The 64441-nt window shown below is 42.2% G+C and overlaps 1 protein-coding gene and 1 pseudogene across 1 annotated transcript; both read right to left on the minus strand.

Annotated features, from left to right (window-relative positions):
• Positions 1-3503: 3503 nt before the first annotated feature.
• Positions 3504-18206, minus strand: LOC109895619 (aquaporin-3-like). The gene is made up of 6 exons (XM_020489471.2): positions 17925-18206; positions 11086-11212; positions 10761-10898; positions 9501-9616; positions 9177-9394; positions 3504-8906 (listed from the first exon to the last, which is right to left on the minus strand). The coding sequence occupies exons 1-6, from the start codon at positions 18030-18032 to the stop codon at positions 8717-8719; spliced, it is 897 nt and encodes a 298-aa protein (XP_020345060.1). The 5' UTR covers positions 18033-18206; the 3' UTR covers positions 3504-8716.
• Positions 18207-26272: 8066 nt separating this feature from the next.
• Positions 26273-54277, minus strand: LOC109894856 (nucleolar protein 6-like; annotated as a pseudogene).
• Between the last annotated feature and the right edge of the window lie 10164 nt (positions 54278-64441).

A 64441-nucleotide genomic window follows, 5' to 3' on the forward strand; every position in this document is an offset into this window, starting at 1 on the left:
CCAGAACAACTGGTGCTCTCACAGATGGTTCGGTGTTGATTTCCTCAAAGTGAGCGTAGACGTCATTAAGATCATCTGGAAGGCTTGTGTCACGGAGCATTTTGCGGTTGGGTTGCCCTTTGTAATCTGTGATAGTTTGCAAGCCCTGTCACAGCCGACGAGTGTCAGAGCCGGTGTAGTAGGATGTGATCTTAGTCCTGTATTGTCGCTTTGCCTGTTTGATGGTTTGTCGGAGGGTGTAGCAGGATTTCTTATAAGCATCCAGGTTAGTGACCCGCTCCTTGAAAGCGGTAGCCTAGGCTTTAGCTCAGCTCAGATGCTGCCTGTAATCCAAGATATGTACATACGGTCACTGTGGGGACGACGTCATCGATGCCCTTATTAATAAAGCCGGTGACTGGTGTGGTAAACTCCTCAATGCCATCGGCTGAGTCCCGGAACATATTCCTGTCTGTGCTATCAAAACAGTCCTGTAGCTTAGCATCCACTTCATCGGACCACTTCTGTATTGAGCGCGTCACTTGTACTTCCTGTTTGAGTTTTTGCTTGCAAGCAGGAATCAAGAGGATAGAGTTATGGTCAGATTTGCAAATGGAGGGTGAGGGAGAGCATTGTAGGAGTCTCTGCGTGTGGAGTAACGGTGATCTAGAGTTTTTCAGCCTCTAGTTGCACAGGTGACATGCTGGTAGAAATTAGGTAAGATGGATTTCAGTTTTCCTGCATTAAAATCATTGGCCACAAGAAACTCCACCTCTGGATGAGCATTTTCCACCTCTGGGTGAGAATGTAACTTGCAGTCACACACAATTTGTTACGACTCATATCGGATGTCTAGTCGGAGGTATGCATAACACTGTTATGAGTCCTATCTAGTCAAAGATATGCATCCGAGCAAATGCTGCTTATGATGCAGAACACAACCCCACCACAGGCAGTCAGTTACTGTAGCAGTCGGTTAGTGGATGAATCCAGGTTTGCTGGGCTTAGAGAGAGAGAGAGAGAGAGAGAGAGAGATGGTGGATACACTGTATTGAAAGGTGGCAGGCTACATTTACCAAATGGAGAAGAGATCATAAATATAATATGAGGCACAGGAGGCTGCTGACGGGAGGACGGCTCATAATAATGACTGGAATGGAGTGAATGGAATGGTATCAAGCATATGGAAACAATGTGTTTGATACCATTACATTTATTTGATGACTTTGAGCCCATCCTCCCTAATTAAGGTGCCACCAGTCACCTGTGATATGAGGTTAGTAAGAGAAGCTCAGCTGATATGCCTGCTTGAGACATTCTGAAGGCATACATGGCATGCAACACAATGAACTACTGTATCATACTCAGAGTTTACTACACCTTACCATCGAGTCATACGTTAGTGATCTTGTTAGTGAACAGCTAACTTGATACATGGCTCAGTCCAAATGCAGGCCACAAAGATGACAGACTTATTGACCCAAATATGTGTGTCTGTCACGTAAGAGAGAGAGATAGAGAATGAGAGAGATTGTATGTGTGTGTGTGTGTGTGTTTGCTGCTCTACTCAAACAGCATTAACAGAGGAAGAAATACATCAGGCATATTGTCCTTATTCCATACCTGTGCATCACACAGCAGGACCCAACAAACACAAAACATATCACAGATACGTGTAAGATGGAAATGTAAAAGTGAATTTGATCATCTTTGTATCCGTTGTCTCATTAGCCACTTACTTCCGCTTTCCTCTCATTCTATATCATTTATTTACAGGTTGCTATTTGTTTTATTTACCCGATTCACCAACACTAAAATGTAACAGCACAGATCCCATTCCGCAATAACACACTTTGTGTCTTTGTAGGTCAACAAGAAGCAGGGGAGAAATCCAAGTATGAGCAAGACTTTAAAATGAATTTGATCGTTTGAGAGCAACACTTGTGGTATTGTAGGGACACACGGCCTGCTCTACAGAAAAACTACAGCACCCGGTGTCACAGCAAGGCCGAGAAGATCATCAAGGACCTCAGCCACCCGAGCCATGGTCTGTTCACCCCGCTAGCATCTAGGAGGTGGAGACAGTACAGATGCATCAAAGCTGTGACCGAAAGAGACTGAAAAACAGTTTCTATCTCCAGGCCATCAGACTGTTAAATAGTCACCACTAATCGGCCTCCGCCCTGAACTTAGTCACTGTTACTAGCCGGCTACCACCCATTACTCTACCCTACACCTTGGGGACTGCTGCCTCATGTATTAAAGACTGGTCACTTGAATAATGTTCACAGACTGTTTTACCCATTTCATATGTATATACTGTATTCTAGTCAAGGCTCATCCTATAGTATATCTACTGCTGTACACACCTTTTCTATTCATATAATGTACATTCTCACCATCATAAACATTCCGGACACTGACAATGCTCGTTCTGATATTTCTTAGTTTGCATTTTTGGGATTTATGGGTATTGTTTGGTATTACTGCCCAGTTGGAGCTAGAAACATAATAATTTCCCTGCATCTGCAATAACATCACCAGATGACCTGTGCGTATCTGCTTCTGCTCAGACCTGTAGCATTTTATGAGTTATACCATGATTCTGACCTGTTGCCAAGCCAAAACCTCAATCATACAAATTCAGGGGGATTATAGTCTTCCCCCCAGTACTTTTCGTTATCCAATAACCTCATCGATACATCAGCAAGGTGTATACTACGGTTTACTCCCACTTCTATGGAAAACTTGAGCTCAGTTGGAATGTAGTAAAGAGTTAACAGGAACCATGTCATCCTCCGTTGCCCTTTGGGAAAGGATATGTCTGTAATATCTTTATTCAGATCAGTTTAGGACAGATGATGGAAGTGCCTGTACGAATGAAGTGCAGGGTATAACCAGTCCCTTTACTGTTACGGATATTTGGGATACAAAGTTGCAGTAAGAAGGAACTGGTGGTTGACTTACTGGGTTTGACACAGCAAACTACAGTTTTCACTCAATTGAAATGAAGTTGAAATGAATGGATGTTCATAGAATAGTGTTATACTTCTAGACAATGAGGAAACATGGGATGTCGGGTGAGTCTAGACAATGAGGAAACACGAGATGTCGGGTGAGTTTAGACAAAAAGCAACAACATTTACCTGCCACGCAGCAGAGTGAGCAGACAGTCATGTGTGAGTACCCGACGTCAGAAAGGAGAAGAAGAAGAGAACAGGACAAGACATGAAACCTCATCCCATTACCTACATTTACACATGATAAAAATCACTTTACTATAATGACAGTAAAAACAATATCCCTGGACCAACTAACAAAATACAAATGGCCTTACAACACAGGCATTTAGCACCATAGAGTGACACACAAGGCACAGATTCTCCAATTGAAAACCAAGAGCCAGGTCATGTGTTTTCTGCTTTCAGAGTACAGAATTCAACAGTTTGACCACAAACTGATTGACTGTAAAAATAGTACATGTAGAGTGCCACATGAAACTACAGAAAACAGTACACATAAAGTTCACACACGGCAATGGTTTTATTGACATGTCTTAATACTGCAAATATTCACGAGCAAGAAATGCTGGCAATCGAACCCAATGAACTCAATTGTATTCATATGTTGGGAAAGCCATCAGGTTTGGCTGATGAAGGAACGGAACAGAGTGGTAATCACCTCTCTGACCCATGAGATGTCAAAGGGCTGTGTCGCCATGAAACAATCAAAGGATGCTGCTTGAACGCTATATATACACACACACACACACACTCACACACACACACACACACACACACACACACACACACACACACACACACACAGGGTTGGGTAGATTACTTTCTAAATGTAATCAGTTCCAGTTACTAGTTACCTGTCCGAAATTGTAATCAGTAACGTAACTTTTTGATTACCCAAAGTCAGTAACGCAATCTGATTACATTCTGTTACTTTTAGATTACTTTCCCTTTAAGAGACATTAGAAGAAGACAAAATGTATGTTACCAATTGAACGACATCTATTGCAGGATAAATCAATGTTAAAGTTTACCTAGCTGGCCATATAAGGATGTTACATTTTACTTTATGGGTTAGTTATGTGGGCTTCTTCTAACCCAGCACTTTCTACTACATATAATAATACGATTAAATTATGCCAAATAAATGTTATACCACTTGGAAATATGGAAGTATAGATTAGCCTAATTTTTTTACCTGAGCATGACCCCAAAACTAAGGATTTATTAGCAAACCCTACTCTGTTGTCATGAAGGACTGATTGGGCTCATTGATTCGAGTTGAAAAAGAAATGCTGCACTCATGGAATGGCCTGCTTTGAGCACTACTGAAAAGTGCTATTTACATGTGAAAAATGAATGCCATATGCTGCTGCATTTGCTATAGGCCTTTAACCTTTTATTTGGTGACACTTTGTTATCTTGATAATTTGCAGCTGTTTAAAACCTGTTGCGACTCTAGGGGGAGTATTATCATTTTTGGAAAAAAAACGTTCCCGTTTTAAACAGGATATTTTGTCAGGACAAGATGCTAGAATATGCATTTAATTGTCATAGAAAACAATCTAACGTTTCCAAAACTGTAAAGATATTGTCTGTGAGTATAACAGACATGATGTTGCAGGCGAAAGCCTGAGAAAAATCCAATCCGGAAGTGCACCATATTTTAAAAGCGCTGCGTTCCAATGAGTCCCTATTGAGCTGTGAATGAGCCATCAACCAGATTACGCTTTCTATGTATTCCCCAAGGTGTCTACAGCATTGTGACGTAGTTTTATGCATTTATGTTGAAGAATAGCCGTAGGCGGCTACATTGCGAAAGTGGTCAGTGGTCACCTGATGCCCCCAGAGAGATTCTCCGTAAAATACAGAGGTAGCCATTACTCCAATCGGTCCTACTGAAAAACGAATTATCCCGATGGATGTATTATCGAATAGATATTTGAAAAACACCTTGAGGATTGATTATAAACAACGTTTGCCATTTCTGTCGATATTATTTGGAATTAATTTGGAATATTTTTCGCCGTTTCGTGACTGCAATTTCCGGGCGATTTCTCAGCCAAACGTGAAGAACAAACGGAGCTATTTCGCCTACAAAAATAGTATTTTGGGAGAAAAGGAACATCTGCCATCTAACTGAGAGTCTCGTGAATGAAGACATCCGAAGCTACTCAAAGGTAAACGATTTAATTTGATTGCTTTTCTGATTTCCGTGACCAAGTTACCTGCTGCTAGCTGGACAAAATGCTATGCTAGGCTATCGATAAACTTAATGCTTGTCTAGCTTTGGCTGTAAAGCATATTTAGAAAATCTGAAAATCTGAGATGACAGGGTGATTAACAAAAGGCTGTGTCTCAATATATTTCATTTGTGATTTTCATGAATAGGAATATTTTCTAGGGATATTTATGTCCGTTGCGTTATGCTAATTAGTGTCAGGCGATGATTACGCTCCCGCATGTGGGATGGGGAGTCAGTAGAGGATTTATTAAAGGGCAAATCCACAGATGAAACAATAACAAAACGGTCAGCCCGCCTCTGTTTTAGTAAAAAGATGAGGGATGGGCCTGGAGAATTATAACCACTCTCAGATGAATAGACAGAGCTATTGATGCAAGGACTGGCCATCCATTATATAAAAAGTATATTTTTAACCATGTTACAAACATTGGCGTAAAACAAGCTTATGTTTTGGGTTCTCATGGAGTGTGACAGTTGAACTAAGCTCATGAGGCATTTATAAGTTATATTCTTCAAGTATCAATGGATATATATATATATACAGTACCAGTCAAAAGTTTGGACACACCTACTCATTCAAGGATTTTTCTTTATTTTTACTATTTCTACATTGTAGAATAATAATAAGGCATCAAAACTATGAAAAAAGACACACGGATGATCAGTAACATACAGACAGCTCAGAAAAAGACTTTGTTTAAAATGTAATCTGCCACTTTATGATAATATCATGATATTTGTGTATCAATTATGATGCCATGATATATACCACATGTATTGAGGATGTGTGTTATGATCCCATGTACTGTGTTGCAATTTGGATGTAATATCCTAGTCATGTTAGTGCAGTGCATTGAGATGTGTGATTGACAACAGTCAGAATTGACATCCTCGTTAAAAGGATAATTGGACAGGTAAAAGGTAAAGAGGTATGCAGAAAACACACACACATACACACACACACACACACACACACACACACACACACACACACACACACACACACACACACACACACACACACATAGATATACACAGTACCGGTCAGACGTTTGGACACAGCTACTCATTCAAGGGTTTTTCTTTATTTTTACTATTTTCTACATTGTAGAATTATAGTGAAGACATCAAAACTATGAAATAACACCTATGGAATCATGTAGTAACCAAAAAAGTGTTTAACAAATCAAAATATATTTTATATATTTGAGATTATTCAAAGTAGCCACCCTTTGCGTTGATGACAGCTTTGCACATGCTTGGCATTCTCTCAACCAGCTTCACCTGGAATGCTTTTCCAACAGTCTTGAAGGAGTTCCCACATATGCTGGTGGGGATGCTGGTTGGTTTTGAGGCTCATACCATCTCTTACTTTAGGGCGTCCTTTGGGTTGATGTTGATCAGTTTGACTCTCTCCTCTTGGCTCTTCCTGTCGCAAACCTCTCCCTCCTGATGGAAGCCAACCATCAGCTGATAGACCACCACACCAATGATGACGTCCAGGAATGAGGCAAAGATGAGCACCAGGACCCAGCACTTATTTGAGCTGTTCTTGCCATAATATGGACTTGGCCTTTCACCAAATAGGGCTATCTTCTGTATACCACTCCTACCTTGTCACAACACAACTGATTGGCTCAAGCACATTAAGAAGGAGAGAAATTCCACAAATTCACTTTTAACAAGAAACACATGTTAATTTCAATGCATTCCATGTGACTACCTAATGAAGCTGGTTGAGAGAATGCCAAACGTGTGCAAAGCTGTCATCAAGGCAAAGGGTGGCTACTTTGAAGAATCTCAAATATATTTTGATTCGTTTAACACTTTTTTGGTTACTACATGATTCCATATGTGTTATTTCATAGTTTTGATGTCTTCATTATTATTTTACCATGTAGAAAATAGTAAAAATAAAGAAAAACCCTTGAATGAGTAGGTTTGTCCAAACTTTTGACTGGTACATTTACAGTTTTTTGGGGTCCCTTACATGTAACCAATGACATGTAATCCGTTACTCCCCAACCCTGTATATATACACACATATTCCGGACACCGACATTGCTCATCCTAATATTTATATAATTCATACTTCCATTATTTTACTTTTAGAGTTGTGTGTATTATTAGATATTACTGCACTGTTGGAACTATGAACACAAGCATTTCGCTACACCCACAATAACATCTGCTAAACAACATTTTTCAAACACCTGAAACAGCTTTTTCCTGCAATCTAGAGGCATAATCATTATGCCTAATTCTATGTAAAAATATATTATAAAAAAAAGATGTATATTGTTCTGCATAGGTTATTTAAGTGTACCTCTTTACCTGTTCAATTGCCATTTTAATGAATGATGCTCATTGATTCCTTAGAACCTTTATGCCTTAGGAGTTTAGTACAACTGCCACACTGGTATATAGTATTATAACCCTAAAGACTAGCAACCTTGTCGGCAGGCATGCCGGCTAAGATAGACAAGCTACTCTAACTTGATTGATAGCCTGAAATGGCTTGGTAGCTAGTTATGGGGCTGGGAGATTGGGAACCTTTCTAGCTGGCTAGCTAAAGCAAGTTAATAAAATTGCTATGTGGCTAGTATTACAGAGATTAATTAATTCATCAAGAAGGAATCAATAGGCTACATAGCTTGATCAAATTCATTTATAATCAAGTCCTGCCCCTCACCTGCAGCTGAAATCAAATCTGTGTGTGTCACTCAACATTCCCCTCTCCTCCTCCAGTGACGATTCTGTCTGCAGACACTAGAGTATATAGCATCCTGCCAAGCATATCTTTGCGCCATAGTGCACCTTGGAAGCAACCGCTTACTAGGGAGAAACCCACTGACAGATCTTTTTATAAATAATTCTGATAAAACATGGGCTTAAAAATTAAGTTTAGTAATTAATAAAAAATAAAGTATAAAAATCTTATGGCATGAGGCCTCTGGTTGACATTGAAATTCATGGACTCACTAAAACATACACATTTCATTTGATCGGGACACATGTACTATCTGTCCACAGCATATAAATACAACGGAATCATTAAAACGCTATGTTAGTATAAAACATCAAATACGGTCCAAACAGAAGAGATAAAGACACTAGGTTATAAACTTTGATTATTTCCAAACATTTTGAATTAATATAATTCTGTGTTTGAGTGTTTACTTCCTCCCCTCTTACTTAAGGACACTATGCAGCTACAATGTAAGACAAAGGACGCCTAGAGATAGATATACTGTGGCAACATTATAGAGAAAGATTGAGGTCCATAATTTGCGTGCGTACTGTAGTTGTCTCCTTACAGACTAACAGACACACAGCTGTCGGAGTTAAGAGTGAAAAGGGACCCACCGGCCCTCAAGGAGACCATACTGTACCCCACTGAGGCTGAGTTTAGGGGTATAGGATGCTGGTAGTGGTAGTGGTGGAGAATGGAGGATGCTGGAGGTTTTGAGGCTCATAACATCTCTTCTTTTAGGGCGTCCTTTGAGTTGATGTTGGTCAGTTTGACTCTCTCATCCTGGCTCTTCCTGTCACGAACCTCACCCTCCTGATGAAAGCCAACCATCAGCTGATAGACCACCACACCAATGATGGCGCCCAGGAATGGGGCGAAGATGGGCACCAGGAACCAGCACTTGTTGGCACTGAGAGAAAGAGAGCGAGAGAGTGAGAGAGAGACATATCCAAGAAGTTGTGCGAGAGAGAAGATTATTTCTTCATCTTTGCCTCCTCTGCTTTTACCCATTTGATCCATCGTCTCCATCTCCCATTTTGTTTCATTGTTATATCAATAATGTACAAACCTCTAACCAGGAAATGGATACAGAGTGGTAGAATACATGTGAAGAGGGCAGAGAGGTGAAGAGAGAACCAGATGCATGCAGAGAGAGAAAGAGGATTGTGGGAGGACTCACGTGAAGACCTCGGTGCCCCAGCCTGCCAGAGCGGTAAAGAGGCGTGGCCCCAGGTCCCTGGCAGGGTTGACAGCGTAGCCAGAGTTGAAGCCCATGGACAGGCCGATGACCAGCACCACAAAGCCCACCGTGAAGGCCTCCAGGCCCTGGGGAATGGGATTGTTATGGGGGTCCACGATGGCCAGGATACAGACGATCAATGCTGCAGTGCCAATCGTCTGGGATAGAGATACCTCCATTAACATGGAGAACTCCGAATATACTAGTAGTTCTAATTCCTGATCCAACCAGTTTGGGGGTTGTATGCGGAAGAACGGGGCTTACCTGGTCGAAGAAGCCGTTGACCAATGTGAGATGTTTGCCAGGGTAGGTGGCGAAGATGCCAGCGGTGGCGTTGGGCCCGGTAACAATGAGTTCTCCAGCATAGTTCAACAGAGCGTCTGAGAGGAGAACACACACACATTATGATATAACATCAACTGTAACGAGGTGTTACGCTATACACAGATTCAACCTTAAGTTAACTTCTTGGATATAGGGGGCGCTCTTTTAATTTATGGATAAAAAAACGTGCCCGTTTTAAGCGCAATATTTTGTCACGAAAAGATGCTCGACTATGCATATAATTGGCAGCTTTGGAAAGAAAACACTCTAAGGTTTCCAAAACTGCAAAGATATTATCTGTGAGTGCCACAGAACTCATGCTACAGGCGAAACCAAGATGAAACTTCAACCAGGAAATGGGCAGAATTTTTGAAGCTCTGTTTTCCATTGTCTCCTTATATGGCTGTGAATGCGCCGGGAATGAGCCTGCCCTTTCTATCGTTTCTCCAAGGTGTCTGCAGCATTGTGACGTATTTGTAGGCATATCATTGGAAGATTGGCCATAAGAGACTACATTTACCAGGGTTCCGCCCGGTCATCCAGTGATTGAGAGGAGAGAGGAGGCTTTCAACGAAGGATATATCATGAAGAGATATGTGAAAAACACCTTGAGGATTGATTCTAAACAACGTTTACCATGTTTCAGTCAATATTATGGAGTTAATTTGGAAAAAAGTTTGGCGTTTTGAAGACTGAATATTTTATTTTTTTTGGTAGCCAAACGAGACGCACCAAACGGAGCAATTTCTCCTAAACAAATAATCTTTCAGGAAAAACTGAGCATTTGCTATCTAACTGAGAGTCTCCTCATTGAAAACATCTGAAGTTCTTCAAAGGTAATGATTTTATTTGAATGATTTTCTGTTTTTTGTGAAAATGTTGCCTGCTATTGCTAACGCTAAATGCTATGCTAGCTGCGCTAGCTGTTACACAAATGCTTGTTTTGCTATTTGAGAAGCATATTTTGAAAATCTAAGATGACAGTGTTGTTAACAAAAGGCTAAGCTTGAGAGCTAGCATATTAATTTCATTTCATTTGCGATTTTCATGAATAGTTAACGTTGCGTTATGGTAATGAGCTTGAGGCTGTATTCACGATCCCAGATCCGGGATGGCTCGACGCAAGAAGTTAAGACTTTTTAAAGAGTTGACTCCGACAGATGCTTTCCTGTCCATCCATGGACAGTTCCGAGGACTCACCATAGTACAGACCAAAGATGATCCCGGAGCCCAGGAAAGCTCCCAGTGTCTGGAAGACAAAGTAGACTGGAAACTTTCTCCAGCGATCTCTCCCAAGCAGGCAGAGGGCAAAGGTTACTGCCGGATTGAGATGGCCTCCTAGGAAAAAACACATGTTGACAGATTGTTAACATTAAAGCGGGACAGACATTTAGGATCATGACTTAGAGACATGACTCAGCCTTGGAATAACTCATGGTAACAAATCCGCTCAAGGAGAACCTCTACACCTAAACATGTTGGTGAGTTAATTAATGTGCATGTATTGCTGATATGAGGTTTGTACCTGATACCTGGCCACAGACCAGGATCCCTAGGGTGGCAGCGAAGCCGAATGCAAAGTTGACAGTTAGGAACATGCCATGAGATCCTCCACTAAGCACCAGTTGAGCCACTGCACCACAACCAAACATCTGTCAAGAGAGGGAAGAAACAAACAAAAAATAACATGGGTACCAACAAACAATGATCATCAACATTGCCTGTAAAAAAAGATTGTAAAGACTGCATATGAGGTGCACTCGGTGTGTTTAAAGCCAGAGCAGAGCCAAACATTTACTCCTTGCTATGTAAACACACATACAGTTAATATACAGTGCCTTGCAAAAGTATTCATCCCTATTGTAGTTTTTTCCTATTTTGTTGCATTAGAACCTGTAATTTAAATGGATTTTTATTTCGATTTCATGTAATGGACATACACAAAACAGTCCCTATTGGTGAAGTAAAAAATTGAAAAAAAAAACTTCAATTTTTATTTTTTATTTTTTTTAATGGAAAAGTGATGCATGTAATATGTCTTCACCCACTTTGCTATGAAGCCCTTAAGTAAGATCTGGTGCATCCAATTACCTTCAGAAGTCACATAATTAGTTAAAGTCCACCTATGTGCAATCTAAGTATCACATGTTCTCAGTATGTATACACCTGTTCTGAAAAGCCCCAGAGTCTGCAACATTACTAAGCAAGCGGCACCACCAAGCAAGCGGCACCATGAAGACCAGGGAGCTCTCCAAACAGGTCAGGGACAAAGTTGTGGAGAAGTACAGATCAGGGTTGGGTTATAAAATAATATCTGAAACTTTGAACATCCCACAGAGCACCATTAAATTGATTATTAAAAAATTTAAAGAATATGGCACGACAACAAACCTGCCAAGAGAGGGAAAAACTCAAGGACCTGGCAAGGAGGGCATTAATCAGAGAGACAACAAAGAGACCAAAGATAATCCTGAAGGAGCTGCAAAGCTCCACAGCGGACATTGGAGTATCTGTCCATAGGACCACTTTAAATTGTACAATCCACAGAGCTGGGCTTTAGAGTGTCCAGAAAAAAAGCCATTGCTTGAAGAAAAAAAATAAGCAAACACGTTTGGTCTTCGACAAAAGGCATGTGGGAGAATCGCCAAATATATGGAAGAAGGTACTCTGGTCAGATGAGACTAATATTGAGCTTTTTGGCCATTATGGAAAACGTTATGTCTGGCGCAAACCCAACACCTCTCATCACCCCGAGAACACCACGGTGAAGCATGGTGGTGGCAGCCTCATGCTGTGGGGATGTTTTTCAGTGTCAGGGACTGGGAAACTGGTCAGCATTGAAAAAATGATAGATGGTGCTAAATACAGGAGCGAAACCCGTTTCAGTCTTCCAGAGATTTGAGACTGGGGCTGAGGTTCACCTTCCAGCAGGACAATGACCCTAAGCATACTGCTAAAGCAACACTCGAGTGGTTTAAGGGGAAACATTTAAATGTCTTTGAATGGCCTAGTCAAAGCCCAGGCCTCAATCCAATTGAGAATCTGTGGTATGACTTAAAGATTGCTGTACATCAGCAGAACCCATCCAACTTGAAGGAGCTGGAGTAGTTTTGCCTCGAAGAATGGGCAAAAATCCCAGTGTCTAGTTTTGTCTTATTTCTTGTTTGTTTCACAATAAACAAGTATTTTGCATCTTCAAAGTGGTCGGCATGTTGTGTAAATCAAATGATACAACCCCCCCCCCCCCCCCAAAAAAAAATCTCTTAATTCCAGGTTGTAAGGCAACAAAATAGGAAAAATGCCAAGGGGGGTGAATACTTTCGCAGGCGACTCTAGAGGTCACTCAAGAGGATTTGTCAGTATACATGTTACACAAATGGATATCCTAGATGTAATACTTTTCATCCCTGAAGGTATGTGCAGGTCAGAAAGGGGATACAATCATTATCAGTGAAACTGGTCGCCATGATGATTTAAATGGGCTCTATTGTGTATTAACAGGTATGAGGGGAGGAAATTGTGAAATTGTTGTCCGTGTTGACATTTGATGGTCCCAGGCCAAATGATGGGCATTTTTCAGATACCGATGTATCTGATAAAAACAAGTGTACTACATATTTCCGCCCTGATATGAATATGCTGGCAGGAAACACCGTGTTTTATATGCTCTAGAATGGAAACGAGGATTGATACAGTGAGAAGAAGTCGGGAGCTGCTGTCATGGTCGTGAATTAGCTATAGAGTTGCCAAGGTGGTCATACCGCATTGTGTGTTTGCACACCGACTTGTATATATGTGTGTTTGCTTTCAGACCACAGGGCACATTGGTTGAGATGAGCTGCAAGGAACTGTCGTCTCGACAGAAGGCTTGGCATCTAGTGGGTAGTTTAACATCGCTGGGGTCAGTGTAAACTCTGGCTCCTGATTAGCCCCGCGGGCCTCATGCTTCCGATTAGCTGGAAAAATACAACATCTTCAGAGGGGCCCATCTTTAGTTAGACATGAAGTTAAATGTCAAAGGGATCTTAATGTCAGAAGCATCTGATAACATGTCAGTATGGAGCCAAATGCCAACTGAATTAGCCTGATCAAATTCCACCAAAAGGTTATTCACTAAGATTCATGACGCCGTAAGAAATGACTTTAAAAGACGGCATCTAACAGGATAATAACCTAAATTAAATCACAGCTCTCTAAGTGGCCTGGTGGTGATAGCGGCAGCACGTCATGACAGCATTACGCCATGACATTACATGAATACATTGCACACTTACTCCCCCAGACTGTCAGGCAGTTCATGCTGTGTCCTCATTCTGAGTGTCTACCGATACACCTGGTCACTCATGCGTTCCCTTTTAGTGAACAGCAATGGAGGGAGGGAAGAAGTCACAGGGAGAGGAAATTCCGGGGTAGCTTTTGATGCCGCCAGTCTTTTCCAACATCCAGATACATTAAAACTGTTATTGGGACAAAAGGAAATGAAGAGGGAAGTGTGTGAATAAAATACTGTGACGACTTCTTCAGTCGTCAAACTTTTCCCAGTGGAGCATCACTCCTGGTATGGAAAGTCCTGATTTGGGGTGGTAAGCCATGGTTTCGTGTGGCAGCATGTGGTGTCTCATCCCTTCAATTTAAGCAAAGAATAGCACACAATGACTCTTTCATATAAAGAGAAAGCTTATTGCTGTTGTTTTCATCCCCCCCCCTTAGCTCTTCGGTTTATGTAAGGACTGCATTGTTCCCTGGATGGTGCACATGCACACCATCGCTGGGGCCAGAAGGACATGTGTCCAACCACCTGTCACACAAAGGTGACACGGGTAGTCCACTGGGAACAGTCTTCAGTTCAACTTTTAGTTTTGATTTACATTTGGTTAAGTTGTCAACTCAGGTGAATTCAACACGAAATCAACAACTAATGTCACCATGTCATTGGATTTAGGTTCAAAGTTGTGCGAAAAAGCAACTTTAAAAAATGTACGTTACTTTTTGTAAATCCAAATCCTGCCATTGCTGAGATCTGTTCTCCATATGCAGGGGTATAGCTCTGTGCATGACAAACACACACGTACATAAACACACCCTGCCCATTCCTTCGCCTCCCTTTACCTGAGTATCAGTCGAGAGCGCCTGTCTGTTCACGCAGTCATTACATTACTCAGTCATTAGTATATCTTGACGACAGGTGACGTCTATATATGTCCTGGAGGGCGTGAATATATTTGGCATGTTCAGGTTTCACCCATTGCGCTGTTGCTGTCACTCCCAATACTGCAGTCCATGTTTGACATAGCACTTATTAAATAGACATGCCACACCCGCTACTAGTGCCTTAGACAAAGACGTAACAGGTTTAATACACAGTGCTTTTCCATCCATGCTCCTGCTGGAGATTTACATCATTGTTCTATTAGCAGTGCAACGCCTGTCTACGTCCATTAACAATCTTATAATAAAATGGTACTTGTAACGACAACACTTAACCGGTGCAACGAGTTTGACACTTGTGTTACTTTTCCGACGCTGAAAGTTGGTCCCGTTTTAGCGAAACCAAATGCAAGGCCATTTCTAGATGGACGTCGATGGGTAGAGGTCTTGTCGCAGCGTGAGAGAATGTACTGCAATAACATTAGGCAATGAAGAAACGCTTTGTAAAAAAGGTGTGAGATAGCCTGTGACCGTGAGTAAGACTGAGTCATCTCCCTAACAACTGTTTTCTCTCTGACCAAAGAAAGTGAAACTTAACTGCCTAAAAAGCCTGCAGGTTGTTGGCTACACTGGCTGTATTATCTGGTAGGTGCTTAAAGTACTACTATCCATTTTCTTAAGTGGCCATTTACTGCTAGAGCAAGATAACAAAAAAAAAATTGCAGGGGTTGTTTAGTTTTTCCTGTTTGTTTATTTAACATGGCGGATGGCTAAGGTCTGTCAGTAACCGAGGGAAGATTTTATCTGTCAGTTCCATTAAAGCCAATTTAAAGCTCTACACACACACACACACACACACACAACAATCCAATTCAACAGATCCACAGATGGCAATTTCCCACCTGGACAAGAGGAGAACATATGTGAGAATGCTGTTAATGGACTATAGCTCAGCATTCAACATAATAGTCCCCCTCCAAGCTACAAGTAGGCAGCAACACCTCTGGTCACACTGACCCTCAACACGGGGGGGCTCACTGGGGGGGGGGGGTGCTTAGCCCTCTCCTGTACTCCCTTTTCACCCACGACTGCGTGGCCACGCATGACTCCAACACCATCATGATGACACGACGGTGGTAGCATGACAGCGATGAGACAGCCTACAGGGAGGTCAGAGACAACAATCTCTCCTTCAACATCAGCAAGACCAATGAGCTGAACGTGGACTACAGGAAACAGGAGGGGGCTCTGCCTCTTCCTCTAAGTAGTCAGGCATATCTCAGTTCTTTCGTTTATTATCTCTCCCTAACAAACAAGGTTCTAATGTCCAAACAATGGGGCGTAGCTAGCTAAAAGTGATGCGAGTAAAGACACTCCCCCTGGGGCAGGAAATAGACTTGGATTGATTACCAGGTGTGAACAAAACTGAACAGTAAACATAGAAGGTATCAAACATTCGAAAATGTGACTTTTATTGCAAAAATACCTAGTCTCGAAGGGAATTAAACACGGTCAGGTTCTTTGTGAGTATTTGTTAACGTTTTGGCTTGCGGGTGCAGCTTTTTCTAACGTCGGTCTGTCGTATTACATTCACGAAATCTGACGATGCTAATATGCTAACTCCAGGTTGTAACCAGAAGTAAATAATGGATTATTGTGGATTCTGTCACCATGGGCCTTAAGACATGAATTATCCCTTTGACATGGTCCACACACACCTGCATAGTCTTGAAGAGTGCCTCTTCCCCCTGAAGAGATTTGACATGGGACCTCAGATCCTCAAGAAGTTCTACAGCTGCACCATTGAGAGCATCTTGACAGGTTGCATCACCGCCTGGTATGGCAACTGCACCACCCTTGACCGCAAGGCTCTACAAAGGGTGGTGCGGATGGCCCAATACATCACTAGGGCCGAGCTCTCTGCCATCCAAGACCTTTATACCAGGCTGTGTCTAAGAAAGGCACAGAAAATAGCCAAAGACTTAATCATATCACAATCAACTTTTACCAGTTGAATGTAAATGATAGGAGACCGTCGGTGCTACTGTAAGGTCCCTCATACTAAATGAGAATACCGGAAGAGATCGAGACCCGCATGTTGCAGGAATAATTCAAAAGCTGAGGCTTAAAATACATTCAAATCAAGATGTTTATTTGAACATCATGTTGCCGAAATGTTTAACGTGTAAGTCCAACATGCTTTTGGAGACAGCTTCTATCAAGCAATTAGACTGTTGAATAGCTAATCAATGGCTACCCGTACTATCTGTATGGCCAATCTGCTCTGACTACCTGCACTGGCCATATCCACAGAAAGGAGAAAAGCTCAGGTAAAAAGTTAGAGCAAAAATCATCTGAAAACGTAACTTTTTTTATAACAAATTTTGACTTTGAAAATGTAGGGTAGGTTGTGTATATCGCTAGAGAAAATAAAATAAAAATCATTTTTTCCCCTTTTTAAACTTCATTTTAAGGCAGAAAAATGTGAAATACTATTTCCTTAGGGACTGTAAACATGCACACCCCTCAAATACGACAGCAGGAGAGCACGGGGTTGCAAGGTGAATCCTGGATCATTATGCAGAGTAAAGATCATGTGTCCATGTTCTCGTCAACAAGAGCAATCATATTTTCATACACACTCAAGGAGTGTAATTTATAGGTGCCAATGAGGCTCACATTCCCGACCCCAGAGAATTTGCAAAGGCTAGCAGTGCAAAGGCTAGCACAAGCTGTAAAGCCATGCTGAACTTATCTGATGGTGTTAAGAACGTAGAGTACATTCACTCCACATCTAGCTTGAAATATTGCCGATGGAGCAACCCAATTAGTTCCTTTTGTATAACTCAAATGGTTATTACGTTGTCAAGGAGGATGGTCACGTGTTTATGATCAGAGGAACACCGGTTCGAGACCGGTGTGGGGCCATGGAGGAAGATCTATTGTGAGCAGCTCACTAACGTTGGTTTCACTTACCAGTATCCATCACTCTCACATCTAGGCATAACAACAATAGTTGATACACAGGTTCTTGTTAATGCAGTAGTATTTTGTCTGCAGGTTTGAATACGCACAAACTAATATTTCTTGTGGCAACGAATCATCACAGTGAAACATGCAATCTACTCATCTGAGAAAGGCTTGAGTGAGGATAACTTGAACATCGATATGGTAAACTAGGATGTCAGTGAGGTGAAAAGATGGCAGAGCTCTTACCACCAGGATGAGGGTACCCAGACACTCTGCCATGGCCTGGCGCAGCAGCAAGTTACGGATCTGGAAAGTCTGTGCCAGCTTGTCCATGAATATCTTCTGTTTTCCCATGGTTCAGTGCTGCTCAGCTAACCTCCTGTATTATGACTGGGTGACAGCGGGTAGGTAGGTCCTACTGTGTGTGTGTGTGTGTGATGGCTAATGCAGTGGCCTCCTCTTATATTACCTGGACCTCCTGTGGTTCCTGCCAAAGCCAGCCCCCACGAGCCCTCCCTACTCTCTCGCTCTTACTCACTCTCCCTCTTCTCCCTTCCTCCGTCTCTCTCTCTCTTTCTCTTTCTCTCGTAACTCCCACATCCTCTGATCTTTCTCACTGATTCAAACTCAAACACACCCTCTCTCTGTCTGTCTCTTACTCTCTTCTCCTTTTCGTCCATCCTGTTTTATTCCTCTCTACCTGAAACTTTATCACCATGTATTTTTGCTGCTTTGTCTGGTTTGAATAGAGGAGTGAGTCATTATATCCCCATAACTGCTCAAAAGGTTTGCTTCTAACATTAATATTTTTTTGTCTATTCTGTTGAGGCACTGGAGTACATTGCATTCCACTTGACTCTGACAGTATAGATTGCATTCACTTCTTGATCAAATATGATCTACCTTCACCTTCTGTTATCTGCTATATCCAACATTGTATTTTATATTGCAACCAGTGTTGGGGAAGATACTCTGAAAATATAGTTTACCAAGCTATCAATGACTTCACACTGGAAGAAGTGAGCTTCACTAAAGTTACCTTTAAGAGGAATTATTAAGAAAAAGATAGCTTAATTAACTGAAGTTACTTAGAGAAAGTAGGTCACAAATGCACAAACTACTTTGTCAAAAATCATCATATCTAAATCTGAAATGTCATAGACTACAAATTGCAAGAACAGATCACTCTGGAGTCCGATGTTAACAGAATGTTAGTTTAGCCAATTAAAGACAAAAAGTGAGAATTAGGCACACAAAAAGTGTTTCAAGTGAGAATTAGACAGGTCTGATATCAAAAAAGAAGACATTCTTGCCTACTTCACCCATATTTTATTTTGGGAAAAAAAGTAGTGTGCTTCCAGTAGTTAGCTACATCACTACATGGAAAAAAAGTGATTAACTACTGAAAACAATACCAAGACTACCACCAAATGTAAAAACATTTCTAGTTGAACTAAATGTAGTTCATAACTCCCCAACACTGATTGCAACACGATAGAGCATTTTGTTGTGAAGTAGCAAAGCACACAGAGTGAAAGTAGTCTACTTAAGTCAAGACTTCCCTAATATTAGAGGTTCTGCTCGCCTGAGTTGTGATACCTCATTATAAGCTGTAGACCACACCATTTACCACCACAAACAACTGATGCTGGCATTAAGACCACACTCAACAAGCTATATAGGGCCATAAGAAAACAAGAAAATGCTTACCCAGAGGCGGCATTCCGAGTGGCCAGTGATTTTAACGCAATAAAACTGAAATCTGTCTTACCTAATTTCTACCAGCATGTAACCCGTGCAACTAGAGGCAAAAAAAAAACTTTAGCACCTTTTACTCCACACACAGAGACGCCTACAAAGCTCTCCCTAGCCCTCCATTTGGTAAATCTGACCACAACTCTATCCCCGATTCCTGTTTACAAACAAAAACTCAAACAAGAAGTACCCGTGAAATGCTCAATACGGAAGTGGCCGGAGGAAGTGGATGCTAAGCTACAGGACTCTTTAACTAGCACAGACTGGAATATGTTCCGGGGTTCATCCGACGGCATAAAAGAGTTTACCACATCAGTCACCAGATTCATTAATAGGTGCATGGTCCCCACAGTGACATATGTACATATCCCAACCAGAAGACATGGATTACAGCCAAAATTTGCACTGAGCTAAGGGCTAGAGCTGCCGCTATCAAGGAGCGGGACACTAATCCAGACGCGTATAAGAAATCCTGTTACGCCCGCCGATGAACCATTAAACAGGTAAAGTGTCAATACAGGACTAAGACTGAATCCTACACTGGCTCTGGTGCTGGTCAGATGTGGTAGAGCTTGCAAACTATGATGGATTACAAAAGAAAACCCAGCCACTAGCTGCCCAGTGATGCGAGCCTACCAGACAAGCTAAATGCCTTCTATGCTCGCTTCAAGGCAAGCAACACAGAATGATGCATTAGAGTACCAGCTGTTCCGGACGACTGTGTGATTACACTCTCCATAGCCGATGTGAGTAAGACCTTTAAACAGGTTAACATTCACAAGGCCGCAGGGCCAGAAGGATTACCAGGACATGTCATTCGAGCATGCGCCGACCAGCTGGCAAGTTTCTAACCTGACATTTTCATCCTTTCCCTGACCCAGTCTGGAATATCCACGTTTCAAACAGAGCCTAGTCCCTGTGCCCAAGAACGCCAAGGTAACCTGTCAAAATTAATATCGCCCCGTAGCACTCACATGTATAGCCATGAAATGCTTTGAAAGGCTGGTCATGGCTCACAACACCATCATCCCAGACAGCCTCGACCCAACTTTAATTTGCATACCGCCCCAACAGTTCAACAGATGATGCAATCTCCATTTTACTTCACACTGCTATTTTCCCACCTGGACAAAAGCAACACCGACATGAGAATGCTGGTCATTGACTACAGCTCAACATTCAACACCATAGTGCCCTCCAAGCTCATCACTAACTTAAGGACCCTGGGACTGAACACCTCCCTCTACAACTGAATCCTGGACTTCCTGACGGGCTGCCCTGGAGGTGGTGAGGGTAGGCAACAACAAATCCACCATGCTGACCCTCAACACGGCTGCCCCTCAGGCCTGATCAGACAACGATGAGAAAGCCTATAGAGAGTAGGTCAGAGACCTGGCAGTGTGGTGCCAAGACAACAACCTCTACCTCAACAAGACAAAAGAGCTGATAGTAGACTTCAGGAAATAGAGGGCCAAGCACGTCCTCATTCACATTGAGGGGACTGTAGTGGAGCAGGTCGAGAACTTAAAAGTTCCTTGGTGTCCACATCAATAAGGACCCATCATGCTCCAAACACACCAACACAATCGGGAAGAAGGCACGACAACACCTCTTCCCTCTCAGGAGGCTGAAAAGATTTGGCATGGGCACTCAGATCCTCAAAACGTTATACAGCTGAGAGCATCTTGACCGGCTGCATCACTATTTGGTAGGGTAACTGCTTTGAATCTGACCGCAAGGTGCTACAGTGGATTGTGTGTGTGCACCGGTACATCACTAGGGCCGAGCTCCATGCCATCCAGGACCTCTATACCAGGCGGTATTGGATAAAAATTGTCAAAGACTCCAACCTCCCAAGTCATAGATTGTTCTCCCTGCGGTACCAAAAAGGCACCTGAACAGCTTCTGCATCCAAGCCATAAGACTGATGAACAGTTGATCGAGTGGCTACCCAGACTATTTGCATTGACCACTTTTGTTGTTGTTGTACTGACTCTCTTGCACTATGCACACTCACTGGAGTCTACCCACACAGACAGTACATATGCTCAAACACACACACACGCTGATGACAAACACATAGACACAATGCTGCTCTGTTTATGGTCTATCCTGATTGCCTAGTCACTTTTACCTTGTACCCCTGCACATTGACACGGTACCGGTACTCCTTGTATACAGCCTCGTTACTATTATTTTATTGTGTTACTATTTCTTTTTTTATTTTGCAAATTGTTCTTACTTTTTAAGTCTGCATTGTTGCAAAAGGACTCGTATTTCACAGTAAAGTCTACAACTGTTGTATTCGGTGCATGTGACCTTGATTTGATATATAATTCATTCAAACAGACAAGGCTACTCCTCCATCTCTCCCCGAGTGACATTCAGGAAAGTTCTTACCCTAATTTGGCCTGATAATCAAACACCCATTTTTCCAAACACTGTCATGAGATACTGTAGCACAAAAATGTTGTACAATCCGTAAACGATTGCATTATGTTTTAAGAAAACATTTCACAAAAATGTCACCTATTCCAAAACTGGATGTATGGCCACGTGAGGAACTGCAGGTGAGTAGTTTGCGTAGCCTACTCTGAATGACTGAGTAAACTGGTTAACGTAAACAGTTAGAATCCAAAACACACGCACGCAAAAAATACTCACTTTACTAGGGTAGCATTTACCATAAGAAAAATACATCTCATAAAACTCTGTCTCAACTTTAACAGCTGTGGAGCTTTTGCATTGACAGTGCAAAACTATAGAGTTCCTCACCTTGACTACACACAGACACATGCTAGACCAGCTCCTTCTAAGAGGCTATAGGAGGGTTGGTGAATCTGAGATCGAGCGTGTCTGTGTGTCATTCCTCACATGGCCATACATCCACTTTTGGAATAGGTGACATTTTTGTGAAACATGTTTTCGTAATGCAATCGTTTACAGACTGATGGTGGAAATAGCCTCTTAGGAGCTGGTTCACTGCCCACCCTGATCAAGCCTTTTGGGACAACACTACACTTCAGCAGGTCTCACATCTCATCACTACTTCAGCATCCCATAGATGGGCTCATTTTCCCCCAAAGTATTTGTTCAATTAAGGGACAAATCAAATTTATATAGCCCTTCGTACATCAGCTGATATCTCAAAGTGCTGTACAGAATCCCAGCCTAAAACCCTAAACAGCAAGCAATGCAGGTGTAGAAGCACGGTGGATAGGAAAAACTCCATAGAAAGGCCAAAACCTAGGAAGAAACCTAGAGAGGAACCAGGCTATGAGGGGTGTCCTCTTCTGGCTGTGCCTGGTGGAGATTATAACAGAACATGGCCAAGATGTTCAAATGTTCATAAATGACCAGCATGGTCAAATAATAATAATAATAATAATAATAATAATAATAATAATAATAACAGGCAGAACAGTTGAAACTGGAGCAGCAGCACGGCCAGGTGGACTGGGGACAGCAAGGAGACATCATGTCAGGTAGTCCTAAGGCATGGTCCTAGGGCTCAGGTCCTCCAAGAGAGAGAAAGAGAGAATTAGAGAGAGCATACTTAAATTCACACAGGACACCGGATAGGACAGGAGAAGTGCTCCAGATATAACAAACTGACCCAAGCCCCCCGACAAACTACTGCAGCATAAATACTGGAGGCTGAGACAGGAGGGGTCAGGAGACATTCAGTGCAGATCTAACATTCTACGTGTTTCTGTCGACAAAACTACATAAATCACTGATGAATAGTGATAAAACATCCCAAATGGGAAAATATGCAACAGTCAAGTCAAAAGCAAGTCATCACATTAAAACGGGAGTTCAAACTTCAGTTACAGCTGGTTAGGCAAGCAGTTGTGGGGACACAATAAATAAAGTAAAGGACAAGACTGTTGAAAAAGTTGAACCAGGCAACCAGATAATTCCCAACGTGCGAGGAGTCACGATTTGAGCAGGAAATCCTGTAATGATTAAATAGCTAACAACATTGGGCGAGTACAAAATAAGTCCGGACAATTATCTGTCCATTGTGACATGATTATGTGGGAGATGGACACAATGGAGCATGATTAGGTATAACACGTCGCCTCTCCTTGGAATTTCCTCAACATCTAGTCAGTATGTCAACACATTTTTGAAATTTTTTATACCAGCATTCATGGTGATTGTCGCTTTTCAACATCTGTGTACAGTGTGGTGACCAAATGAATATCCCCCACGGGATAATGAAGTTGAGTGAGCTAAACATAGCACTAGCAGGAATCCCAATCACAAGGAGCTTATTCCAAAGAAAGTTTCAAGATGAAAATACATTTAGCAGGCATACATGGAGGGGTCAGTGCCAGTTCTAAAAAATGCCATGCCTAAATGCTCAATTGAAATGTGAAAATGATAAACACATTTATATTTTCATATTAGTGCACATGATTCATGCCACAATGAAATTGCAATGTTAAAATGAAAATGGATAATTGCAAATGGTAAATAAATTGGCGAAAGGTTAACAGTAAACGGTAATTGCTATGTATTGCTATGTGCAAAGTGAAATGAGCATTTTCTCTTTTCATTTTCAAACTGTATGCAAATTGCTTCCTGGAGGCGTGAACCAGGAGAGCAACATGACACCACAATGCAGTGATATCCTAGCCACGTCACACACTATGCCCATAGATATTAGACTAGTGTAACTGATGGGGTTTGAACTTGGTGTCCTGTACATCAGAAGAACATCTTAGCCTGCTAAACCAACTCTTAGGTAATTTAGCCTGGGGAGCCAATTCTTTTTTTCTGGTCTCAGGCAGAAACTCAACACTAGGCAAAGTTACTCATCACATCTTTGTGGTCACCGAACAACTTCTTTCTGGTTAGTTAGTCGCATAATGAGTAATCTTAACTGATACCTGAAGAGTTGCATTGGCTATGTCTGATACCTGAAGAGTTGCATTGGCTATAGCCACTGGGCACAGTTCAATGTGTAGTTTTGTTTACATTCGGATAAATTGGCAACTAGAGAGAACTCAACATGAAAAAAAGTCACCCTTTCATTCTATTTAGGTTAAAGTTGGGTGAAATACAAAATTCCCTTACATTGATGACTTTTTGCAAATCCAATCTGTTTCTCACATTGATTCAACATCACATTTTTATTTCAAAATTACGTGGAAAAAACATCGATTCAACCAGTTTTTGCCCAGAGGGTAGGCTTTGGTTTAGCGGGCTTATGTGCTCTTCTGATGTGCAGAAGACCCTTGTTCGAACCGTCACTCATATTTATGCTGTGGCTCAGATGGGTCCATGTGAAGAGGTCAAAGGATGGTGAATTGTAACGGAGGAGGTTCAGTTAACACACATGTATGAGTAGGCCTTACCTAAGACCTGAAGAGTTGCTTTGGCTCCCAGAGTCAATGCCTAGGCTTCAGTTTAGCAGGCCTATGCTTTTCTGGTACGCAGGAGACCTGGGCTTGTACCCTGTGTTGGTTACACTAGTCTAGAAATCTATGTACACAGCACAGGTTGTTGGCACCTGAATTGGGGAGGTGGGCTAGTGGTAATAGCTAGAGCAGAATTGGTGGAATGGTAGCAAATACATGGTTTCCATGCGATTGATACCATTCCCTCTGTTCCAGCTATTGTTATGAGCCGTCCTCCCCTGGTACAGAAAGCCTGGCATGGCTAGGATGTACTACTACAGGAGGATGTACTACATGGAGTTTCTCTCCTGATTCGACAACAATGTATGTCAATAAGTAATTGTTTTAGTCAAAGTATGATATATTTGGAGGTCATGCAAATCTGTGTAAATGTGGTGTCTTTTCCTATGATATACAAACGCTACCAAAAGGTTGCACCGTGTAGAAAACTGCATATCAGCCATCTTTCAATAGTTATCCATCTTACTGGAGCTTATTCTTATCCGGAATTAAATGTAGAAGTATTTAGAAACATATTCTATTCTTATTTACAATAAAAAGTGACTCAAATGACCATATTGACATATCTATTGGGCACAAAATAATCTGAAACGTAACCAAAATAATCTGAAACGTAACCAAAATAATCTGAAACGTAACCAAAATAATCTGAAACGTAACCAAAATAATCTGAAACGTAACCAAAATAATCTGAAACGTAACCAAAATAATCTGAAACGTAACCAAAATAATCTGAAACGTAACCAAAATAATCTGAAACGTAACCAAAATAATCTGAAACGTAACCAAAATAATCTGAAACGTAACCAAAATAATCTGAAACGTAACCAAAATAAACAGCAAATGCAACCAAACAAAGTGTAGTCACAAGCTTAATATAAATCATTGTGTGCTAGGAATATGGGAGCAAAAACTACAACTTTTGACTACTTTAATACACAAGTGAATGTCCCAATACTTTTGATCCCTAAAATGAAGGGGGCGATGTATAAAAAGTGGTGTAGATTCTAAACAATTCACCCAATGTGGATGAAAAAAAAACTCTAATTAAAGCTGACAGTCTGCACTTTAATGTCATAATCATTGTACCATTTCAAATCCAAAAGTGCTGGAGTTGAGATAAAACATGTGTCACTGTCCCAATACATACGGAGCACACTGGGCGTACAAAACAGTAACACAGACGGGGTTAAAGCACCAGCGAAAACAAAGACATCACATGGTTAGCTTCTTATGTTTATTTTATCCAGTAAATGTGCATGGCTTGCATTTAGCACACAATTGGATATACAATGACTGTGTTTACAACATGTTGATTTCATTTTGACAAAAAGGTGTCAACGAGTGGACACGTTTTGCTGGCTACGGGGTAATCCATTTCAAAATGTGATTGTTTAAGTTAAAATACAATTACCGTACGCGTTTCTGTGTGCGAGGGTGTGTGTGTTTGCGCACGTGCTCAGTCCACACCACCCATTCACCGGTCCTTTCCTCCACTGACTTGACCAGACCCTGGCCCATGACCCTGATGGCCTCCACGTTGGGGACAGTGTGAGAATCCTCCCCACTCACCTCAACACGATGAGCTTATACAAAGAAATGTATAAGCAGAAATTGAGATTTTTCTGCCTTTATCTTGGAAGGCGAAGGCTTTGGGCTTCAATGGAACAATTAATAGCTGTTCCATTGATTCGTGTCCCTGTGTGCTTCGGCCTCTCAATTAATAAGTTGATTAGGCAAGTCCCACCGTGCAGCCTTGGTGCATTTCAATCTATGTTTCGGTCTCATTCACTGTGGGTGCACTGCAGTGCTCCAAAATTAAAGTGCACATTTGCCATCAATGTGAAAGTGGCAGATGGCGCAAACGCACAAGTTCTTCCTCAGGCACATGAACATGTTCGTTTATGACGCTTCTTCTGCACGTCACGAGGTAGGACTATTGAATTCGAAGCTCTTCGACAGAAACACATGAAAAGATGCCAGGTCTGGAGAACAGCTAGTTTGAGCATTGTAATCAAGTGGTTGAGGTGGAGCTGGGAAGCTAAATGAGAGAGATGGGAAGCTGCTGGCTTTATCACCCCATGTTGCGGTGTGCTGCCACATTTCTCAACGTACTCTATCAAACAGCAGACATGAAAAAAATATCTTCAACTGATTTCCTTCCGGAAGTGGACAGGGACAAAAAGCTAATTGGTGAGCATTAAATTCACTTTTTATTGTCATATAAGCCATATCCATTGTATGTCTATAACAGCATGAATTTAGAAAAAAATTTCTTAATGCCATTTTGAATGAATGTAATATTGTATTGGTGATATAACGTCACAAATGGAATGTGCATGGCATTACAGATGGGTGATTTATAAGAGATGCTTGAAAAGTTCAAAAGCAATAGGGGTCCGTATCATGAAAATAAACAGCCAGTTGCCTATGGTGAGTGAGATACATCCTTTCTACCTTTACCATTTTTACTAAGTAGTAATAGTGATAACGATATGAGTGGACCCTCCAAAAGTGTGACGCAGGAGAGCAGTGTGCCTTGAGGAAGGGTCCAAGAATAGGGAAACTGACTGCCGACTAACAAGACCATGTAATTAATTTCTACTCCGCTGTTTATGATGGCACCTCTACTTTTAGATTTACTATAGTTACAGCTCTAAATTAAATTTAAAAAATCATTGGTAAAACTGGTGCTCCCAACTTCTAAAAGTGTAAAAATGTTTGAATATACTGGTAAAGTTATCCGGTTGTTAGCTAGCTAGCTAATGAGGTAACATGACTGAACAAGGCGTAAATGAATGGCCCACGAGTAGCTTAAGAATGGCCCGAGACATGGTTTATGAAAGTAAAAACGCAGACATGTAATCCGCTATAGAAAAAAGAAATGTTGTGTGGGTAATTTGGGTCATATCTTCTGGACTGCTAGGGCTAGAAACAATACATTTTTTGCTATTGTAAAAATGGTACAACCATGATGCTAACGAATATTCACTCAATCTTTTCTCTAGGGCACTCGGAAAACAACAGTAGAGTGAAGTATAATCATGAGAAAAAAATATTATCTGAGTAATTTCTCTTGTAGGTGCACTGGTGCTCCAAAATTGCAATTGTAGGTAGCACAGCAAAATATTTAGATGCATATGTGTCCAAAATGGTCGCACTTTAGAGCCTTGACTATACTACTCAATACTACTCAATGCTGGTCTCAATGCTGGTCTTTGACAGTGTGAGAGTTCAATCATTTGAAACAAGTTTGTATTCTATTTCTTCTCTTTCAAGTCTGAGTCTGTTACTATGTTGTGTACAATGGGCTGTTGTGTACAATGCTATTGGATGACTGTACTAGTGACTATACTGGATGTGTGTCCATGTTCTAACCTGTTCAGATGGAGCCTGTTTGGTCCAGATTGACAGCTTCTTGTCTTTGGGCGTGGCAACGAACATGACAGGCAGAAACTCTGGAGACGATGAAGTCATTCTTGATCTCAGTGTCGTCAGCCGCTACAGATGAGGACAGGACAGAGTGTGGGATGAGAAGAGAGAGTGTGGGATGAGGAGAGTGTGGGGTGAGGAGAGAGAGTGGGGGAAAAGTAATTCTACATATGAAGCACATCAGCGAGAGAGAGAGACAACAACCCCATTGGTTCTTTTTTTGTAATGTACGAATATGATAAGATATACATACAGTGGAGAGAACAAGTATTTGATACACTGCGGATTTTGCAGCTTTTCCTACTTACAAAGCATTTAGAGGTCTGTAATTTTTATCATAGGTACACTTCAACTGTGAGAGACGGAATCTTTTTTTTAAATCCAGAAAATCACATTGTATGATTTTTAAGTAATTAATTTGCATTTTATTGCATGACATAAGTATTTGATCACCTACCAAGCAGTAAGAATTCCGGCTCTCACAGCTCTCATAGTTTTTCTTTAAGAAGCCTCCTGTTCTCCACTCATTACCTGTATTAACTGCACCTGTTTGAACTCGTTACCTGTATAAAAGACACCTGTCCACACACTCAATCGAACAGACTACAACCTCTCCACAATGGCCAAGATCAGAGAGCTGTGTAAGGATATCAGGGATAAAATTGTAGACCTGCACAAGGCTGGGATGGGCTACAGGACAATAGGCAAGCAGCTTGGTGAGAAGGCAACAACTGTTGGTGCAATTATTAGAAAATGAAAGAAGTTCAAGATGACGGTCAATCACTCTCGGTCTGGGGCTCCATGCAAGATCTCACCTCGTGGGGCATCAATGATCATGAGGAAGGTGAGGGATCAGCCCAGAACTACACGGCAGGACCTGGTCAATGACCTGAAGAGAGGGACCACAGTCTCAAAGAAAACCATTAGTAACACACTATGCCGTCATGGATTAAAATCCTGCAGCGCACGCAAGGTCCCCCTGCTCAAGCCAGCGCATGTCCAGGCGTGTCTGAAGTTTGCCAATCTGGATCCAGAGGAGGAATGGGAGAAGGTCATGTGGTCTGATGAGACAAAGATAGAGCTTTTTGGTCTAAACTCCACTCGCCGTGTTTGGAGGAAGAAGGATGAGTACAACCCCAAGAACACCATCCCAACTGTGAAGCATGGAGGTGGAAACATCATTCTTTGGGGATTCTTTTCTACAAAGGGGACAGGACGACTGCACCGTATTGAGGGGAGGATGGATGGGGCCATGTATCGCGAAATCTTGGCCAACAACCTCCTTCCCTCAGTAAGAGCATTGAAGATGAGTCGTGGCTGGGTCTTCCAGCATGACAACGACCCGAAACACACAGCCAGGGCAACTAAGGAGTGGCTCCGTAAGAAGCATCTCAAGGTCCTGGGGTGGCCTAGCCAGTCTCCAGACCTGAACCCAATATAAAATCTTCGGAGGGAGCTGAAAGTCCGTATTGCCCAGCGACAGCCCCGAACCCTGAAGGATCTGGAGAAGGTCTGTATGGAGGAGTGGGCCAAAGTCCCTGCTGCAGTGTGTGCAAACCTGGTCAAGAACTACAGGAAACAAATTATCTCTGTAATTGCAAACAAAGGTTTCTGTACCAAATATTAAGTTCTGCTTTTCTGATGTATCAAATACTTATGTCATGCAATAAAATGAAAATTAATTACTTAAAAATCATACAATGTGATTTTCTGGATTTTTGTTTCAGATTCCGTCTCTCACAGTTGAAGTGTACCTATGATTAAAAATGACAGACCTCTACATGCTTTGTAAGTAGGAAAACCTGCAAAATCGGCAGTCTATCAAATACTTGTTATCCCCACTGTATATGTTAATAAGATATAATATACATCCACATTGTGTGTGTGTGCGCTCACCGGTGAGCTGGTTGTTGAGGTTGACCACCGGGGGTTGTTTCTCCAGTCGAAGGGAGGAGAGCAGGTGGAGGAAGCGAAGGAAACCCACCTGAGGAGACCTGAGAGAAAGAGACCGGAAGAGAAAGAGACATGGAGACCAAGAGAAAGAAAGCAAGAGAGCGAGTGAGACAAGAGTGAGCAAGAGACAGCAAGAACGAGAGAAAGAAGGGGTAGATGAACAAAGAGAAGAGGGAGAGAGAGAGGGGTTGTATCAGTCATGTGGTACATGAGAGAGAGAGAGAGAGAAAGGGTCAGCGATAGACTGATATGCAGGTAGCTAGTTACCCTGGAGGAGTGAAGGCGGACGGCTGCAGGAAGAGGGACGCCACCAGCTGGTCAGCAGTGTCCTCTTATGTCATCGCTGAAGAGGTCCCCGCCAGCGCTTGGCCATGCAACACCCCGCCCCAAAGTATGGGTGGAGTTGCTAGAGCCTAGAACACACAACCACAAACATTAAAATGCGTGTGTTCGTTTGAGTGGGAGAGAGAGTAAAAATGTTTAAAGCTAAAGTGTTAGCTGAAAGGGAGTGATGTGGAGAGAGAATATGTAGAGCTAATGTTAGCTGATAGAAGGAGCGCTCCAGTGTAAAGGTAGTGCCTGACCCATGCAGGTGAGTAGGGGCCGGTGTATGGTTGCCATCTCCAGGGCTTGAGCCTCCTTGTTGTCCCTGATGATAAGGAGTCCTTCTGGACACATTCTCCCTCAGTGGTAAGCTCCCGGTGGTAAGCTACCTGTATCCTGAACGCCAAACCATCATTGATACACACACACACACACACACACACACACACACACACACACACACACACACACACACACACACACACACACACACACATACACACAGTTAGTCGAGCTGCCTGATAAGAGTGCTTCCCTATACTAGTCATGAATGAACATAGCCACATGGTTGACAAATTTCACATGGCAAATGGACAGCCCCTTATGAGACGTCCACGGGTGCGCAAAAAAATAGGCGACGGCCTCAGGTTGCCCCCCAAGGCCTGGTCTTCCGGGAAGTTTTAAAAAAAAGTTTCCAGGACACTCAGTTTCAGAGATATAAAAAAAATGAATTTATTTTATGCTGTACCGGAGAATTCCACCATATGGCGACTGACTACATGGCAAATTTCATCACCAAAATGGACATGGCTGTTTCTCATAAATGGAACAGACTTCAAAGACGAAACTCGTGAGCAGAGAGTCAGCCAAATGTACTTTTAGCCCAGAAACAATATGGAGTCGAGGCCACAACGCTCTGAGTTAATGCACATTTTCTGGGATTAGAAAAACATTATAGATCCAGTTGAGGCGTGTTAAGGCAAATCCATTAAGACAGGTTTCGGAGCTCTACATGATTTCTGCGATTTTCTGTATGAAGTTTGTCCATCTGCAATAAGTTAGGTGCATTTTCATATTGCATATGGACAGTGTCCATTTGCAATATGATATATTGCCAATGACAATATTTCATATTACAAATGGACAGACTCACACAGCCCCGTGTACTTCAAATATTATTTTGAGACCCCCCCCCAAAAAAAAACATAAGCCCAGGACACAGAGACAGCACCCATAGAGACATGCTCTAGCGTCACAAGTGTTCACACTGCCCATCAGACCTCAAAGAAAAACTTACACACAAAGCTAAGATGTTACCGGCGTAAAAACCATCAAAGAACCGTCAGACCTAGAGCTCTGAAACTTTATAAACCTGTTCTAGAGCGGTAGTGCACCATGAGTTATGTAGCTCTAGGAGGTTCTCAGGACGAGAAACAGCCTTGTCCCTTTGCAATATATTCATTTCATTTTAAAACATCAAGAATATGACAACATTTAGAAAAGACAGAGAATTACAAGACTAGGTGCATTGAAACCGCCTCGGCCCATAGAAACGGACCCGACAAGTTTCTGGCCAATAGCTCGTTTAGGGTCCCCAGAAAAAAGTGAATTTTCTGCACTGCTCAGGCTCTGAATTACCTATTGAGCCGAAACTTGGGGTCGCCTCGGCTAGGCATACACAATGTCAGAACGGGACCCACAGCTCGAATGTAACTACGTGTTAAGGTTTTTATGTTTTTAACGGTTTTAAAAGAAGGCACTATGAAATATGTGATAGTTGGCTTCTAAATCTAGTTGGACAAAGTGTCAGGCATGTTCACGCAGATGAGCAGGGACCCTGGGCATCTTTCTTTGTGTTTTAGTAGAAAGGCCTCTTTAGTGTCCTAAGATTTCATAACTGTGACCTTAATTGCCTACTGTCTGTAAGCTGTTAGTGTCTTAACGACCATTTCACAGGTGCATGTTCATTAATTGTTTATTGGTCATTGAACAAGCATTGGAAACAGTGTTTAAACCCTTTACAATGAAGATCTGTGAAGTTATTTAGATTTTTACAAATTATCTTTGAAATTCAGGGTCCTGAAAAAGCAACATTTCTTTTTTTTGCTGAGTTTATATAATTTTGTCATCATACAAGCCATCTGGACATGGTTCACTGACTTTAGGGTTCGGAACTGACTTCCTATGATCATATATGGCAAATGGACATTTTACCCATTTGGAGTATAATGTGTGACAAGTGGACATTTGCATTATTATATGCGTGATATGGATATAACATAGGCCTTACATTTTCAATGTTTGGGGCAGCAGGGTAGCCTAGTGGTTAGAGTGCTGGACTAGCAGCTGAAAGGTTGCAAGTTCAAATCCAAGGTACAAATCTGTTATTCTGCCCCTGAACAGGCAGTTAACCCACTGTTCCTAGGCCATCATTGAAAATAAGAATTTGTTCTTAACTGACTTGCCTAGTTAAATTAAAAAAATAAGACAAATCTATATCAATATGGTTCTTTAGTAAATGTATAATTGGAGCCCCCAAAAAATAAAATTGGTCCAAAACACATTTTCTATCAAGTTTAAGTTTGTAATTTCACCCTTGAGAAGTGACTTTGTCCATTTCCCATATATGTTTCAGACGGTGGAGCATGCTCGCCACCTTTTGGATTTTTGGTTTATTACATCCGGCATTTGCCATGTCCCATTTGCAATATGATTTTCACCATCTGCAGCCCATTTGAGTGCTATATGCGATTGTGTATATGGTTCACCCAATGGCAATAAGTTACCATTCATTTTTGTCCATTAGGCCTATGCTTTCCTTTACCTATACTAGTCATGAATGAACATCACCTCTAACCATACACCCATTGCTATAATTTGTGCAGCGGCCTTCCCTGGAGAGAAAATATTTTTTTGACTTAAATAGTATTTGGTTGTAATTGTAATGTTGCAATATTTTATAGGCTACAAAGGGCGGCCAACCATCCTCTGGGAGAGTCTTTTTAAAGGGGCGTTGTTGTATGATGCAAGGAATCATTTCATGAAATAAAATAGGTTAATCTTTTTTACCGTAGAGAATCAGGCAAAAATTACTCAAAATACAACAACGACCCTTTAAAAAAGACTCTCCCGGAGGATGGTTGGCCACCCTTTGAAGCCTACAAAATATTTTACATTACAATTACAACCAAATACTACAGTATTTAAGTCTAAAAAATTATTCCCACCAGGGAAGGCCGCTGCTTAAATTATAGCAATGAGGCAGATCAAACAATTTAGCTTAAAATGTTGATAAAGTTCTCTCTCTTAATAGAATTATTCAGCAATGTGCGCATGGCTGTAAACTACGTGCAAATGTTCCAAAATACAATTAGCGTGAAAACATCGTTCTCAAATGCGCACTGCACAAAGCGAGCGGTTTCAGAAATGAAGAAATCAGGGAGCTCTAAAGATGCATCAACTAGCATAGGTTACTAGTAATTTGACTAGGACTTGGCCTTTGGCTGCTGGACAATAAAATAACAGTGAAAAAAATAACTAGTTTCAATGGTATATGAATAATTATCTTAACATTTCTATGGTCGTATTTTGGCTAGGCCACTTTAAAACAAGGTACTGTTATAAAACACGCATCATAAAATTACGTAAACTTGGTTGTTTAAAAAAAGTTTCCAGGACACTCAGTTTCAGAGATATAAAAAAAATGAATTTATTTTATGCTGTACCGGAGAATTCCACCATATGGCGACTGACTACATGGCAAATTTCATCACCAAAATGGACATGGCTGTTTCTCATAAATGGAACAGACTTCAAAGACGAAACTCGTGAGCAGAGAGTCAGCCAAATGTACTTTTAGCCCAGAAACAATATGGAGTCGAGGCCACAACGCTCTGAGTTAATGCACATTTTCTGGGATTAGAAAAACATTATAGATCCAGTTGAGGCGTGTTAAGGCAAATCCATTAAGACAGGTTTCGGAGCTCTACATGATTTCTGCGATTTTCTGTATGAAGTTTGTCCATCTGCAATAAGTTAGGTGCATTTTCATATTGCATATGGACAGTGTCCATTTGCAATATGATATATTGCCAATGACAATATTTCATATTACAAATGGACAGACTCACACAGCCCCGTGTACTTCAAATATTATTTTGAGACCCCCCCCCAAAAAAAAACATAAGCCCAGGACACAGAGACAGCACCCATAGAGACATGCTCTAGCGTCACAAGTGTTCACACTGCCCATCAGACCTCAAAGAAAAACTTACACACAAAGCTAAGATGTTACCGGCGTAAAAACCATCAAAGAACCGTCAGACCTAGAGCTCTGAAACTTTATAAACCTGTTCTAGAGCGGTAGTGCACCATGAGTTATGTAGCTCTAGGAGGTTCTCAGGACGAGAAACAGCCTTGTCCCTTTGCAATATATTCATTTCATTTTAAAACATCAAGAATATGACAACATTTAGAAAAGACAGAGAATTACAAGACTAGGTGCATTGAAACCGCCTCGGCCCATAGAAACGGACCCGACAAGTTTCTGGCCAATAGCTCGTTTAGGGTCCCCAGAAAAAAGTGAATTTTCTGCACTGCTCAGGCTCTGAATTACCTATTGAGCCGAAACTTGGGGTCGCCTCGGCTAGGCATACACAATGTCAGAACGGGACCCACAGCTCGAATGTAACTACGTGTTAAGGTTTTTATGTTTTTAACGGTTTTAAAAGAAGGCACTATGAAATATGTGATAGTTGGCTTCTAAATCTAGTTGGACAAAGTGTCAGGCATGTTCACGCAGATGAGCAGGGACCCTGGGCATCTTTCTTTGTGTTTTAGTAGAAAGGCCTCTTTAGTGTCCTAAGATTTCATAACTGTGACCTTAATTGCCTACTGTCTGTAAGCTGTTAGTGTCTTAACGACCATTTCACAGGTGCATGTTCATTAATTGTTTATTGGTCATTGAACAAGCATTGGAAACAGTGTTTAAACCCTTTACAATGAAGATCTGTGAAGTTATTTAGATTTTTACAAATTATCTTTGAAATTCAGGGTCCTGAAAAAGCAACATTTCTTTTTTTTGCTGAGTTTATATAATTTTGTCATCATACAAGCCATCTGGACATGGTTCACTGACTTTAGGGTTCGGAACTGACTTCCTATGATCATATATGGCAAATGGACATTTTACCCATTTGGAGTATAATGTGTGACAAGTGGACATTTGCATTATTATATGCGTGATATGGATATAACATAGGCCTTACATTTTCAATGTTTGGGGCAGCAGGGTAGCCTAGTGGTTAGAGTGCTGGACTAGCAGCTGAAAGGTTGCAAGTTCAAATCCAAGGTACAAATCTGTTATTCTGCCCCTGAACAGGCAGTTAACCCACTGTTCCTAGGCCATCATTGAAAATAAGAATTTGTTCTTAACTGACTTGCCTAGTTAAATTAAAAAAATAAGACAAATCTATATCAATATGGTTCTTTAGTAAATGTATAATTGGAGCCCCCAAAAAATAAAATTGGTCCAAAACACATTTTCTATCAAGTTTAAGTTTGTAATTTCACCCTTGAGAAGTGACTTTGTCCATTTCCCATATATGTTTCAGACGGTGGAGCATGCTCGCCACCTTTTGGATTTTTGGTTTATTACATCCGGCATTTGCCATGTCCCATTTGCAATATGATTTTCACCATCTGCAGCCCATTTGAGTGCTATATGCGATTGTGTATATGGTTCACCCAATGGCAATAAGTTACCATTCATTTTTGTCCATTAGGCCTATGCTTTCCTTTACCTATACTAGTCATGAATGAACATCACCTCTAACCATACACCCATTGCTATAATTTGTGCAGCGGCCTTCCCTGGAGAGAAAATATTTTTTTGACTTAAATAGTATTTGGTTGTAATTGTAATGTTGCAATATTTTATAGGCTACAAAGGGCGGCCAACCATCCTCTGGGAGAGTCTTTTTAAAGGGGCGTTGTTGTATGATGCAAGGAATCATTTCATGAAATAAAATAGGTTAATCTTTTTTACCGTAGAGAATCAGGCAAAAATTACTCAAAATACAACAACGACCCTTTAAAAAAGACTCTCCCGGAGGATGGTTGGCCACCCTTTGAAGCCTACAAAATATTTTACATTACAATTACAACCAAATACTACAGTATTTAAGTCTAAAAAATTATTCCCACCAGGGAAGGCCGCTGCTTAAATTATAGCAATGAGGCAGATCAAACAATTTAGCTTAAAATGTTGATAAAGTTCTCTCTCTTAATAGAATTATTCAGCAATGTGCGCATGGCTGTAAACTACGTGCAAATGTTCCAAAATACAATTAGCGTGAAAACATCGTTCTCAAATGCGCACTGCACAAAGCGAGCGGTTTCAGAAATGAAGAAATCAGGGAGCTCTAAAGATGCATCAACTAGCATAGGTTACTAGTAATTTGACTAGGACTTGGCCTTTGGCTGCTGGACAATAAAATAACAGTGAAAAAAATAACTAGTTTCAATGGTATATGAATAATTATCTTAACATTTCTATGGTCGTATTTTGGCTAGGCCACTTTAAAACAAGGTACTGTTATAAAACACGCATCATAAAATTACGTAAACTTGGTTGTTTAAAACAAGTTTTATGGTTAAATAGTTTCAAAATGCTTACCGCCATCAATCATATTCAAGATGAGTGATGTGCAAATGGTCACAAGACTCTCCGATTAGTCGATTTTTATGTAATTAATAGTCTAACGTTTGGCTGCATTTTCTGGCACCTCCCTCATGTCAGCATCGGTTGGTACATGAGGCTGTAGCCAATAGGCCTATGCACATCACCTTCACATGTAGGCTTTTTTATTTATGTACATTGGAATAATATTCAAATCTATATTCAATGTTGGCCTCTCTGATCCAATTCTGATCAGAGTGATTGTTGAAGATTGTGATGATATTTTTTTTTACTTGTCCATTCCCTTGAAACTTGAATCTATATTCTTCTTGTCAGACTATTTACTTGTCCCGGAAAAGCGTTAATGTCGAGGCCAGCTCCCACCCCCACAGACAGCAAGCAGGGCCTCTACCTTCCACACGTCCAGGTGTGTGGGGCTGGGCTGGCAGGTGTAGCGGTGGTGTTTGGTCAGCAGTTCTCCCAGGCCGATGTGGAAGGCTGCTTTAATGTGGCGGACGGCCACCCGGTCATGAGGCCACTTCCCACTGCCCTCCATGTGGCAGATCACTACAACAGGAGGTGATGAGAGAGGGGCTCATAGTAGAACACACACACAAAAAAAAAGAAAAATAATTATACCCTGGATCCACAACAACACATTTCTGTTTAGTCTGTATAGTACAGAAGAACACACACACACACACACACACACACACACACACACACACACACACACACACACACACACACACACACACACACACACACACACACACACACACACACACACACACACACACACACACACACACACGCCATGTGATGAGGTACCTTTGACAGGCGCGATGTACACAGGGCATGGTTTGTCCTCCTGGGGCACCAGCAACTGGGACAACTTTTCTCTGTCTAAAAGCAAGTAATCCAGCTTCAGGTGGATGGGGGAGGGGAACACCTGTGTGATGGAGGAAGAATGTACAAAACAAACTTTGAAATGATGGACCATCTCCTGCATGAAGCTGAAGAGGAGATGAGGCCTATAGATTGTGTCTGAAGTTGATCCTGGGACAGTTTTGCATTTCCCCCACTATTAAGGTTAGGACTGGGCGACAAATCCAGTGATCCTAGATTTGTACCTAGGGGAAACTACACCCTGGAGTGTGTCTAAATGGGGGGTCACCTGGGTATAGCGGAGGGCCGGGTGGGACCCCTGCACTGAGGTGAGGGACAGAGGCAGCCCCTCCAGCCTCCACAGCTTCCTGCTCAGGTCATCATAGGACTGCACCACTTTCAGACTCTCCTCCTCACCTGTGCTGCACACCTGGGGAACACAAACACAACACACACACACACACACACACACACAGCTGTAGGTTTCAGATATGGTTTGGATGGAGGGAGTCATCAAACCACACCAGCATCCCCTGCTGGTAAGACACACTACTACAGAAAAACTGACCAACCTCGTGTCCTACTTTGATGACTTCATCCAGCATCCCTCCAATGTACCTCACACAGGTTTCTGGTATGTCTGCATGGCTGAGGAGAGGAGAAAGGAGCCTGTTACATATCATAACCACAGTCAAATTTCATGTGGCCGTTGAGTAACGGTAACTAGGCTTCTGCAAAACTGCGCTCTGATGCAGTCATTAGTAGCCTACCAAACTTGCTGCAAGTTGCTAATGGCCAGTACTCAGCACTCTATTTTAGCAATAAGGCATGAGGAGGTGTGGTATATTGGCCATATACCACAAACCCCCAAGGTGCTTTATTTCTATTATAAACGGGTTACCACTGTAATTGGTCTAAATAGTCTAAATACATGTTGTCATACCCATGGTATATGGTCTGATATACCATAGCTGTCAGCCAATCAGCATTCAAGGCTCGAACCACCCAGTTTATAATGTCCCTCTAAATCACTGACATCAATGCATATGCAAATCAAATCAAACATTTCATGAGAGCCCTGGCATTCAGAGTTTGAGTGGAATAGGATCACCTGTTGTCAGTGTAATAAAGTACTTAAGTAGAAATACTTTAAAAAGTACTACTCAAGTCATTTTCTGGGGTATCTGTACTTTACTATTTGACTTCACTACATTCCTAAAGAAAATAATGTACTTTTTACTCCCTACATTTTCCTTGACACCCAAAAGTACTCGTTACATTTTGAATGCTTAGCAGGACAGGAAAATATTCCAATTCACACACTTATCAAGAGAACGCGTGGTCATCCCTACTGCCTCTGATCTGCAGCCTCACTAAACACAAATGCATCGTTTGAGTGTTGGAGCGTGCCCCGTACATTTTTTTAACAAGAAAATGGTGCCATCTGCTTTGATTAGTAAGGAATTTGAAATTATTTATACTTAAGTAGATTTAGAACCAAATACTTTTAGACTTTTACTGAAGTAGTATTTTACTGAGTAACTTTCTATTAAAAAGGAATCTATACTTTTACTCAGGTATAACATTTGGCTACTTTTTCCACTACTGCAGGTTGTTCAGCAAGAGCCAGGTCCTCATGGAATGACATTTTAAAAAAAGTGTTTCTATAGGCTATGCAATTGCATGAGAAAACAGAGATGATGGCCTCTATTAAAAAGAGGATCTCAATCAGCTTTCTATATTTATTTTTCAAATGTCCTAATAATTAATTAAATTAATTGCCTTTGTTTTACCAAATCGGAGTAGCCTACCTGACTGGCATGAAAATGAAACGGGGGGAAAGCGTCCTCCAGTCGCAATTCAAGTGCATATGGATGCCATGTCTGTTTTATTTTTTTAATTTTTTACCCTGCCCCAGTTCCAACAGGTGCATAATGGCCATTGTAAATCAAAACACTTGTTTCAGTATATGTAAAGAGAAGACTAAATTGATAGTCTGATGGGTGAAAATATCACCTGTGAATGATGCCCAGCGAGAAACAGAACATGCATTTTTTGCGGGTACTTTTTCAAATCATAGCCACATGCATCATGTAGCCTAGCCCATAGGCCTAAATGTTTTGATAAGGTTTGTACCGCAACTAAAGTGGCTAAATAACATATAGTCTAAAGGTCCAAGACCTCTGGGACACGGTTGGATAGTCCATAGCCTACAGAGCCTAGTGAAACATGTGTTCTTATAAACCCAGTCATTGCACAATCATGTGTGAAAACAGAATTGTGACCAGACACATTTTTTTTCCTTTTTTAAAAGAAAATAGAGAACACGAGCCTTGTTGTGCTGCTATATTTATTGCTCAATTCTTTCAAAATTAAAAACACATTAATCTGTTTAACAAGCAGTGTAGCCTACCTGGCATATTAAAAACGTAACTGCACGTAACCTCCATTTGCTATTCCAGACATGACGCCATTCTAAATCAAATAAAAAATCCCACACGTATTAGCAGGCTTATGTAAAAAACAGAGTACATTTAGACTAGTCTGATGGCAGCGTAGCCTAGTGGTTAGAGCATTGGACTAGTAACCAGAAGGTTGCGAGTTCAAACTCCAGAGCTGACAAGGTACAAATCTGTCATTCTGCCCCTGAACAGGCAGTTAACCCACTGTTCCTAGGCCGTCATTGAAAATAAGAATGTGTTCTTAACTGACTTGCCTGGTTAAAAAATGGGTGAGAATATTTTCAAGTGCTTGTCATAATGTGAACAAAGTGTGTGCAGCATGCACAAGAAACAGAGCAGAACGCTTGCCTTTCATGCACCTTTTATCAAATCATCATTAGTCACATCATGCAACCTCAGAAGGTATTAAAAATGTGTTAAAATATAGGCTTTTGTATCACAACTAAAGTTGCATAAATGACTAAATTAAGTGTACACAGTGCAATCGAAAAGTATTGAGACCCCTTCCCTTTTTCCACATTGTTACGCTACAGCCTTATTCTAAAATGGTTTAAATTAATATTAATCTACACACAATACCCCATAATGACAAAGCGAAAACCGTTTTTCCCCCTGAGAAGTTTCTTCAACTTGATTGCAGTCCACCTGTGGTAAATTCAATTCATTGGACATGATTTGGAAAGACACACACCGGTCTATATAAAAAGGTCCCACAGTTGACAGTGAACCAAACCATGAGGTCGAAGGAATTGTCCATAGAGTTCCGAGACAGGATTGTGTCGAGGCACAGATCTCGGGAAGGGTACCAAAACATGTCTGCTGCATTGAAGGTCCCCAAGAACACAGTGGCCTCCACCATTCTTAAATTGAAGAAGTTTGGAACCACCAAGACTCTTGCTGGCCACTGGGCCAAACTAAGCAATTGGGGGAAAAGTGCCTTGGTCAGGGAGGTGACCAAGAACCCGATGGTCACTCTGACATGGCTCCAGAGTTCCTCTGTGGAGATGGGAGAATCTTACAGAAGGAGAACCATCTCTGCAGCACTCTACCAATCAGGCCTTTATGGTAGGACTCTCAGACCATGAGATACAATACTTTTTTTGGCCTGAATGCCAAGCGTCACATCTGTAGGAAACCTGGCACCATCCCTACGGTGAAGCATGGTAGTGGCAGCATCATGCTGTAGCGATGTTTTCAGCAGCAGGGAATGGGAGACTAGTCAGGATCAAAGGAAAGATGAACGGAGAAAAGTACAGAGATCCTTGATGAAAACCTGCTCCAGAGCGCTCAGGACCTCAGACTGGGGAAGGTTCACCTTCCAATAGGACAACAACCTTAAGCACACAGCCAAGACAACACAGGAGTGGCTTGGGGACAAGTCACTGAATGTCCTTGAGTGGCCCAGCCAGAGCCTGGACTTGAACATCTCTGGAGAGACCTGAAAATAGCGATGCAACGACGCTCCCAATCCAACCTGACAGAGCTTGAGGGGATCTGCAGGAAAGAATATGAGAAACTCCCAATATAGGTGTGCCAAGCTTGTAGCGTCATACCCAAGAAAACTCGAGGCTGTAATCGCTTCCAAAGGTGTTTCAACAAAGTGCTGAGTGAAGGGTCTGAATACTTATGTAAATGTACCATTTCAATTTTTGCTAATATTTCAAAAAATCTGTTTTTGCTTTGTCATTATGGGGTATTGTTTATAGATTTAATCAATTTTAGAATAAGGCTGTAACATAACAAAATGTGCAGTCAAGGGGGTCTGACTGCTGGGTCTGAATGCACGACTCAGAAAGTGCTATTCCGTTCTTCTGAAATAGGCTGCATGTCATAATGTTTCTATAATAATGGATTTATTGTGATGGTGTAGGCTATATTAAATTGATTTTTGAGACTTTTTAAAATGTAGATGTTCCAAATGTCCTCATCAGTGGCTTGTAGGCCATGCGTGGAAGCCGGAATTGCTAAACTTGTTTATGTTTATTAAAATCGATAAACTACCATGAGACCATCAGTTATTTGCAAGACAAACACTGGCTGACAAAATGTCATGACCGCCACAGCCCTATACACACACACACACACACATTACAACTGTTGCAACCAGACTCTTATTATGATTGCTAAATACTGCACAATTTAAAATACACTTGCCCTCCAAACCCCGATTCCCCAAAACATGTGTAAAAATTGTGCATTCCTGTATTATACTTATGCTAAAATGTTCATTATATTGTACCATTTACTTTTATGTTTGTATTCTTATATTCTATTACGTCCACATTGTTGAGAAGAAACCTACAAGCAAGCATGTCGTTGGATAGTGAACACCATGTGTATCCCGGTACATACCGCTCATAAAACAAACGTTTTTAAAAGGTAGACATAGTGGACATTTACCAAAGAGGCTTTCCATTCAAAAAGTGTAGATGCAGAAATGTTGATGAATAGCGCAACAGTATTTCCACAACACACAGCCTCAACACACAATCTGATCCTAGATCAGTGATTAGGGGTTGAGGTACGTACAGCTGCCAGCTGGAGGGGGTCCTCTCTCCAGTACAGAGGCATCCTGTTCTGGGTTGAGCAGCAGGCCAAAGGACAGGGGCGGCTGGGCATTGTGCTTCAGAGCTTCACTCTCCACCGACCACCGTTACACACGTCAGCCAGAATACCCACTCAGAATTTTATCAAGAAAACAGTTCTCTCTAAAAAAGTACTGAATTGGCATGTTCCAGTCAACAGCCCTACAGGCAGGAGAATGCTCACCTCAGGGGGTCAGGGAGTGGGTGAGGAGGCAGACCCTTTGGCTGAGTCCTCGTTGCAGGAGGGAGAGGATAAAGGGGAGCGCAGTGGGGACGTAGTTTCCGCTGTGGTCCATGAGTTCACCAAGGAGGTCGAGTTTCTTACAGCAGCACTGCAGTTTCACCAGCTCACACAGCTGGAAAGTTGACACATAAGAGGAGAGAACGAGAAGTGTGTGGAAGGGGTGTGTATCTGAACAATGTACTTACTGGAAGACATGGTCACTGGTCCTAATCATGGGCTTGGGGATCATGAGTAGGGCGTGGAATCCATCCACAGTGTGGTCGTCCCAAAACTGCAGCGACAGCAACGCCTCGTACTGATCCTGAGAGCCAAATAGGGTACAGTTAACCAATCAGAGGAAACGTTACTGCCAACCAGCCAATTTGAAACCGTCTTGGCACAGGGCACACACCTGATTGTAGGTGCAGCTGGTCATGTCGGCGCACATGTTGATGGTGTCCAGAGGGGTCGACAAACACAACCTGGAAAGCACTGTGGAACTCGGCGAGAGAGGGCTGAGGGAGGGAAAGAAAGGAATAAAATGTGATTGTGATCCATAATTGAGAAATTACGCAACACTCATCCCCCCATTAAGGACATTTGGATTAGTCCTGTCTCACCGCTGTTGAATCTGGGTCTTCAGCGAGGGTAATTCCATTCTCCGTCAGGTCGGTGGAAGCTGAGGAAGAGAAGAGAGGGATGACAAATGAGAGGGAAGAAAACATATAGAAACAATGATATGACCACACTAAGATCTGGCAGCACATCAAACCCATCCTAGGTGAACTCCACTGGCTCCCACCGCATCAACACCTCCTACTGATCTACAAGGCTCTCCAACACCCACCACCTTGCACCCCCTTACCTTCATCTCCCCTACCAACCCACAAGCTCACTCAGCAGGCCAACTTGCCATTCCCAGGTCTACCCTTCAGAGCATCGGCAACAGGGCCTTCTCCAAAATTGCTCTAAGACTTTGGAAATCCCTCTCTGCAGCCATCCGTGACTCAGAGTTCATCATCATCTTTTCCCTTCTTGTTTTTGTTTCTTCCTGTTAATCTGGCACAGTACTTATGGTACATGCGATGTTACTCCAACTGTAGGAACAAACAGACAGGTAGGTTGAGACGTCATGTGTCTTACCCAGGAAGTGCAAGCTGTTGAGGAGCAGCTGGTAGGTGGTCATGGTGTTGCTGACTCTGTGGGAGGAGAGGAGGTAGGCCAGCAAAATGGAGCCTAGGAAACCACTGAAACACCCTGCTCCCTGGGGACGGGAGGAGAGAGAGTAGTGTAAGAGCTGGGTTCAGCCTGATAAAACGGTGTTGATAGAGAGGGAGCTGATGGCGCAGGGGCCCAAACCTGGTCCAGTTCCCTCTGTCCGAGCCACACTTTGAGCAAGGCTACTCCCTCTGCAAAGGCAGTACACTGGGAGCGCACATCAGTCAGGAACAGCAGGTGGTTCCCGGGGAGCATGTCGCATAGAACAGAGCTGTTGTAGTGGGGAGGCTCACTCATATCGACACAAACACACATAATAGGAATCGGTGAGAATGTAGGCTGAGGTCTGATTTTAACTGAAGCATCTCTCCAGTGCACGGCTTGTATAATTCCGGTCAGTGTACTATCTCCATCAACAAGGAGCTTTCATCCCGTAACCATCTGTATACATTAACATTCCAGATCAGAATGGAACTGGAACAGGAAAGAATATATCGAAGCTGCTCGGCTTTGGGTAGTGCCCCTCACCTGGCCGAGAGCTCTCCAAGCCAGAGTATCAGTCAGTGCGGATGTTGTTCCTCTGGGGGGGTGGAAGAGGCTGGGCTTGAAGAAGCCCAGAGGATGGCAGGGTTGGAGCCTCAAGATGAAACTGGAGGAATCTTTCCATGGAGAAATAGTCATATCATTGAATCACCCTTGACACACAACCAATTAACTGAATAGGTACTTGCTAACAAACATATAACATATAGTCCTAAACGATATCTTAACCGCCATCGATAAGAAACATTACTGTGCAGCCGTATTCATTGATCTGGCCAAGGCTTTCGACTCTGTAAATCACCACATCCTCATCGGCAGACTCGACAGCCTTGGTTTCTCAAATGATTGCCTCGCCTGGTTCACCAACTACTTCTCTGATAGAGTTCAGTGTGTCAAATCGGAGGGTCTGCTGTCCGGACCTCTGGCACTCTATAGGGGTGCCACAGGGTTCAATTCTTGGACCGACTCTCTTCTCTGTATACATCAATGATGTCGCTCTTGCTGCTGGGGAGTCTCTGATCCACCTCTATGCAGACGACACCATTCTGTATACTTCTGGCCCTTCTTTGGACACTGTGTTAACAACCCTCCAGGCAAGCTTCAATACCATACAACTCTCCTTCCGTGGCCTCCAATTGCTCTTAAATACAAGTAAAACTAAATGCATGCTCTTCAACCGATTGCTGCCTACACCTGACAGGCGTCCAACATCACTACTCTGGACTTAGAATACGTGGACAACTACAAATACCTAGGTGTCTGGTTAGACTGTAAACTCTCCTTCCAGACCCACATCAAACATCTCCAATCCAAAGTTAAATCTAGAATTGGCTTTCTATTTCACAACAAAGCATCCTTCACTCATGCTGCCAAACATACCCTTGTAAAACTGACCATCCTACCAATCCCCGACTTCGGCGATGTCATTTACAAAATAGCCTCCAATACCCTACTCAACAAATTGGATGCAGTCTATCACAGTGCAATCCATTTTGTCACCAAAGCCCCATATACTACCCACCATTGCGACCTGAACGCTCTCGTTGGCTGGCCCTCGCTTCATACTCGTCGCCAGACCCACTGGCTCCATTTCATCTACAAGACCCTGCTAGGTAAAGTCCCCCCTTATCTCAGCTCGCTGGTCACCATAGCATCTTCCACCTGTAGCATACGCTCCAGCAGTTATATCTCTCTAGTCACACCCAAAACCAATTCTTTCTTTGGCCACCTCTCCTTACAGTTCTCTGCTGCCAATGACTGGAACGAACTACAAAAATCTATGAAACTGGAAACACTTATCTCCCTCACTAGCTTTAAGCACCAACTGTCAGAGCAGCTCACAGATTACTGCACCTGTACATAGCCCACCTATAATTTAGCCCAAACAACTACCTCTTTCCCTACTGTATTTATTTTATTTATTTATTTATTTTGCTCCTTTGCACCCCATTATTTTAATTTCTACTTTGCACATTCTTCCACTGCAAATCTACCATTCCAGTGTTTTACTTGCTATATTGTATTTACTTTGCCACCATGGCCTTTTTTTGCCTTTACCTCCCTTATCTCACCTAATTTGCTCACATCGTATATAGACTTGTTTCTACTGTATTATTGACTGTATGTTTGTTTTACTCCATGTGTAACTCTGTATCGTTGTATGTGTCGAACTGCTTTGCTTTATCTTGGCCAGGTCGCAATTGTAAATGAGAATTTGTTCTCAACTTGCCTACCTGGTTAAATAAAGGTGAAATAAAAAATAAAATCAAAATATGGGTTGCATGCAAAGCCAACAAACCTTTGACTTTGAGTTAACAAAAACAGTGAAATAGACTACATGACTTGGCTCCATTCCTATACCACTCTTCTGTAACAGATGCTACAGTGTAGTTCTATAGTATGTTGCTAGGTACCTGGAGGGGTAAGCAACAGGAGGGGGCAGAGACGGTTGCCATGGAGACACGAAAACCGCATTGTCCCAATGTTGCGAGAGGACCCTTTTCTGTGGGTACCTCTGGTTTAGGGCATCTTTAGGGTGCAGGACATCCTGGAAGGAAAATGTGAATAGATGCATGTCATTATTGTTGTATGATCGAATTATGACTGCCATGTTTCAGAGTGAATACTGTGGTGTTACGTACCGCAGGAATAGTGACTGCCAGATCGACTGAGATGTCTGGTTTGGTGCAAGTTCCCAGTGGGTAGATGCCCATGTGGAACTTGCCTTTGTCTGACTTTGGCACCCGGAGAAAGGAGACCTGTACTACCCCTGACAACCATGACAGGTCCCTCAGCTGGAGAAAAAAAAAGATGATTGGCATTGAAACATTTATGGAGGTCACTGAGTTCAGACCAAATACAACAAGTTGCCATTAGTTCTAATCCCCTGGACACAGTGCCACTAACATACCTCCTCCACCTCATGAGTCTGTGGTACAGTGTGGAGCTACTCAGTGACTTTCTGGACAAAAGAGTCGATTCAGATGCTTCCTGCGCTCACTCAACATAACCTCCTTCAGCAGTTCCTCCATCTGCAGTTCCTCCTTCAGCAGTTCCGCCATCTGTTGGCATCGGCAAAGAGATAAAATGGAGATTAAATAGCTAATGCCCCTAAAAAAACAACTTCTCATCTAGAAACATTTATTATAAGTGTAAATAGGATAATTCTGGTCATAAAGTCAGTCTCGTCCAAAACAGAGTTTTGTGGTTGTGACATTTGGGACGGTTGGGTTTGTTTGAATCCTGCCCACAGCCCAAATCATCAATTTGGAGTGCAGCAGCACTTGACCCAATCATAATGCCAGCGGTAAAATTGGGTTGACTTTGGATATCCCTATGTGGCTAGTTAGGGACCATCAATAAATTACACAATATACATTGGGCAATATGTAAAAATTCCAATAGCTCCAAATTTCAATGGCTTAACCTCAAAACAACTATAAACTGTGAAAATTCAAATGCAAATATTGAAAGCATTTAATGAGCAAACTAAAATAATCAAATTTACATTGTTAAATTTATTGACGGTGCATAACTAGCCTGGAGATATGCTATCTAAAGTCAAACCAACTTTGCCACGGTCACACTATTCGGCTTTAGCTAATTGGCTAAATAATTTGGCCAACTCTTCCCACCTGTGAACACACAATAGACACCCACATCAAACCACACTTACGTTTGAATTCAGGCATGTCAGCTAGAATTTCATAATGAACCAAATCTAAAACGAGGCCAAAACAGGAAGTGCAGTAGCCCTTTAATATATGTATATGCATAGGAGGTAGCTGTAATCTTTTCAGTGACCTGAAATGTGCTGCTGTGCGTAAATACAGGCATGGGTAACTTTTCCCTGACTCTCCATACATTCAACCCTTTGCGTTAACTGTGTGTTTGCTTGTGTCTATTGTTCTATTATATAATATTTATTCAACTGTTCGACCAAGACACTAACTTTACATTTGTAACAAAGTCATATTTGATATAGCACATTCATAATTTATACTGTGCATACCAACTTCATTTAATGACTTGTTATTTTTGATTGACATTGTACTGAAGTGTTGATGGAGCTAGCACGCAAGCATTTCACTGGAACCTTTATACCGTCAGTAAACTGTGTACATGACGGATAACATTTGATTTGATCATGCATGCCTGAACACATGTAGTAGAGTTAAAATGGTTATTCCATCAAACTTCAAATGATTAGAATAGTACACAAGGCAGAACAGAACAAGCAGGTTGAGGGTCAGTGGCCAAAACCAGCGAACAGGAATATTCCAAGTTCAGACAGAAGGGGGGAGTCAGATCGTTATGATCGCCAGGAACTTTTCTTTTGGTGTCTATTTTTAATTGTTGTGCTACTGGTGCTGCCTGTTGATGTTAGGTAGGCAACTACAGTAGCTGAATGATGTTAACATATTTGTGTTTTGTTTCATTAAATGTATTTTATTTAATCTGGTTGCTTGTGTCACCTACTAACACCCTGGTACTACTCGTAGCTCCCATTCTCCTCAGTCCGAGAAAACACTGAGAGAGAAAGGTATATGTTGCAGATTACTCCTCTGTAGAAGTCCATAACGTGAAATAAATTAAACATCCCAAGGTTACTGATGTAATACTATTGCAGATCAACATAAAGCCTAAAAGACAGCCGTGGTGTCGCTCTTCATTTCTTGGTTCTCCTGTGGTACATGAGAAACCCACGACAGATTGGTGCCGTGACCCGGATCAACAGATCAGCTGCAGCAGATCGCCAGGGGACCCCTACACAGAACTGGATCGACATCACACGTTTAGAACATTTGAGGGCAAGGTGAACTTTGGACACTATGTTGCGTACACCTCAGTTGTATGAGATTACAGAACAGGAGAGAGAAGACATATCAGGTGTTGGTGATAACAATGTGCATGTTACTGTGAGAGGTCCACAAGGTATTGCCACTGGGGTGGGGCGGGGAGCTCAGTTGGCCAGAATGGTGGAACATAGTGCTAGAGCCAGTCCTCTTAGATACCCAGCAATCGATACTAGAGTGCCAAGTGTTAGCAGTAGCCAACCAGAGCATGTTAGCAGTAGCCAACCAGGCAACGGTAACAGTGAAGAGTCCAAGAAAGCCATAGAGGGTGAAAATGAAAACCGAACCCAATTCCAAGCCCTAGCAGAGTTAGTCAAACAACTGGGCAGTGAAATTAGTCTAGCAAGGGCTGGTGCAAGCACTCCCCCTCCCCAACCAATAGTAGAAATACCTGATTGGTCAAAGGTCAACCTAATTCTGAAGTCAGACGTCAGAGAACCACCCCACTTCCGGGGTGGTAGCACAGACCGGTGAACAGTGACTGAATGGCAAGAACTTATGCAAGTTTACTTGAAAAAGAAGGGATGCAGTATATCAGAACAGGGGCAAGAGATACAGGATAGTCCCGGGCTAAAGACAGTCAGAATTGGGCTCCGTGGAAACCCTCTTGTTAACATAAGCAGAGACCCTGAAGCCATATACAATATCTTGAGGCAGCACTTTGGAGAAGCAATCTCGTCAACGATTCCATTAGGATACTTCTATGAAACCTTACCGAGACAGTCAGAGAGCTGCTTGGATTATTGGGTTAGACTGAACAAAGCAATTGACCTTGCCAATGAGTGCTTGCAAAGAGCACTGCCCTGATCCAGCATTATATGCCGCTCTTAGGTGCAGGCCTATTGAAAATTGGACCTTTGGAGATTTGCAGGCAATGATTGACAGCCATCACAGAGACAAACAGTTAGCCAGACACAGGGCGCAATGTACTGCCAAGGTAGAAGTTGTGATGACGCCCGACGCTTGGTGTATGACTCAACAACAAGCAGTCGGTCATGATAATTCAGCTACACCCATTAACAGTGATCAGGCTCCATTGAACAAAGTGATTTCTCTCCTGGAAAAGCTCCTGTCAACCCAGGAACAGAATCAAAGGAGAACTTCGGCCAGAATGCCACAAACGAATACAGCTGCTGGTCCCTGTAGAATTTGTAAGGCCTCAGACCATTCAACTCAGTCGTACTGCTTTAAGGAGGGCTTATGCTTCAAGTGTCACAGGACAGGCCACAGAGGCTTTGAATGTCCAGCAAGAAAACAAGTTGGAGAGGCAACTACCGAGGCTCCTCCTGGGCCCGCTTTAAACTAACATGCTCACGCCAAGAGGGGGGCAGTGTGGGTGAACATGTTACACCCCAGAGAACATCACGGATATAAGGACTGGAAACACAATGACAACCGAGGCGATTATCCGAAAATAGAGAGTATTGACAGTCTTTTCTATGATCCAGTAATGGTGCAAAAAATTTTAGAACTTCAAGCTCTGATAGATAGTGGGTCTATGACCTGCACTTTAAGTGAGTCAGTTGAAGACACACTTCTGAGATGTAATGTGATAAAACCAGATTCTAGAAAGCCAACTCAAGGTTCTTGTAGGCTGTGGGGGCAACCAGGCACAGCCTAAGTATGAATATGATTTGAACATTGATCTTTTAGATTGCAAGATGGCAGTGACTGTTTTAGTTGTACCTGGACAGACAGACAGTATGATAGTTGGATCGCCATAAAACACATAATGCAACAAAATGCCATAAAACACATAATGCAACAGGTTAAGAAAACAAAGTGTTATTGGGACAGCCTCTCCAAACCTGCCAAAGGAGATTCACATGGACTTTTATTCAGCATGCCAGCCAACGTGAACCACTGGCACGGTGACAAAATACCAGACAAAGTGGGAACCGTAATGCTCAAGCAGAGTGTGACTCTTATGCCTCAACATGAACATTTGGTCTGGGGAAAACTGAAAGAAAAGGTGCCACTATCAGTTGGTAGTACTGTAGTCATAGAGGTCACTACAGCACGATCTGCACCAAGAAATGTCCTAATAGGACGCACTGTATGTCCTTTGAGAGGTGATCAACATGTTGGACCACCCTATTGTTCTCTGCCGTAACTCCAAGTTGACTGATGTTCACCCATGCCTAGCCCTAGAAGACCTAGAGCTCTATTCCAGCCATGCTGAGAACCCCAGTAAGGTCCAGTCTGCTCTTCAGAATGTCACCCAAGCTGGGGAAGAATGTTCAGTTAGTGGGAAAAGGACAAAGGAGTATCTACAAAAGTTGGAAGAGTTGGGCTTAACAGAAGTTGACATAGAGTCCTGTGAAGTGTCTGATATGTGGAAAGGAAAACTAGTGGACCTTATTGCTCAGTATGAAGGCATCTTCTCCAGGGACCGACTTGACTGTGGAGAAGCAAAGAACGTCACCCACCGTATCCGACTCAAAGATGAAAAGCCTTTCAGGCTGCCGTACAGGTGGGTCTCTCCATCCGACTACCAGAAACTGAGGCAGACGTTGGAGGAAATGGAGGAGCGGGGCATCAAAGGTTCTTCTGTACTGGTATGGAAGGGGAGATGAAGAAGTATGTCTCCTACTGTAAGCACTGTGTGGTTGGCAAGACAGTGGAGCCAGAGGCTAGGGCACCGTTGGAATCTATACAGACCAGCACAGCATTGGAACTGGTGTTAATAGACTTCTGGTCAGTAGAAGGAAGGGATGGAGAGAGCGTTGATGTACTCATCATCACAGATCATTTTACAAAGCTGGCACATGCCTTTCCTTGCCCGAACCAGACAGCAAAGGTGGTTGCCCAGACGTTATGGAACCAGTTCTTCTGTGTCTATGGGTTTCCCCAGTGGATACACTCTGACAAAGGAGCAAACTTTGAGAGTCACTTAATCGCAGAACTGCTACAAGTGTCAGGAGTGAGAAAGTCCCATACCACTCCATATCATCCTATGGGCAACGGTCAGACGGAAAGATTCAACCGCACACGCAGTAACATGGTCCGATCGTTGCCAGTGAGAGCAAAATAAAGATGGCCCCAGATGATACAGATGCTCACCTTCTCGTACAACTGTACCACACGAAACGACAGGATTCGCACAGTTCTTCTTGATGTTCGGCCGAATTCTACGGCTGCCATTGGACATCATGTTTGGAAGTACCTTGAAAAACAAAGACGTGTTGACTCATGATGAGTATGTTGACTCATTCCAAAAGGACCTACGAGAGGCTGTCAGGATCGCTCAGGCCAACACCACTGAAGCTCAGAAAAAGCAAGCAAGGCAGTATAACAAGAGAGTGGAAGGTACTGCCCTGGAGATTGGAGACCGGGTTCTCTTGGTAAACCGAAAGGAAAGAGGGAAAGGTAAACTTGCCGACTTGTGGAATTCAACGGTCTATGTGATCACATGGAAAGACCCGTCTGTGCACATCTACAGAGTCGAAGATCCTACTACCAAGAAGAGTAAGGTAGTTCATCGAAACCTCATACTGCCAGTGAACTTCCTTCCGGTGGGACAGACAGACGAGATGTCCACAGTAGCCTCTACTGCTTCAGAGGAGGACAGAAGCGCAAATAGCGGTGACGAAAGGCCGGTATTCGATGTGGATGAGGATTCAGAGGATCGAAGGACTGCTGTCTGGATTCTCGAGGGCCAGAACCCTGAGAGGCCCACGGAAGCTGAAGCTCAAAAATCTTTGGGACTGGAAGATGGACTAAACATGAGAGAAGCTGATCCTCAAAGCCCAGGGAAGGACATGATCTCGGGACAAGCAGCTAACTCATGCACAGGAAGCTCCTCAAGGATGCCTGGTGATGATTCAAGTGATCCTTCTGAAGATGACGCAAGTAGAAACGCAACGTCAGTGAGCAGTCTAGATGGCATCAGCAGTAGAAGTTCACCAGTCAGCGGCATTGTATGCATAAGATCTACTAAGAAGAGAATGAGTAACCAGAGAGAGGTAGAGCGCAGAAACAGCCAGACTTCTGAGTTCACCCATACAGTCCTGAGACCCAGTGAAGGCACTTTGAGAACTCAAACTGGAAGAGTTGTGAAGCCTGTCAGAATACTTTTAGAGTCAATGAGTCAAGTGATTGCTGAGCCTGACAAAAGAGAGCATCTAGCCGCCCTGATTCAGGCCCTATCAACTTTTAACTTTTAACGATACTTCGTGGGTGTTAGTTGTTGATGTGTGCAGAGGGTCCCTGGTTCGAACCCGGGTAGGGGCGAGGGGACGGACTAAAGTTATATTACATTGATGCTGTTGACCCGGATCACTGGTTATTGCGGAAAAGGGGAGATCAAAATGGGGTTGAGTGTAACCAATGTGAAATGGCTAGCTAGTTAGCGGTGGTGCGCGCTAATAGAGTTTTGATCGGTGACGTCACGCGCTCTGAGACCTTGAAGTAGTGGTTCCCCTTGCTCTGCAAGGGCCGTGGCTTTGGTGGAGCGATGGGTAACGATGCTTCATGGGTGTCAGTTGTTGATGTGTGCAGAGGGTCCCTGGTTTGAGCCCGGCGAGGGGACGGACTAAAGGTATACTGTTACACACAAAAAAACACGACTCCCACCCGACTGTAACCCTGGTTTCACTTGCATCTTGAGCAGGCTGCAGTGGAAGAGGCTCTCCTCCTCCTTCAGTTTCTCTGCGGTGGGAGGTTTGTACAGATCACAGCACGGGACTGAGGAACCAGTCCCTTTCCTGGGCCACCTCGGGCTTACCCCCTTTGGCCCTGGTCGGGCCCTCATCTTCCTCACAATTGGAAGACTCAGATTGATCCATGTTTAAAATGTGAGAAACATGATGTGTAATATTAATACAACACATGTATTAAATATAGCAAGCTAGCCAACTTTGCTCAACTTCACGATTTACGGTGAGACGGCCTGGAGCTTCGACTTCCCATAACATATAATTTATGAAAGACTACAGATTTCAGAAATTGCATGCTATTCTTTGGATGTTGAAATCCATCATTTTTTATTTAAAAAAAACATAGTTATGTGAAATCGGATCTCCAGTCTGCCCACACTAGTCGCTGCTCAACTTCATCGTTAAATCGTGGAGTTGAGTATTTCAACCTGGACTAAAGGGTAGACGTAACATGGTAAACGGGATACTCAAATTATTATGACATTACATTTGGTATGGTATAGTGATTGGGTGGGGGGGGGTCGATAGTTACTTATTGGGATATTGTTTGAAAATATATCGTATAGTTTTGACAATATCATTTAAGGTTAGTATTTTTACTTTACCACTGAATATGGCTACAAGTCGGGTAAACAATACTTTCCTATCGATGTTTTGTCTCAAAATGTCATACACTGAAAGACCAACCACACAGACAACCGGCAAGGTAAGTTGACATTTAATCGCGCTTAACATTCCAGCTTGTAAGGAAAACTTGATTTGCATTGCTATGTTTCAGACTATATATCAAGTATTTATATAAAAGTGATGTATTATGATAAGTATGTGCAGGTAGCTAGCTATGTACCCGTTGCCACTAGCTGCCATGATTGATTGATTAAATTTTTTTCTGTAACTGGTTGTTAAATCAATAAGAAAACTTTTGTTTTTGTTTTTTGTCGGCTCAATTATCATAAACAGGGCCAGTCAAACGTCAGAGCATTACGACACGCAACACAGCTTTAACATTGACTCGTTTCTGTGTAACTCCTCCCATAAAGCGCAACATGCGTTGCTTTGAGCAGTTTCGGGTTGATGCAGAGTTTTTAAAGCCAGGGGACTAATATCACGGGACTTCCGGGAACACTTGCGAAACAGACCAAACAGCCCAGGCTGGGATTGACAAATATACCATTCTTCCTTAGTTGTTTAGTTTTCTTGAAATCTAAAAGCTCATCCTAGATTCGAGCCAATGTCTTAAGTAGTTGAACATGTTATTACTCCAACCTCGCGAAAGTGACAAACTAACACGTTTTCATTTGTGTCAAAAACACCTTTATATGGAAGGAGTGCCTTTTGATTTGAAGGCATGCACATTCGCATTTTGGCGGGATAGGACAGTTAGACCCCTCCCCAGTCCAGAGAGATCATCAGACAACACCTGTCCCAGTCTTAGGATAACACCTCACCCACGGACAATTATACATTGAAGGGAAAGTTTTATTTTATGTGTTTCTACGCAGGAGTTTAGCTAACCAACGTCGCCATGACATGGCCTACAAGTGGGATCGGGGATTTCTATTGGGAGAAGTAGTTTTAGCCAATCTTCATACTGTACTGTCTTTGCAGAGATATTAGCAAAGGAGGAGATAAGAATCCCAGGGGGAAATGAATGGAGAAACTATACAGCTCTGTCCAGCAGGCTATCGACCAATCAGGCAGTTTATTTTATTTATTTTTATTTTACCTTTATTAACTAGGCAAGTCAGTTAAGAACAAATTCTTATTTACAATGATGGCCTAGGAAAGGTGGGTTAACTGCCGTGTTCAGAGGCAGAACGACACATATTTACCTTGTCAGTTTCTAAGCTATCCTCACGCAAACCCTTTTAAAATTCAGGTTATAAATCGAGAAACATCTCTATTTTCCTCGAAAGTACATAATGCCAACATTTAAAAGCTATACTTTATTACAGAGTACGAATTAATTATCTAAGATTTTGGAAAATATTTGTTATGTTGAGCTTATTGTTCACATAATTCATGCACATGTTGTGTTTTTGTGGTAGCGTGTCTTGAGACACATACATAGCTAGCAATAACCACCTTTTGTAACAAGAAATGAACAATCTCTTTGAAGCTGTCGTGATTGAACAGCACTCAGGCTTAGGCTAAGTGGACACAACACAATGCACCCACACAAACATAAAAGGTTGCTTGCTAATCTAGATAAGAATGCTTACTTTCAGTAAAGAGAGAGTTGTTTGCACCTCCCTATTTGAATTGATAAAATTCAAAGATGTACCACAAAGAGGAGAGCATCCCGATTAAAAACTGTGTGTCTCTGGAGCATGACCTATTTCACAGTGGTACACGCCAATATGGTCAGTGATTTTTGGGATAGACTCAACTTATCCCATCGCCAGCTGCATTTCAACGAGGCCAACATTACTACCAGCTCCTCTCTCATCATGCAGGTAGATTATTATCACTGGCCAAGAGGTGGATCATGCTATGGGTGTACTTTATTCATTATTGGCCATGTTAGATTGACATGAATGCATATGCAATCTTTTGTTGAAGGGGAAACTTGCTGTCGCTCCTTCCAGACAACCTGGTGTGTCCCCCTCTCTTGTGATATCCTGGTGCTCACCTCTCAGAAATGCATGCAGGTGTGTGCGCGCATGTGAGGTAGTGGCCTTATACAGTGCCGTCCACTGCTATTTCTGCCCATTGCTCAGGTCTTCACAGGTGTGTCTGTGTTCCAGATGTACGAGTCGGATGGATCCATAATTGTGTACTGGCAGGCATTGCACACCCCTGAGACGCCAACAGGTAACTTCCACCCCATATTTAAATACTCCATCTCCTCCAACCCTCACCATTGCACACAAACCCAGCAGTATCTCTGTGGGACCAGTGAATGTGCGACACAAGGGAAGCCTAGAGCAGGAAACACCTGCCTGGTAGGATATGCGTCCTCTCTGATTCCACTTAACTCATGATCCACAGAGACAGAAAGCCTATGAAGGAAGGGTAACTCAGAATCAAACTACGGCTATTACCAATGTCCCACAGTTATGCCTTAACTAGTCTAGAGGACATGGTACTCAATGTCCAGTAGTGCTGAATGGTATTTGGGGGGGATGGGGAGTGGTTTGTTGACAGATGTGAGTTCAATTGCTTGATATTCTATTTAGTTTTTTTTTGTGAGCCCAATGTGCTGAACGAAATCAAATAATTCCCAAAAGAAATCAAGTCAAAAACTATGTGGGACGCTGGGCTTAAGGGAGTTGTAGTTTTTATTAAACAAATATTCAACCTAGGTCAGAGCAGAAATGTGGTAATTAATTACAATAACCATAATCCATTGCGCCTGGTCTTTCTGGTTCAGACAGAGATGGATACACTTTTACGCCTGCTATGTTAGGTTAGATACACAGACTGCATAGACCGCATGAAAGAGAAATGTACAGTTTGGGGAGCACAGAGAACATTCAATGTTCTGTCTGGCTAGCTGCTACTGCCTGAGCTGAGATGAGATGATGGCCCTCTGAGTGGTGCAGTGGTCTAAAGCACTGCACCATAGTGCTGAGGCGCCACTACAGCCTGGGGTATCACAGCCGGCCGTGACCGGAAACCCCCATAGGGCAGCGCACAATTGGCCCAGCGCCATCTAGGTTAGGGGAGTGTTTAGCCGGGGGGCTTTCCTTGGCTCACCGCCCTCTAGCAACTCCTTGTGGCAGGCTGGGCACCTGCAAGCTGACTGTGTTCGTCAGTCCAGTGACACTGGTGCGGCTGGCTTCCGGGTTAAGCGAGCAGTGTGATAAGAATCACAGCGCTCGGCGTGTCATGTTTCGGGGGAACGCATGAGGACCTTCGCCTCTCCCGAGCCGATTGTGGAGTTGCAGCGATGAGACAATATGGGAACTACAAATTTGATTTAAAAAATAATAATAATTAAATAGATGAGATGACTGAATGAAATATTTCATAGTAAATTCCTATTTTTCTATTGATGTCTACCCAATGTGGATCTGATGGAGACAAAGGAATATTTTCTATATTTTTGCAATTGAATGTTCATCATTTTTGGCTTTGGAATTTCCATTAAAAAGCTCGAAAATAATTGTAATGTTATTTCATAATGCATTTTAATGTAAATAAAAATATATATATCTAAATTGAAAACTGTGATAATATTTTAACAATTGAACCATAACCAAACCGACCTCAAAAAGCATTTAATGTCCAAAGCTTCTTTCCCATGGACATGAACTTTGGTCCTGCGGTCAGATAGAAGAATATTGTCATAATCAAGTAGTTTCCTACATATACTGAACAAATAAATGTCAAAGATTTTACTGAGTTACAGTTCATCTAAGGAAACATGTCTGGTGAGTAGGCAGGCCATTGAACACCTGGGACATTTTCAGCTTCCGGGAATTGTGCACAGATCCTTGTGACATGGGGCCGTGCATTACCATGCTGAAACGTGGTGATGGAGGTGAACGAATGGCACAGCAATGGGCCTCAGGATCTCGTCACGGTATCTCTCTGTATTCAAACTGCCATCGATAAAATACAATTGTGTTCATTGACCGTAGTTTATGCCTGCCCATACGATAATCCCACTGCCACCATGGGGCACTCTTGACAACGTTGACATCAGTAAACAGTAGTTGTGAGGCCGGTTGGACGTACTGCCAAATTCTCTAAAATGACGTTGGAGGCGGCTTATGGTAGAGAAATTAACATTAAATTATCTGGTAACAGCTCTGGTGGACATTCCTGCAGTCAGCATGCCAATTGCACGCTCCCTTAACTTGAGACATCTATGGCATTGTATTGTGGGACAAAACTGCACATTTTAGAGTGGCCTTTTAATATCCCCAGTACAGGGTACACCTGCGTAATGATCATGCAATTTAATCAGCTTCTTGATATGTCGCACCTGTCAGGTGGATGGATTATCTTGGCAAAGGAGAAATGCTCATTAAGAGGGATATAAACAAATTTGTGCATAAAATTTGAGAGAAATAAGCTTTTTGTGCATATGTGTAACGACAGATTTCCTCCTCTTCATCTGAAGAGGTGTAGCAAGGATCGGACCAAAACGCAGCGTGGTAAGTGTCCATGTTTTAATAGAAAAACTGAACACGACAGAATACAAAATAACAAAGTGAAATTAAACGAAACAGTCCCGTGTGGCACAAACACTGACACAGGAAACAAACACCCACAAACCAACAGTGAAACCCAGGCTACCTAAATATGGTTCTCAATCAGGGACAAAGATAAACAGCTGCCTCTGATTGAGAACCATATCAGGCCAAACATAGAAATAGAAAAACATAGAAAAACACACAGACTGCCCACCCCAACTCACGCCCTGACCATATTAAATAAAGACAAAACAAAGGAAATAAAGGTCAGGATGTGACAGTATGGAACATTTCTGGGATCTTTTATTTCAGCACATGGGACACACACTTTTCATGTTGCATTTATATTTTTTGTTCAGTGTATAATGTCTTTGCAGTCATCAATGTGCTAAAGAAAGAGTAAAACATCTGATGATATATAGTGAGAAAGAGGACTTTTAGTACGATTTTAGCTTGTATATTTTGACTGATCACACACTGGCATATGTTGAGGTGTGTGTGTGTGTGTGTGTGTGTGTGTGTGTGTGTGTGTGTGTGTGTGTGTGTGTGTGTGTGTGTGTGTGTGTGTGTGTGTGTGTGTGTGTGTGTGTGTGTGTGTGTGTGTGTGTGTGTGTGTGCGTAATGCAAGCAGTAACAGACCATGACACTACAGGATTAGTGTGTATAAATCTGTCTTATGGATAAATTAAAGGGAGAAGGCTATACTGCAAACACTTGGTGTGGTTGAAAGCAGCTCAATGAATCAGGTGTCTCAGCATAGCATTGTTAAGTATGTACTATGTGTATCTGTATTAGATGTTGTTTATGTTGACTTCCTTCAGCATTCAGTTTTAAAAGGTAACATTCCTTATTAAGTCTTAAATATTCTTATACAGCCTCACTTTATAAATGTACTGTAACTATGAATCAACTTGAATATTTATTGTATCTCGTATTTTTTGTGTGCTTGCTGTAAAAATACAAATAAGAGAAAAAAATACATAGCAGCAAAAGTGATGAAACTGCAATGATGCGTGTATAATGTCCATTTGGATAGTGGATTTCAATTTTTGGCCTCAATACTCCAGGCAAATTCAAATTTGAGATCAAATAATCAAATTTGATGCTATTGTGATTAGAGTTATGACTCAATCAGGATGGAGTGTGAGCCAGAAGCTAGCTATACCTAAAGATGAGCACAAATACTTTGTTTTCTTCAAAATAAACATATTGTTAAAAATCAACACGTGTGTGCTTGGTAAAAAGGAAATGCACAAGTGACTGCTGCCTCACAGGTTGATGTTGGCAAAACTGCTGCCTCATAGTCTTTAATATTGCAATCACTACTATTCACTACAGTAGTCCATAACTACTGCAGTCACTACCACTACTATAACACATTTTTTACCCCCCCATAAAACTACTTCAAAACATGCAAGCACACACATTTTCTTCAGAAAATGTCATTTTCTCATTTTAATCGACATTTGCCAATATCTGCAATGGAACAGCTGAGAATAGAAGCTGCCATGTTGAGATGCAGTACCTGTAAATGTAATGGTATGTGGTGAATTGCAGTTCACCAATATGCCAGTAGATGATGCTCCGCATCAGTTCTTGGCCAACATAGTGGGAATGAGTTGGATCCTTTTGTGGAATAGAGTAAATGTTAAGAAAGTTAAGCACTCGCAGGGCTTAGAGTTCACTTAACATTGTTTATTCTCTCAACAAGTGTGCTCAGGATGTTGCAGAGCGGTTTGGGATGAGGTCCAACATTCAAACTAATGTCATCATCTGCTTGCTATATCAGTGGCTGTAACAAGTCCCCTTTTTTTCCCGCAGCATTCTGAGCAGTGGTGTTGTGGAGGCAACTTCGATTTATTGATTGTTCATAATTAGCTCATCTACTACTGGAAACGTGGTGTAAATTCCTATACTCAACAACTGAGTTTGAGTCAATCTCCGGGATCTAGGTTGATCCCAAGCAGCTACAATCCCTTATCACGACAAGATAACAACATGTAGGTCAGTGTGGAATATTACATTCCAGTGGTCTGTTCCCGCGTCATTGTTGTCAACGCTGCTTTTGGAATGTCAGCTGATGGGTTGTCATAAGCCTCCACACCACAGCCAAGTCATGTAAACCTCTTAACTGTGGCAGGTAACCACTGAGTGACACAGTGTGCTAACTAATAATTGATGATGGGATCAAATGACTAGCAGAAAATCGATGGTGGTTGTTAGAATGGCCTGAGGAGTCTGGTTGGTCGGACAGTGGAACAGTGGAGTCGATGAGATCCCCAATCACATGGGTGCTATTAGTATTACAGAACTCTACTGGAGCAGAGAAAGAGCTCAGGGGGGAGCAAGAGAGGTTATGGGGGACATGGTATGTGAGAGACCGAGAGAGGGGGGGGGGGGGTTAAGAGCATAGGGTTGTTCCATGTCATTTAAGCAAATCATGACACCCGCCATCTCACATGGCTCTGAAATAGTTTATGTTAGAAACAGATCAAATTAGCTTTCCTGCATCATTATTTTGTTGAAATGTTATTTGAGAAATTAATCTGAGAATGTTAGCTACTTGATTGCATCCAATTTGGTCGTTTTGATTCATAGGATTCATATAATATTCAATGAATATAGTCTCCAACATCCAATTTGGATTAAACCTTTTTCTAACAATGAGTTACACATGAGGAATCCAAAGAACTGTTCAACAGCCACCCACGGACCCTCCATACCAATCGGTTCTCTATGTCTGACAAGTAGTATGGTGCTGCTGCTCTGAGTATGGTTTCTTCATCCTAAGTAATGTATTCCCAGTGAATTTGGCGATAAAAAAATAAAATTTAAAAAATTTAAAAAATGTTTCCCTGTTCAGATAAATTAGTCATTCAAGTTTTTAGGTTTATTTATGTCCCATCCTACATCTAGATATTACCAGGTTCTGACTAAATCCTCTCAAAATCCTCGTGCTTTTTGAGATGGAACAACCCCATAGGAAAACTCATGTATGACACTGGTGTGAGCGATAAGGATAGAAAGGGTATGAGGGAATTTTGGGATAGAAGCAACATAAAACGTCACCGGGACACAGTGACAGGCTCAGCTGGGTGAGGCTCTGTGTTATTCTGGCCCCTGACATACTGTAGCCCCAGGCCCACTCATGCTGTGTACTGCCATCCATTTTAGCATAATACAATATACCAGTCAATACAGTGTACTTATGGGCGAGGAGATGGGGACTAGCTTACATCTCTCAACCATGGTTTGGAATGTTTTGTTTGCCAGAAGTGGGACATATTAGCAATGTTATGTACAGACAGGCATTTAATGTGTGTGTGCATGTGTGCTGTACGCAGTAGAGGTGGGATAGAAGTGATGACCCCATTCACTATACCCAGCAGACACAAGTATATTTTATTCATGAGTGACAAGAATAGCAAAATATCTCCAACACTTTATGTGGAAAAACAATGAACCAGTTCTGCAAAGGAGAGAGTCATTCACCCTTTGAACTAGAGTTATTACGGAACCTACAAACAGCTTGAAATGGCATGTGACTGGAAAAATGTCACCTTTTAATATCCTATCAAAAGAGTGTTAGGAGCCGCCCCTTGTTTTGCAGAGATATCGACCAAGCCCTATGACACAGCCACAACACAAACCAAAAGGCTTCATACATCAATCAGGTGTGAAATGTGGATGTGCCCAGGTACAGCATTAACATCTCATCGACAACATCCATGCCAGTCTTTCCTGGTTGAGGGTTGATGAGAGATTAACTGCATCAATTCTTGTTTTTGTGAGAGATGTAGTGTTCATTTCCAAATTGGGTGGGAGGAGCTATAGGAGGGCGAGCTGATTGTAATGGCCGAAATGGAATGGCGTCAAACATGGGTTTCCATATTTGATGTGTTTAAGCCAGCAGGGGTCTCTTCAGTCCCAGAACAGGAAGAATAGCTGTCGCCATTGGTGTCGTCTAATGGGGATCCCAATCAAATCTAAAATCATCCAGCCCACTGGCAGCTGCCTGGGCTACTACAGCAAAGCCTGTTGGGGAAAGAAGCACACCAAGGGGATGAACAGTCTAAAGCTCCTCCAAGCTGGACGGCAAACAAACACACAGAAAAAGGAGAAACAGACAGACGCCACGCTGTGCAAATAGACTGCTATCAAAACACACCGAGAGGGAGAGTGAGAGACAAGAGAGAGAGGAATGAGACAGAAGGAGTTGGTGGAGTTTTAGCATAAGTGAGAACCGTGTTTTTCATTCAATTCTCTGGCAATGATTCATTAGGTTTGTTTTCCTCTGGAGATTGGAGTGTTTGTTTAAGTGGGGGGTCCTGTCTTTCTGAAGCGTGCACCTGTGATGTGTATCTGACTGAATCTTTCCTCAGAATGAGATGAGTGATAGATAGAAAACAGGCAATGACATGGAGAAATGCATACTATAAACTTGATTGTAGACATTTTTACCCAGGACACTGGAAGTCAATATTAAATGAAGCACTCTTTATTGTCAGCAAGAAGGAGAGGTCACAGTCAAAATTCGATGCATAAGCACCGGTCTGAAGTGAGCTCCAAAAGGCCGTTCCTTACATAAAGCCTTATATACTGCTATCTAAACCTATATAAACATGATTCATTGGATCGGTTCCTACATGTGACTGAGAAAATGCCCTTTATAACTTCAAAGACTGGGTGTAATAGCATTTTTCAACATAACGACCAAGCCCTATGACTCAGGTGGATGGTTGGCAAACCTCAGTCAACCCAGCCTAGCAGACTTGGTATGTTGCTGTGCATTGCTGTACATGACACCAGAGGAGGCTGGTGGAAGGAGCTATAGGAGGGCGGGCTCATTGGAATGGATTAAATAGAATGGAGTCAAACGTGTTTGACTCAGTTCCATTAATTCCATTCCAGACATTACAATGAGTCTGTCCTCCTATAGCTCATTCCACCAGCCTCCTCTGTATGAGACACACCCAAAGCTTGCCTGGGATTCTCATTAAGGGGAAATGCTGTCTCCCACACATCTGACTCACAAGATGGCTCCTGAACTACAACCCACATGAAAGGGCAAGAGAAAACGGCTGGAAAACAGCACAGAGGAAAACAGCTGGAGAA

This window comes from Oncorhynchus kisutch, linkage group LG8 (assembly GCF_002021735.2).
Source record: "Oncorhynchus kisutch isolate 150728-3 linkage group LG8, Okis_V2, whole genome shotgun sequence".
NCBI lineage: Eukaryota > Metazoa > Chordata > Actinopteri > Salmoniformes > Salmonidae > Oncorhynchus > Oncorhynchus kisutch.

Excerpts from the sequence above, each read along its gene's own strand:
- LOC109895619 (XM_020489471.2), bottom strand. The coding sequence starts at position 18,032 with ATGGGAAAACAGAAGATATTCATGGACAAGCTGGCACAGACTTTCCAG. Across the intron at positions 10,899-11,085 it reads GGTCTGTGGCCAGGTATCAG|GAGGCCATCTCAATCCGGCA; the intron begins GTACAAACCTCA and ends GTTTTTTCCTAG. Across the intron at positions 9,617-10,760 it reads CATCTTTGGTCTGTACTATG|ACGCTCTGTTGAACTATGCT; the intron begins GTGAGTCCTCGG and ends TTCTCCTCTCAG.